At 38.6% G+C, this 64,076-nt stretch overlaps 3 protein-coding genes across 4 annotated transcripts; 1 reads left to right on the top strand and 2 right to left on the bottom strand.

Annotated features, from left to right (window-relative positions):
* Positions 1-4,181: 4,181 nt before the first annotated feature.
* On the top strand, positions 4,182-32,642 carry LOC109427657 (neuropathy target esterase sws; the record flags this gene model as incomplete). 2 transcript variants are annotated; one of them, XM_062845708.1, is given in 12 exon segments in its annotated part: positions 4,182-4,263; positions 6,063-6,619; positions 6,834-7,040; positions 7,104-7,448; positions 7,522-7,751; positions 7,827-8,823; positions 8,893-9,168; positions 9,268-9,454; positions 20,377-20,493; positions 31,129-31,340; positions 31,416-31,627; positions 32,097-32,642. In XM_062845708.1, coding segments are annotated over 12 exon segments (3,732 nt in total), but the record flags the coding sequence as incomplete, so codon positions are not given.
* On the bottom strand, positions 32,643-49,286 carry LOC134285247 (uncharacterized). Its single transcript, XM_062845719.1, has 3 exons — positions 49,165-49,286; positions 48,732-49,109; positions 32,643-33,320 (listed from the first exon to the last, which is right to left on the bottom strand). Exons 1-3 carry the CDS (start codon positions 49,174-49,176, stop codon positions 33,057-33,059), a joined length of 654 nt encoding a protein of 217 aa, XP_062701703.1. The 5' UTR covers positions 49,177-49,286; the 3' UTR covers positions 32,643-33,056.
* Positions 49,287-60,057: 10,771 nt separating this feature from the next.
* Positions 60,058-60,831, bottom strand: LOC109431440 (uncharacterized). Its single transcript, XM_062847500.1, has 2 exons — positions 60,523-60,831; positions 60,058-60,467 (listed from the first exon to the last, which is right to left on the bottom strand). Exons 1-2 carry the CDS (start codon positions 60,532-60,534, stop codon positions 60,078-60,080), a joined length of 402 nt encoding a protein of 133 aa, XP_062703484.1. The 5' UTR covers positions 60,535-60,831; the 3' UTR covers positions 60,058-60,077.
* Positions 60,832-64,076: the final 3,245 nt, after the last annotated feature.

The raw sequence follows: 64,076 nt of genomic DNA, 5'->3' as shown, positions 1-64,076 counted from the left end.
TCATCCACGCTGGATGTAATGCATAACAAGCGCGCACGACATTGGGTGTGCCAAAATGTGCTCTAGCTGCGCAAGTTGTTCTCAGCCTACGTAGAACGACAAACCGAAGAAGCCACAGTCCAAGCTTTCATTCATTTCTGGTTTTGCTACACACATGTAAACTTTCCACTGAAGAAGCTCTTTGCGTTTAGCTGTGTGCCTCTGGTATCCATCGTTTTTTTCTCTAAAGAGTATACCGAGCAGCATGCTAACAATCATTTACACACATTTGAGAACCTGATCGGTAAGCATAGCTGGCAAAGTATTTATTTAAATACTGTGCAATCAATGTTCCTTATTCCATTTTTTAGATATTGTTAAATAATCCTTTAATTTGCAACAACGATACAACATACATTTTTTAACATTCTTAAACTGTAAATTTTCAACATGATTTTAAAGACTTTAGTCGATTGCGCTTAGCGTGCGTGTACGCGTGAGAAGCAGGCGGGAAGTGAAAAATGGAAAGAAACGTTGACATCGCTGCTGCTGGTTCTAGACGAGTGGGGAACGTATGAGCCACAGAGTAACGTGAAATGAATTCGAATGAACACTGCCATTCGGAGGCAAAAAAGGGAGAAAACTGTTGGTTTGGGAACAGCATCCATCGTTCGCATGAATCGGGGAACCGGTGGCATGTAGTTTCGAAGAGTCGAGCAAGAGAGAGCTGCGCAAGGCTGGCTCTCGCATGCTCTTGTTATATTATAACATGGTTTCTGCCGGTGGATGGCTTGGAGTCGTCTTTCGTTCTTCATAAACCGGGAACGATGTTAGCGCCTTGTGTGCAAGTTGTTATGGGGTATGTGCGGTGGGAGTTTTAAATTTAGTTTATTCTTTTGGTATATCTACTTGAAGATTATTTTGCGAGTTTTATTCTCAGCCTATACCCGTTCCAAGAACAGGTCGAACATGTGGACGAGGCGCCTCTGCTTGGATTATATCTTCCAGGAAGCTTTGATTTCAGGCATGTGGTCGATGTGCTTTGCAGTAATGATTGGAATAGCTGAATGTACAATCAATGGCAAAAAATTCTGTAAAAATCAGATCTTCAAGTCATCGTCATCTGATATAGTTATATTGATCATGATGCTGCATAGTAGGGTAGGGCGGGGCAAGATGAGCACCCTAAGGATCACGTTGAGTTTATTGAAAGTGAACACAATTTTTCAAGGTACCTTTAAGTAGTTCTTTTCTGTATCATGTTTTCCACCACCCATAAACATGGCAGGGCTCTAAATTCACAATAAGGATGATTTATTTGACTAAACAAAAAAGATGTTTTATGGTCGGTTCGAACATGCTGCGGGGCAAGACGAGCACCCCTACGGGGCAAGAAGAGCACTCCATTAAAAACCCAATATTTTAACTTTAAATTGGCCAAACAATGATTGATATATTAAATCTTGTTTACAGCTATGTTATCACGTTCCAAAATTATCAGTTTCTTTTTCGATTATTAAAAAAGAATCGGTTTTATAATATTTTATACGAAATGACGCGAAAAACAATAAACGATTATTAAGTAAGTGTTTTTTTTTAGAAATTTACGCAACCAAATAGTTACAGAGGATTCGGCACTATGTTTGGCACTATTGAGTTGATTACAATGATTTCGAAATATTTTCTATATTCCCATCAGGGGTGCTCATCTTGCCCCAATATAGGGAAATAACTAAAATTGAATAAATTTTAATGTTTGTTGTTAGAAAATATTTTCTAATATTACTTAAAATGCTTTGTAGTTAGCTAGTAATATTGGCTGATAACCAGAATTATGGTAAAAATTTGATTCTGACGTAAAAACCTTATTTTATTCTGATGATTTCTTATAAGAAAATGCTAAAAATCCATGCTATTGACTAATTTGACGATATTTTTCAATTCGTTCATTATAAAGTACCTTTTTCCAGGTTTACAAACAGGATGAACTTTATTCTAACGGATTATGATGTTGTTTGGGCAGAATTCATCATAAAAGTAGTAAAACAGAGGGGTGCTCATCTTGCCCCGGGTGGCCATCTTGTCCCGTCCTACCCTATATCGAACATTTGTCATTTATGTGCCGGAAAAATATAATTCCAAGTTGGTGAGAATATTACAAACTGAGGGAGGGTAATAGGCCCAGTCAGACCCCTGAATGGGCAATGTGGGTTAGTGTATAGGAATGCCATTGAAGGTTTATAATATTCTCCGAGGCTTTCGAAATCCAACAGGGCGCGTCCCCGGGTTGCGGATAGGGGGAAAAGGGAGATTTTTCGCATTTGTACTGTAATCAGCCAATGTGATATTATCTCCTATGGTGTTGTAGTGCGAATGAATGATCTCATTCTATGGGAATTCGAACCTTGTAATGTATTGTTTATTAACTCCAATTTTCTAAGCTTGACAAGGTTTTGAAGACAAACATGAGATGAGAGAATTGCCTAATAGGAAAGTCACATCACCAAAGCTTTTACATATGCTAATGCTATCCATGGGGTCATGTCTAGCATTTAATGTGTATGGCAATGACTGGTTCTTACCTAGCAAGGGTACTACAAGACCACGCGGACACTTCGATTAAGGGCTTAATTGGGGATAATATATTTTCCAGAACTGAAGGATCATTTTTTCCGGGTGACTGGTGAGTCGGAGAGGGCGGAAGTTTCCGTTTGTTATAATTGACAAAATAAACAATCGGGTGTTTTTTCTTTCTATGACTTGCTTGGCATTTTGAGGATTATTGTATTTTTTTTGGTTTTGGAAAGTATGTGATTCACTATTGAGCCTTAAAATTATTTTGCATCTGAATAGCATTGATATTGTCAAGTCTGTACCAACACCCTAATCCCTCACCAAAATACCCTTTTCCTATCCCATGGCGTTTATGTGGTCAGCAAAGACTATTCAGCCATTACCCCTCCTTATCATCGGCTTTGGACTGACTTGCGCTCTCATTGCCCCACCAAATGCTGCAAAATGAAAATGAAATAAAGTGACATTATGAAACAGCATTGCACAATTACAGCCATTAAATGCAGAAGATGTGTTTTCTACAGCTGTTAGACTTAATGCATCGCCTTAAGTGAACGGAATTAGGTACGGTCACGGCAGCACCAGTCGTGAGAAGGAAAAGGGTCAAACCAGATTTATTTTACAGCCGCCATACACAATCGTGCTAGTAATCTTTAACTCTCATTTCTTCCATTCATAATTAGTAAATTAATAATTGCGAGAATTCACGTACCTTTCTCGTCCCATAGTTTCACATAACTGATATGTGGATAACCTCTTGGCGAACCGCATCTTCTGTTTTTAGTCCGGCAATAATTAACTACGTCAATTCACTATTATAATAAAATTCATTTTTACACATATACAAGTGGGCTAACGAGCGTTTTAGCAACATTAGATAATTACTAGAAAACTAAAATTGAAATATACAGAAGCTTCAAAGCTAGTAAGACGAGCTAAATTCTATCAGTTTTTGAACTACAAGCTCGGCTTGTAATAACTAGGTTCTCTGGACAAGTAATGATAAGTTGATTCTCAAATAATTATAACATTGCAGAACGTTATTGGTCTAGAAACAACAGCGTGTAATTGATTATTCGTTTTATCAAGGCAGTACACAGTATTAGGGATCGGACACTTGTGTCGTAGCTGAAGGTTCTAGTCGGCTAGACCAATGGAATTAGAAACTCACTTTTTATTACGTCCAGAGTATGTTACATCGTCGTATTGCGTTCGGTAAACGTATCGCTCAGCGGAGGGGATAGCCAAAGGGGCCACAGGACGCGTTAAGATAAATTTCAATGAAAATTTCTTTCCCACGGTAGCTCTGGAACTACATTAATTCATTAGAGACGTTTGGGCTTCATTGTTTGGAAACTTTTGTACACAATTATTTATGTCTAAAAAGCGTCAAAAAGTCTTAAATCATTTCCTTACGTTCCACAGAATCCTATAAACCCATGTTAGATATTACGCCAGATTACTCTGATGTTACACTGGTATTATTGCTCCTACTATACGACAGTGGTTGAATTGCTTTGGTATACGATTTATTGAATTTAATTGCTGAGTTGAACCCGAATCTTTGAACCCTACCGAACGGACATCTGATTTGCATACTGACTGTTTTCACTTTTTTATCGTTTCAGTTTGCCTGGTCTCTGAGTTTGCTGCTGATACTGATAACGACAATCGTAGGGCTATACTGCTGGAGGAGAATCTATTTGAAAAGTGAGTTTGGAACAGTGTTATTCGATGTGTGTTGGTGATCATTTAACATAAAAAATAGTGCAATGCTAAAGTACTGTGGTTGGTGGTTGGTTGACTATGAACTAGGTGGCAGTATTGAACAATCGGCCTCACTATTGCTAATACAGTTTTGAATCGACTGCTAAATCGATTAACGATGTTCTTCCGTACTTCAAAAGCTCTTACTACCACTTCCACATTTCGATATACATATTTAACCGTTGCTTGAGTTGTAATTATTAGATCTGAAATGATCTTTTAAGAATAAATGTAGGGTATGTGTGCCATCAGTAATCTCATCCTATTCGAATCCTATTGTTATCCTATTCGAAAACAAGCGATTACGGGATCGATTGATTCCGTTCTTTTTGCGCTGCCTAATAAAGAAACGAATACCCTAGGTTATTTCAAAATCCCTGGCCAAGTTCGCAGGGGTTGACGGTATTAAAGTGAAGGAGTTTCATTTTGATTATTGTAATGTAGTGTTCTTTAGTGAAACATATCACCTTTTTAACACTTTAATGCGCCTCCAACGGTTCATCACGAACCGGCTGCTGCAGATGGAGTATGGCTGATCATATGCATCAGACATGCTCGATAAACACGGAGGAACCGCCAGGGCTCAGTAGAGTCTATTTCCAAGCAATAGTTTCAAGTCGGTTGGATTTGAGAAGGTTTTGGTGATCGTTACAAATCCTAATAAAAGTATTATAGGATTTGTGACAGGTTTTGGAACCTTTTACAGCCATCTGACTTCAAAATGTTGTTTGGGCTCTATTTCCCATGTTTCTCGGTTGATTTTTATTACATAGTAATTTATTAATGTCATAGTCGCTTTTTCGATTTTTTACAATGTTAGTTGGTCATATTTTCTTTAAATAAAGCAATAAAAATCGACCGAAGAATCAATAGTGGGAAGGAGATTTGCAGCACTTAATTGTGCTGATAGATTCGAAGCTAACGTGCGAACACTTAAACGCATTGTTGACGTCAATGCGTTCGACGTGACATTTTGGACAAAAACTGACTGCTTTATATTAAATGAACAACGTTACTTGTGTATGACTAGGTTGACATTTCTAGGCTACGCTTGAGAAAATGACATGGTTTATCTAGGTAGGACCGATAGGACAATTCAACGAATTTGAATATTTTTAATAGTATTTGTAGCAGGATGAAAGTTGACATGAAATCTTTATTATTTTAAAATTTTATTGCAATCAACTGACCAACTTGGCGTATTTTTGATTATCTCTTAGATGTTCAGAAGTTCAGTTACATGTTTCTGTGGATTTTGGACCAATGACAATTTAAGGACACAAGAGATGAACACAAGTTGAAAACAATTAGCGAAATCAAGAAAACAATATGACACAGGATCGACTATATTTTAACATACAGGGTTCGATTGATTCGATGAAAAAACAACAACTGACTTAACGAGGAGAAAAACATATTTAACCATACCACAAAATCAAACAAGGAGACAAACACAAACCGTGTGACCATAACACTACATAGGCAAATCCTGACTGACTGACCAATTGAAAACTTTCCAATCTTCTACCGTAACTATCTGAGTCAGTTGCAACAGTGTCTTAATGGATATCATTTTCCGCGTACGGCTGGCAAACTGCTTCTGAAAGATTACGTACTCTTTTCTATCTTCGGGTCTAGTGTAGAGGTTTCAACTCTATTCAGAGTGCAGCTAGAAACCTAGCAAAAAAAAAAAAAAGAATACCCTAGGTTATTTCAAAATCCGTATTTTATTATTTTTGCAGAACTCCGTGATAAAGCGGCCCAGTTGTTGTTCCAAAGCCATGATCCTTCGCAGCTACGTTTCCGCAAGCGGGACAAAATGTTGTTCTATGGCCGGCGGATGCTCCGAAAGATGAAATCCATCTCCGGCCAAGCCTACAGCGGTCAGGGAAGAAAACGAAAGGCCGTCATGCGTTTTGCCAAACGGTTGCTCATGCGTCGGGATAATGATCCGATTCAGCTGCAGGTGGTTGAGCCACCGGCTGAGTACTTGGAAGAGGCCGCAGAAGGCAACGACAAGGTTCCGCCGGATGCGCTGTACATGCTGCAAAGCATTCGAATCTTTGGCCATTTCGAGAAGCCCGTCTTTTTGAAGATATGTAGGCATACGGAAATTATTAATTTGATAGCTGGCGAATCGTTGATAAAGGTTGGCGATCCGGACGACAGTGTGTTCATTGTGCAATCGGGACAGGTGAACGTGTTTCTGAATAATCCTGACGGCAGTTCAATTGCGTTGAAAGTGGTTAGGAAGGGAGAATCCGTTACGTCGCTTTTGAGTTTCATCGATGTGTTAGTGGTAAGTATTCGTTGTATGCTATCTTATCTTCCTTTTTTAGATATCTTATGTTTATAGACCTTTTTAAAATAAATGTCATTAAAACTTGTTAGGTACACTTTTATAGGTGAGATTATAAGAAGGGGACATACATTATACAGAGACTATTATAATCCAGACTTTTCCTAAATCAATTTTTGAGATCACCCAGTAATGTATTCCCTTCACCTTTCAGGGTAACACAAGTCAATACAAAACTGTAACGGCTAGAGCCATGGAAAACTCCCAAGTTATACGCCTGCCTATGTTCGCGTTCAAAGAAGTGTTTGACGAAAGTCCCGATCTGTTGGTTCGAGTAATACAGGTCATAATGATCCGGTTGCAGCGTGTCACCATAACAGCACTGCATAACTATTTGGGACTGAGCACTGAATACATTCAAGTAAGAGTTTCTGAAATGGATTACATAATAGATGAAAATTTATCCTGCCTCTTTTGAATTCAGTGTTCGTCGCAGCGAAAGAAAGTGGCCGTACCGATAAAGAACAGTCCCGGCCACCGCCGAGTGCCGTCGGACGTGCAAGCTCCGTCTCATTCGTTGGTTGGTCACACCGTGACCGGCGAAGCCCGTCCAGATATGCTAGCAGATTTGTCCGATCATGTAGGGAGCCGGCGGGCATCGGCGCTTCCGAGTGAGCCCATGGAAGACACCGTAATGAAATCGATTGCCATCGAAGGATTCCTGAAAGAGCTTGGCTTGAAGGATGAAGATCGTCCGGTCGTGGAGGACAACATTGTGATAAAGGAAATCGCCCCGGGAACCACGTTGACGCATCAGGGTAGAAGTGATGTAAGTTTTTCTACATCATCCAGGTACTCGATCGATGGTAATCAACAATATCTTTTTTGTTGATCTTTTGTAGGACGTTCTGTTAATCTTCGTTATAAGTGGTGGCTTGACAATAGCTCAATATCCGCAAATAAACATTGGATGCAACAAGAAGCTGGATAAATCGGAAAACCATACCGTCACGATCCATCCGGGCGATGTGGTTGGTGGTTTGGCAGTGCTCACCGGAGAAAGCAGTTTGTACACTATTAAGGCGAAGCACTATTCTCGAGTGGGGTTACTTAGTAAGGAAATTATTTACAAGTAAGTGTATCTGTTATGGTGGTAGTCTTTTACCAAGCCCACAACAAAATTACATTGTTTCATCTCGTGTTTCAGTATAATGCGTGAAAGGCCGGCTGTCGTGTTGGATATTGCAGACTGCGTGGTGAAGCGTCTATCTCCCCTAGTGCGCCAATGTGATTTTGCCTTGGATTGGAACTTTTTAGAATCTGGTCGTGCTGTATATCGGCAGGACGAAAACAGTGACTGCACTTATATCGTTCTCAACGGGCGTCTTCGTTCGGTTATCACTCACTCGAATGGTAAGAAAGAGATCGTAGGAGAATACGGCAAAGGAGACTTAATCGGCATCGTGGAGATGATCACGGAAACACCCCGCACCACCACCGTGATGGCTGTCCGCGATTCCGAGCTGGCCAAACTGCCGGAAGGTCTTTTCAATGCAATTAAGTTTAAGTATCCGATTGTGGTAACACAGCTGATTAGTTTACTGAGCCATAGAATACTGGGATCAATGCAAGCTCGTCCAATCACCGGAAGCTCCTTAACGGCGGTTCCATTCGACACGACACAACAGATTCAGCATCGATATTCTACGGTCGCTATTGTTCCCATCAGTGAAGACGTTCCTTTGACCGCCTTCACCTACGAGTTGTACCACTCGTTATGTGCCATTGGGTCGACTTTGCGATTGACTTCGGATGTTGTTAGAAAGACTCTCGGTCCGCAAATTATGGATCAATCCAACGAATACCGCTTGACCAGTTGGCTAGGCCAGCAGGAAGATCGCCACAACATTGCACTGTATCAGTGCGATCTAACGTTTGGCCCTTGGACTCAACGATGCTTACGGCAGGCTGACGTAATTGTAATCGTAGGATTAGGAGACAGACCACCCACAATTGGAAAGCTAGAAAAAGAGATCGATAGACTCGCGATACGTACTGCAAAAGAATTAGTTCTGCTGCATCACGAGGGAGCTGCACGACCAACAAACACAACCAGCTGGCTCAATATGCGAGCCTGGGTGTCTCGACATCATCACATTCAGTGTCCGAAAAGACTGTTCACAAGGAGAAGTCAATACCGAATTGTAAGCTCTATCACAAATATAATTCAAAAGGTTGATATTTTTTTTCATCTGTTTCTTGTCAATTTTCAGAACGATTTGTACAGTAAGGTGTTGATGTCGGAGCCAAATATCCACTCGGACTTCTCCCGCCTGGCAAGGTGGCTTACCGGCAATTCGGTTGGATTGGTGTTGGGCGGTGGAGGAGCACGCGGAGCAGCCCACGTGGGTATGTTCAAGGCCATTCAGGAAGCTGGCATTCCTATCGATATGGTTGGCGGTGTGAGCATTGGTGCGTTCATGGGGGCGCTCTGGTGTTCGGAGAAAAACGTGACGACCGTTACGCAGAAGGCTCGAGAGTGGTGCAAGGTAAGCAATGCATATTCCTGTTTCACATCGTAGCTTCTTGCTGTGTGGCTGAAAAATGATCTCTTTCATTTGCCTTTCATTATCCTATTTCTTTCGCAGAAAATGACCCAATGGGGACGACAGCTGATGGACTTGACCTACCCGATCACGTCCATGTTTTCCGGGCGAGACTTCAACCAAACCATTCGGGGAACTTTCGGCGACGTGTGTATCGAGGACCTCTGGATACCGTACTTTACGCTTACCACCGACATTTCGGCCAGCTGTGCACGTACTCACACCCATGGTAATGTGTCCTACATAACGTTTACTCACTTTAAACGCCCTCATTAGCCATTTGGCAAGCCATTTGCTCCATTTCCCCATAAAATACGTTCTGAGGATTTGATTTTTCCGCGACAACATCGGCCGCTGTTGTCTTGCTGAAAGCTTTCTCAAATTTGCTCTCTTTTGCCTTTTGTTATACGATTTTTCTTCCAGTTAATGTCTGCCTATAATCAAATCGAAATTTGTATGATTCCATGCAATCCATATAGTTTTTTTTTTCGATTGTTACTTTTGATTATTGGCAGAATGGTAGCGCTGTTTGGCATTTCCTAGTTATGAATTGTTACTTGGTTGAAACTTTTTCCTTTTATGAACTGTGTATTACTTTCATACCACACTCTTCTGAAACAATACCAAAATTGAACTGATGCGTGAAATCCCTCTGTCCGGTCGAATGGTGATGAAATGAAGGTTCTCTTTGGCGCTATGTTCGATCGTCTATGTCACTAAGCGGATACATGCCACCTTTGTGTGACCCGAAAGACGGACATCTACTCTTGGATGGCGGTTATGTTAATAACCTTCCAGGTAACTATGAACACTTGCTTCATACATATTGGCAGTCCATTTCTTCCGTTTCATATTTTTCTTTAATTCTCAAAGTTTAACACTACACATTCATTTTACATCTTTCTCGTCGTGTGTGTTTATTTGCGATTTCGTTAACTATTAGTTGAATTAAAAAAAAACAGCTTTTTGAATACACTAATATCCTCGAGACACATAGCGCTTTTTGGTACCTTTTTCTTTTGTAGTTGTGTGAAAAAACGACACCTTCTAACAGTATATAACCATCTCTCAATGAAAGCATAGCTAACCACGGATTATGCTGTTATCTGAAATAGCACTGCCTGTCAAAAAAAAAACGATGTGGAATAAGAACTCTATTCAATGAAACCAATTGTCATCATACTATTTGTAAGTAACGCCAATATCAACATCTATCTCGTTACCAAAGAGTCGAAATAATCATTGGTGAATAATCGGTGCTGACATTTTTCACAAACATTCAAGTACGGAACCGTTTATATAGAGTCCATTTTTATTACCTATAAATACTGGTGGTTGATATTAACGGGTCTGGTACGTTTGGCATAAGGCCGTTTGGCATAATGCCATTTGGCATAAGGACGTTTGGCATAAAGGACACTTGGCATAAAGGACATTTGGCATAAAGGACGTTTGGCATAATGGACATTTGGCATAAAGTACGTTTGGCATAAAATGATTTCAGTAAAAAGTGACATACATACTTAACGTAAAAAAAGGATAAGTATACAAAAGAAGGATAATACATTATAATGCCATAACTTTTATGGATATAATATGCAGACAAGGATGATTTGCTAGAAAGAACCATTACCGGAATCTAAATTGCTTGTATCGATGAAGAACAGCCTATATACAAAAGAAGGAACATTCCCCTTCCGAAAAAAAAAACAAATTCATGGAAGCAAAAGGTTATTTTGAAAATATGAGATCCAATATAATGCACCAACAACAAGTTTGCCTTCTTTCCCTTGAAGGCTGTTCTTTAATTTTTCTCCAGAGGGAAAATATATTTCACATATTCTTTATGCCAAACGTCCCTTATGCCAAACGTCTTTTATGCCAAACGTCCTTTATGCCAAATGTCCTTTATGCCAAACGTCCTTATGCCAAATGTCCTTATGCCAAACGGCATTATGCCAAACGTACCAGACCCGATATTAACACCCTATCTCGCGCAATTGAAATCTTCCTATCAAGAATGAAATCGAATGTTAGAATTCGAATGTTGTGAACCTAAAACAATTCTGTGATGTTAGTCTTCCACATCTGAGAGCTTATTGAACTTTTGTTTTAGCACAAAATCCACACTTTTTTTTCTAAATCCTGATCCATAAAGAGACAGAAAACTAGGAACAACAAAACAGAAGTTAAATATTTTACCTAGGGAAAGAAAGTTTTATGATCTGATCTTATGATGGTCTAAAAGGCATGTTTTGACTATATGCGACACACCTTGCATCTAGAACATATGGTAAGGGGGGAAGGGGGGCGGCAAGATGGGTCACGTTTTGGTGGGACTCGAAACCCACGACTCCGTATTCGCTTTAACCAGCTTTAACCAACAAAGCCACAGAACAGGTACAGGATTACTACAAGGTTGTCTGTATGTTTATGGCATACCAGCAAATCTGGTAAATGCTAGTACAGGGCAACATATAACAGTGTACCCTAGCTTGCATCGCATCGGCGCAGTTGGTCGTCGAGCATGCGACCGTGCCGAACTTTCGACGCATACTAAATTAGACAACAGCAAACTGCTTGGTGGCTAGGTATGCGGAGTGCAAAAGTAAGTCTCGGCTTCAAATAAAAACAATTCGCTCTCACTTGTGCAAACGCTGGTGTGTTGTGGATTAGGGCCTGTCAATAAACTACGTAGACTCTGAAGGAAGAGGGGGGTTCAGGGCAAAGTCTACGCTTCATAAAAATTCTCAAATTGTTGTGTGAACAAAAGTCTAGGGAGGGGGAGGGGGTCTGAGATGGTCAAAAATCAGTGTTGGTAATACTCACTTGCAAGAGTGATACTCACTTGCTTCTATCTCAGTCCAGAAGCATGCTATCAAAAAATGATGTTTGAAGGGCTTTTAGATTGTAGTTTAATTTGCCGAAGAGAGTAAAGGTCGCAAACGCATACCAAAGTTGTGAGAGAGCTGTGAGTACAAGGTGAGTAAAATTCGTGTAATTTATACTCACCTCGTACTCACAGCTCTCTCACAACTTTGGTATGCATCTGCGACCTTTACTTTATTCGGCAAACTTTCAGATTAAACTGCAATCTAAAAGCCATTCAATCATCGTTTTTTGATAGCATGCTTCTGGACTGAGATAGAAGTAAGTGAGTATAATTTTTCGCAAGTGAGTGTTCCCAACACTGCCAAAAATAAGTCTACGTAGTTTACTGCCGGTGGAAGCATAATTGGCATTTTTGGCAATATTGAGATTTTGCAGCCCATGACCATGTCTTATGGTGTACTACCATATAGGCAAATGAAAATATGTAGTTTGTTCCGAAAATTGTTGCAAAAATGCAACGCCGATTTGTCACATTCTGAAAAGTGGACGCATAAGTGTCACGTTTCATTGGAAATCCTATGAAATTTTAAAATAGGGTATCGCGCCACTTGGGCGGTGGCTTCTATATTCGTCTGTTTTCCACTATAACTCAGTCAATTGTGAACCAATTGACTTGAAATGTTGTACACGGGTAGATACTATACCTATCTCAGCACATTCCAAAAGTTGTGTCAATTGGTTCAAATTTGACTGAATTATACTGCCGGTGGACACATAAATGTCACATGTGCAAAAACAGACAATCGATAAAAACGCGTCCAAAGTTCGAAAAAGTAAATTGTCTCAACTATGTAGCATTAATGCCGAATCGTGTTTTTTTTTTTTTTTTTTTTTTTTTTATCTGTATTAACGAGATTTTTAGCCCTTGGCTAGTTCATCTCGGGACCCACGCTTTACTTCCCTTCCGAAGGAAGAACTCACATTTTGCGAGTTTGTCGGGAGTGGGATTCGATCCCAGGTCCTCGGCGTGATAGTCAAGTGTTCTAACCATCACACCAGGTCCGCTCCACCCGAATCGTGTTCTAACATCAACCAATTTTGAATTTGAGCACTAATTTTTGTTTGTGTATCCTGCAGTACAAAATCGAACACTGTTTTAGCCAGTTTTATATGTTTCGCAGTTACCTGTTCACGTTTGAAACAATTTGTGAAAGTTTCGTGATGATCGCAGTAGTATTCAATTTATGGCGATTTTTTTAAATTTCACATAGAAATCGCATTTAAAAACTTCAGAGTCCATTTTTTCAATGCCTACTTTTTACATATGGGACTGACTTGCGATTCACGGCAGAGCAAATCTGTTATATGCCAGTAAAGGGCAACCTATAACATTGCCCTTCGATCACTCCTTCAAGAGGTTATGGGCACCACCGCGAAGGATCTATCCTGCAACATTCCGTTGCTGAAGGGAAGCGGAGCAGACTTCCAGAACTGGAGTTACCGCGTACACCTGTTCTTTGCAGCCAAGGGCGTCGCGGATGTGTTGACGAAGGAGGCACCCCGGCAGCGGGAGCAGAAAAGGTGAAATTCGAAGAGACGGACCGGATCTCCGAAGGGTTGTTGGTGAGTTGCCTGTCGGACGTGTGCCTGGAGAAGGCAACAACTACGGACGCATCTTATGGCGTTCGACGGGTTTGTTAGGGAGTTGAAGACGACCGGAGCGACGCTGATCTAGACGAAAAGTGATCTGGTATCCCAGCTTTTCCTGACGCTGCCAGACTCTTACGATCCACGGTGTGTTGAAACATGATTATTATCGCACTTTCATGAACCTAAAATATTTTTTCGTTATAAGTTAGCCTTAGCAGTATATATTAAGATTCTGGAGGTTAAAAAATCTTTCATCGGGGAAAATTAAAATAAATTCGATTTTAGTAGTTTACCACTTTTCTCATATAATTATGGTATTACGCAAACCTGATGAACCTAAACTCCGCTAGAAAAAGTCCCCTTTCTAATAATAAATTTGTAACCATTCAGAGAGAAACGAATGCAAAAGTCTTTACAACGAGTTTAAATTTGTTTGGCGTTCGTTTCATGTGTCCAGCCCACTACAGTCTGCCGAAAGTCATAAATCATAAAAGTCTACATTCCTTCCATATGTCTGGTACATAGTTATTTGTAATGGAGGAAAACAAATACTTCTCATTAGTGAGACTCATACATTTGAGAAAATACCATACACCTGTGGCTCACACCATTTGCAGCACATACCCTTCATGTGCCAATTTGCCTGAAATGGTGGGTATTAATTGCACATATTTTGCATGCCAAACCATGTAACGTTTGCAATTGCGATTGCGAAATCATTAAACAAATATGGTGATTTAATCACGCGTTTATTTTTACATTCATGTTAACTGTAAATTTAGTTGTTTTGAGCTAGTTCAGCAGAAATACTGATAGCTCTTCGAATATAATAAGAGCTTTTATGTATACTTATTGTGCTCTGATTTTGCAGGGCTCGATGTTTTACTAAAAAGTGAAAATATATCCTATGGATACTTTTGTTCGCATGTTGGACACATAGGGCCGTTTTCTTCACCCTGACTAAAGCGTTAAACCAGGTTTAACTATTAGGTTAGCCTGGTTTACCGGTTAATCCGAGGTGAAGATATCAGGCCTTAGATAATAGCTTTTAATTATTCTTTCGGCACACGCCTTAATACACGTACTTTAAGGTAAGCATTTGTAATCATTTTTTTTATTGTGAAATCAATCAATGTTTGATTGAAACAGTTTTAGATATGATGATGATGAACCTGGGTATGCTAGCGGAATACATGTACGTAAGAAGAATATCGGATTAAGTACGAGGCAGTGAAGATGACCTAACAGTTGAGGTTGAAATACGTATCTGTCAAAGAATGCAAAATCGTAGTGCAATGAAAAAGAACAGTCCTTAACTCTATCTTCTTTATTCTTAGTTTAAGATAGGTTCATGTTGAATATGTTCATTGTTGTTTATGCTGAGAACAAATTTAACTAAATTTATAGATAAAATAAAAAAAAATAAATGTAGAACAAGATAAAGAAGATATCAATGTACTGGAAATATCATAAAATATAAAAAAACAACAATAACAGTGATGTGCAAAGTGATGCAAGATTGACGCAATTTGAGGTTCCCATACAACTTTTTAAGAACTTTTATTAGTTATTTTATGCTTCATTTTCGAATCATTGGATAGACTTTGATTGCTATCCAAGCAACACACATGGTTCCAAACAGAGACGGCAGCGTATGTAAGGGTTACACAGAAGTCACCGTGACTCACTACGCAACTCTTACATACGCTGCCGCCACTGTTTTGTAACCATGTGCGTTGCTTGGGTAAATAGTAATAACACATAGAAGATGGTTGGAAGGTATCGAGTGTACGACTTTTTAATTCAATTCTAATGGATAGTTTCCACTTTGTAAGTACAGTGCAGTGGTATTTTAGTTTTATGACTAGTCGTTTTAATCACTATTCCTTTTTATTTCGTTTTTATCAAGGACAAGTGACATTTCTCCCCATACTAAATCTGTTGTCAAACTCACTTTCAAAAAGAAGGAATTTAACTTGGGAAAAAGAAACTTTATTTTATGCAATCATAACATTGAAACCATTATAATGCATGAAGTTTTTATCAAGACCATAGTGTCCTATGAAGTAAAACTACGAACATAGAAAAAAATCACTACACGAGACTACTACAATTGAAATTCATCGTATTACTTGCAAATTGATATGTTTCCAATATATTTTAGGCTTATACTTTAAGATGTCATTCACATTGACATATATCAAGTATGCGTTTCATTCGGTAAGGTAAATTCTTAATGAAAACTTGGGATGTTTTGAACAAGATTTCATTAGCATTTGTATAATTATCCTTGGCCAAATGATTATTTGGTTAAAAGAATATAATGAAATTCAAATTGCTTATCATGACTAGATAATATCACGTTAACCCGCTGTTTCATCTAATTCAACCCGTTTCAATTTGCCCCTGTGAACCTTATTTTAAACCGAATGTTGAATTATCATTTTTGAATCCATTAACATAATATGACAACGCCAATATAGTGTATTTTGTGTCAACTTTTTGTTATTTGAGACTCAACAGCCCACTTAACCCCAAAGGTATCAATTTATAAGTAACAAGGAGATAAGTCTTTGAAAATTTTAAGATTTTGTATGGACGAAAGTCCTCAACAGATCCGAGGCAGAAATTTTACAAATTAGTCACGCACACTCAGTGTAGTCTACTCACACTTTTAGGCAAATATCCATGTGGATGTGGTTTGAGCGGCAAAACATGTGCAATTAATAGCCATCATTTCAGGCAAATTGGCACATGAAGGGTATGTGCTGCAAATGGTATGAGTCACAGGTGTATGGTATTTCCTCAAATGTATGAGTCTCACTAATGAGAAGTATTTGTTTTCCTCCATTACAAATAACTATGTACCAGACATATGGAAGGAATGTAGACTTTTACGATTTATGACTTTCGGCAGACTGCAGTGGGCTGGACACATGAAACGAACGCCAAACAAATTTAAACTCGTTGTAAAGACTTTTGCATTCGTTTCTCTCTGAATGGTTACAAATTTATTATTAGAAAGGGGACTTTTTCTAGCGGAGTTTAGGTTCATCAGGTTTGCGTAATACCATAATTATATGAGAAAAGTGGTAAACTACTAAAATCGAATTTATTTTAATTTTCCCCGATGAAAGATTTTTTAACCTCCAGAATCTTAATATATACTGCTAAGGCTAACTTATAACGGAAAAATATTTTAGGTTCATGAAAGTGCGATAATAATCCTATTTCAACACACCGTGCGATCCTCTGGTGACGGCCCTGAAGAACGTAACGGAAGAAGACTTGAACATGGGCCTCGGTCACTCGTAAACCTAGCTAGATCGCCGTACAATTTTGTTTACAAATTTCACGATTTTGTGGACGCAGGAGCTAATTTTGTGAATGTGCAAAGGTTACACATTTTTGGTGTAGTCTGGAAATTATGCACTTTAGTGCTGATCGATTTTAGGGTGAAAATGACCAGCCGCGTGGAGATCAAGGTTGCAAGGTGGAGTGGCTCATCGACGGGGGAAGGTCGTGTACCCGAACCGTCACAGCGTCGCAATCCAGATACACAGTAATATGAAATTCTTTGCACGCAAAAAACATTTTTCGCTTCCAGTTATGTTGGGTTTGGTAGCATAAGGCGATCTCATACGATTTCATCTCGATGAAAACACAGTTGCGGAGGTGATGCAACTGAATACTCAAGACATCCGTGTATTGGAGTTTCAGCTGATCTTCCAAAAAAATTTGCACTTTCGCGATGTCTGGTCGTGCTGATAGCACCCTCAAATCAATCACCAGAGTGTTTTTACGCGTACTGCATATTTTTACAGCGGGCACGAATGAACCTGAGAGAAACAGAGAAATGCGTCTGTCGTGTACGATGGTAGTGGTGGTGAAAGGATTCCTACAGAAGGCTTAAATCAACTACAAGGAGACATTCGCTCCGGTTGCAAGACTTGCCATCATCAGGACAGTTCTCGCGGGCGATGTGCAGTAATGATTCCACTTCCATCAAATGGACGTCAAGACGGCGTTCTTGCACGAAAACCTGAAAGAAGAACTGTACATGGCCATTCCAGATGGTGTGACAGCATCCCCTAATGCATAAGCCGCGGACTCGACAATACGAACTCAAACAATCCCCGATATGCTGGAACGGGAAGTGCAACAATCGATTGCCGAGCGTGGGATTCCACCGGTCGCTACACGGCTACTGCCTGTACGTGCGGATAGTACCATTAGACGAGGTGTACATCATCCTCTATTTGGACGACCTGTTCATTGCTGGGAGGAAGCTTGAAACGATCGTGAATCTGAAGGAAGTCCTCGGTTCGACGTTCAAGATGACGGGCTGAGGAGAAATCAGCCCTTTCCTGGGAATGAAGCTGGTGTACAACCGGTCGAAAGAATTCTATGAACTTTTCTTAAGAATCGAGCATCGACAAGCTACTGATACGCTTCAAGTTGGCGGATTGCAACCCTTCCAAGACACCCATAGAGAAGAATCTGACCGTTTCGCGCGACGCTGAATCAACCCAGGAACCATACCATGAGCTTCTGGGAACAATTGCTGTATACCAGGCCTGTTTTCCTGTAGGCTTCCTGGGACGCTGCCAACAGAATCCAACAAGCACCCACTGGCACTCTCAAGCGCCATCAAAGGCACAAAAGCGAAGCATTTGAATTTTGTTCGTGACGACTCGGCGGAACCCTTGATTGGAGCGGACTAGGCGTCGGATGCATCATACAGGAAGTCAGTTAGCGGCTATATATGCACCGTATATGAGAATGCTGTATCGTTGTCAAGCAAAACGCAGGTGACAGTGGCTACATCATCAAGTGAAGCGAGGTGTATGTCCTTGAGTTCTGCTGTTTAGGAAGCAACATAAAAAAACATTCAAACATTCAAAAAATCTATAGTTCACCCAATCCTGTTTTTACACGACTTTTCTACGCGATTTCTTCGAAGTCACGCGACTTTTTTTTACGCGATTTTGGTCATTCGCGGATAGCAAATCGTGTAAAAAAAAAAATCCTTTGAGTTTTTTTTTTGCGCGATTTCTCGAAGTTACGCGAACTTTTTTACGCGATTTTTTTTTTTGCGTGGACGCATCCAGCGCGTAAAAACAGTATTGAGTGTACCTCAAAACACGGCACTAACCTATCTTGCCCCCACATACCATAAAATTTTTGAACTTGATTCTAGACGACCACAGTACTAGCTTTCCTATCAAAGATTTTTGCCTCTTGTTAAAAATAGGCTGTTCTTTCGAGGTAGGATCTAGGACCATTTAGGCAGGGAGACCCATGTTAGTCACTTGGTGCTATAACTTAATCAATTTTTAACCAAATGACTAAATAAACCAAAGGACATGGTAAGATACCTACTGTATCTAGCCATGTACAAAAATTGAAGTCAATTAGTTAAAAAATTTACTAGGTTTTAGCAGCAAGTATCCAAAATAGGTCCTCCTGCCCAAATGGTTCCATGCTAAATGCACATAACATAATCAAATCATTCAACTAGGCGGTAGTTGCTGGCTTTGAACTCATTCGCTCTAATGGTCCATTTGGCCTAATGACACGTTCGGCCTAACGTATTTCAGCCTAATGACACAGCACTAACAATGCTGTGGGTCGTATTTTATTGTATCAACGTATGTGCACGTATTATACTTCTGCACAGGTAACATGATCCTCTTTCCGATTGTGGTGATGGTTTGTATGAGATGAATGAAATACGATCAACAGTTTTGAAAGAAGGTAGTTTCAAAAAGTACTTACGATCTGTTGAAATGTTGGTGCCGGATTCTAAAAAAAAGCAAAATGAACCTGAATTTCATTGGAAATTTCGCCACTTGTCCACGGCGGGAGGAAACCAAAAACCAGCAATTTTCTGTGCACGTGGTATAGATAAAATGTTGTGGCGAAAACCATACTATAGACACATACTATAAACAAAGACGAATTCACCATCTAACGGCCGAAAAGTTTGTCTAAATTTGCAACTAAAGAACTCACCGTTTACAGTTATCTACGTATTTTACGCATTATCCTCCATTCTGCATTCTTAGCTTTAGGACTTTTATCTTTAGTTCGTCCTGTGTATACCAGAAACACGCTTGTTCAGTTGCTGTTTAGCTTTTGTACAGATTGTTTCCCTACAAGTGACACAAACTTTGTTAAAACAAAACACCCACACATTAGCATTCATAGTCAACCGATCTGTTGTTTGCAGTAGCTGTTTTCGACATGCATATGCCTAGTTGTTATGATTTCCACGTTTTCCATTTTTTGATTTCTACGTAACAAAACACCGACCGAAATGGAGAAAGAAAAGAGAGTGCTTTTGTCGAAGACGACAGCCATTCGGAACTATTAATATGCTCAGAACTATTTTTTGAGGATCTGGATGTTTAATTGTGTTTGATTTTCCTTTCAGTTGTCAATTGTCGAATTACGTTTACAAACAATTGGCTCTCAAGCAACTAAATTCAAGCGTTCACTGCCACCGGAAGATTGGTCTTTTCAAAAAATAACGTTAGCCCGAATCCAAACGCGCTGGCAGTGGTTTTTCTGTTGTTTCTTTTACGTTAGTTTTTATGTTTACCCATGCGTTCGTAGCTCGTTGAAATGTTATCGCTAAAATGTGTTATTTGAATCGACACCAATTAGGAACACTGTGGCGTTATGTACGTGCTAGTATGTCCGTAGCAGGAATATTCCCACCTATCTGTGATTTAAGAGATGGTCATCTACTGTTAGATGGTTGTTACACTAATAACGTGCCAGGTAAATCTAGCGCTTAGTCTTCAATTTCATATATATGTTTTAAACTGTAATCATTTTATTAATGGATATCCCATTCATTTCTTATCAGTTTGATTAAACTATTGTTGTTTCTATTTTGTTACTAACACTTATGCTGCAATTTGGGTTAGATTGACGGTACTGTGCAATACTATAAGTCTCAAATTTAGACTGATGTCATGACCGATTACATTAAAGAATTTTGTAGACTTTTAAACTATAATTTCAATGTGTTTAAAACAAACGTTGTTGTATTTCGATAATAAACCAAACTGTAGATAAGTGACATACGTAAAGTATGAAATTCTTGGACAATGTTGCGGTCTCTACCAAGTTAGTATGACTGATGTTGTCTCAACTCACAAGAGAGCAGCACCACCTTTTCTGCGATGACGGAGACATCAGTATAACATACAATGCCATCTGAAATACTTCCGACCAGCTAACCAGATGTCCACTTTGACCGACTTCTCTTTCCGCAAGTCGAACTAGTTGCTCGAGGAACACCCTCTAGAGACCCATCTACAACACCCTCTGTATACCTGCAAATCCTGTTGAGGATGATCCTCTCGAGTATCTTCCCCGCCGTATCGTGCAAGCATAATGGTCTATATTCCTCGCCTTCAGCTGTAGGACCAGGCTCTGCTTCTTATAAACCTACAGGAAGTCTTCCTCGTCCAGGCATTTCTGCACAGCATATCTGAAAATCTCGGGTACGTCAGTGTTTCCCATTCCTAGGAATGATTTTCCTTGGTAGGGTGGCATCGCATGCACGCGAGAGCAACGCTTCCAACTGATCACCGCTTTGACCGAGCAACAGGGATGTTTTCTATCACCTGGCAATCGTTTGACTCATTTGTCCATAACTCAATTCAGAAACCTAATACCGTCTACCCCCGTTGGTTTGACCTCATCTAATCTGAACACTTTTTAATTTGACCCCCTCTAATCTGCACATCGTTCAAACTAAAAATGGTTAAAACGTCATTCTGCTCATGGAACGGGGTGAAACGTAACGCAGAATCAAAACAAAACAGCAAAAAGGGTTGTCATCAGTGTGTTTTTCGACGCCCACAGGGTTACTAGAAGTTCAAATTAAAAAATAAACCCCGTTGGTTTGCATGAGGTGTCGTTCAAACCAACGGGGGTAGACGGTATTGAAATGTAACGTTTAGCAAAGTTGTAGATTAGTTTCCTACAATTATCACCAAGGAGACCATATTCTAACTTTTATATATACGGCGCTAGTACCACCTTCTTATACTAAACGATCGAAAAATTCGATCGTTTGGTATGAGTAGCTGGTACTAACACTTTTACGACGTAAATATCAGAGTTAGAATATGGCGTCCTTGGTGATATTGTAGGAAAAACACTAATCTACAACTTTGCCGAATACAACATTCCAATATAGGGCTTCTAAACTGAGTTATGGGCAAATGAGTCAAACGATTGCCAAGTGATCGAAAACATCCTTGCCGAGCAAGTTTTGATCACGGTTGAGCGCCTTCCTAACACCTCGTAGTTGAAGTATGATCACCGACGAACCGACGTGACAGCTAGAACAAACAAATTCAAATTTGTTGTCCGCGACGCCATGATGAAAAATAGCCAAACACTATCGCCACCTCTATAACGGTTCGCGTTAGTTTGCTAGCTTGATCCCAAACCCCCGTGTGTTGATATAGGAAGAGGTTCGCGTCTGCGCTGATTTGACAGAAGGGTTCACTCGCTTTGTTAGTCGACCGTTAAATTGAGGGGGACAGTTTTGAATCACCACTGTCACGTCGCACAGTGGGATCATTCTGAAAAAAGACGATCAAAACCTCTAAGAGCCGTTAGATGACATTTTAGCATATAGGTGTCTTTGGAAGATGTGTTCAGAAATATCGTCTCTATTTTTATGCATATTCACTGTATGGTAAAACTGTAGGGTAAACCCGAGCAAAAAATATTTTTTCAAAATATTTTTTTAGAGAGTAGATGTGTTCAGCAAAGTTGTAGAACAAGTAATTTCAAGTATCTTTGCTGAAGACACCATATAGTTTGGACTTCATTTTTTGGGAGAAAATATGAAAGTTTAAAAAACAAGCTCAAAATCAGTTTTTTGAACTTTTCCATGATTATATCGTAAAATTTCAACGTGATATGTTCTACAAGTTTGTGGATACTACTGAAATACACTGTCTTGCTGAAGACACCAACTCTGTAAAATTGAAAATTGCTCCAGTAAACCAATTTTTTTGAAATTATTTCACTGTTTTCAATATTGAATATTTTTTGAATAGGCACTTTTTGGCAGCCGTGCTATCAAAATTTCAATGCTTTATCATGTCCAGAATAGACCAAAAGTGACTTAACAATCGGGTCTGATAAGGCACTTTGATTTCTGATGCTATTTTAATAGTCATTTTTCAAAGAAAATATTCACAAATTTCATACACATCAATTAATACAAACTGAAAACTCATGAAAACTTTTCGACATTAATATTTGTTAATCCAAATAGTATTCTTGCTGAAATAGTCTACATTTCTAACACTTTACATTGAATATACGACAAAAAAGATCGCTTTTTAAATTTTTAGATGAGTTTTTAATACCAATTAAAAACTGTGTTTTTTATCTAATTTTTTATTGTAATTCCCAATGCATTTGTTTATGTTAACATACATACATTAATCAATCAACTAAAACAATGATAACATTTTTTTTTCATTTGCTATGTTAACATTATAACTTCGGGTCTAAAACTAAAAAGGCGAAAATATAATGAATGCCTCTACAACTTTTGTGTTGAAAAAAAAAACAAAATATTGGGTTTCTCATTAATGTTTAGACTACTGTGATAATTTGAGAATCCACTGAATCATCATTTCCCAGCGAAATTTCACACTAATCAAACTTATTTTGTTTACCTGTTGTGCATCCGACGCCCCTGTCTTGAACTCAACCGAACTTGTGCATGCCAGCCGCTGCGAAGTCGTATGCGAAATTCGACTGTGATAATAATGAATTTCGGCCGAGTCTAAATGGGTGCAAATGTCGCAATAAAACGAGTGAAACATTGTTACATCACATTGAAATAGCCAGTATCTGTTAGAGATATTCTAGGTTGTAAATCTTACGTCATGATGAAAATTCTTCACAGATATTTTATTGAAATTGGTTATGCTGTTTGATACTCTTTAAAAATTATTTTTTCCAGTTTTCAAGAACTGCGTCCGTTAGGTCGATTCCTGTCCATGATTTTCAAGATTCCTTCGTCGTAGACATATTACCTTGGTAGACATATTACCTATATATATATTGGTAGACATATTACCTTGGTAGACATATTACCTTGACAAATCCACATCAAGATCACGGCTCCATTATGGATACTTTTCCGGAGGAGCCTTTAGTTTTAAGTTTATATTATAGCGATTTTTTGAAAAGATAAAAAGGTTTTGTGCCTTTTTGAGAAAGATTTCGTAGATGAGGAAATCACTCAAAGAGGCTTTTCCCTCTTTCAAAATTTGTAGTTCAAAATAAATGACACTAACAGTTGAAATAGTCTTCATTTATTTAACTTGTTTTTTTTTATTCAGAATAACTACTTGGATGAGCTAAAAATAATATCGAAAGGTTGTATGAGACTGTGAATATTTTCTTTGAAAATTACTATTAAAATAGCTTCAGATATCAAAGTGCCTTATCAGACCCGATTGATGAGTCAAACTTGGTCTATTCTGGACATAATGAACCATAGAAATTTTGACAGCACGGCTGCCAAAAAGTGCTTACTCAAAAAATATTCAATAGTGAATTTTTAACTCATCTAAAAATTTAAAAAGCGATATTTTTTGTCGGGTATTCAATGTAAAGTCAACCACAGTGTTAGAAATGTAGACTATTTCAACAAGAATACTATTTTTATTAACATATATTAATGTCGAAATGTTTTTGATCGTTCTCAGTTTGTATTAAATGATTTTTATGAAATTTGTAAATATTTTCTTCGAAAAAATGACTATTAAAATAGCATCAGAAATCAAAGTGCCTTATCGGACCCGATTGTTAAGTCACTTTTGGTCTATTCTGGACATGATAAAGCATTGAAATTTTGATAGCACGGCTGCCAAAAAGTGCCTATTCAAAAAATATTCAATAGTGAAAATTGTGAAAAATTTTCAAAAAAATTAGTTTACCGGAGCATCTTTCAATTTTACAGAGTTGGTGTCTTCGGCAAGATAGTGTATTCCAGTAATACCTACAAACTTGTAGAACATATCACGTTGAAATTTTACGATATAATCATGGAAAAGTTCAAAAAACTGATTTTGAGGTTGTTTTTTAAACTTTCATATTTTCTCTCAAAAAATGAAGTCCAAACTATATTGTGTCTTCAGCAAAGATACTTGAAATTACTTGTTCTACAACTTTGCTGAAGACATCTACCCTCTAAAAAATTATTTTGAAAAAATATTTTTTTGCTCGGGTTCACCCTACAGTTTTACCATACAGTGAATATGCATAAAAATAGAGAAGATTTTTCTGAACATATCTTCCAAAGACACCTATATGCTAAAATGTCATCTAACGGCTCTTAGAGGTTTTGATCGTCTTTTTTCAGAATGATCCCACTGTGCGTCGGTTCGTCGGTGGTATGATGTCTTCCACCTACAAGGACGTGGCCTTGGCTTAATCGCCTCTTCCCTGCCAGCTGCATGCTGTTATTGTAGTCGATACTGTAGCGAACCGTCAGGTGATCGCTATGACTTTTGTAGGCAGCATCTACCCACCAGTTTCAACTACTTGTTAGGCCAGGACTACGAATAGTTACGTCGATGACTGACTCCGTTCCGTTTCGGCTAAAGGTACTTTTACTTTACCTTACCGGTCAGGCTAAGGCCGGGGTGGCCTCTGCTGTACATTAGTATGGGACAATTATCAAATTCTCGCTCCAGTTGACTTTTTTGATTCCTTTTAGGTCCCATATCGACTGTGCAAAATTTCAGCGCAATCGGTGAAACTATAATTTAGCGCAAGCGGTTCAAATTTTTCATAGGATTTACTATGGGAAAAGTTGCACTTTCAAATAAAAATTCCCAGAGGTCACCCCTTGCCTCCTTAATAGGAAGCAATCAGCTGCGTTTTTGCTAGAGTGCCGGTAGAGGCGCTTCTCTGATAAATACGGTAAACATGATAACAGTGTAAACAAGCAGAAAAGTTTACGCTACGGAATCATAGATGGCGCTCGTGTTCCACGTGTTTTCCACATATACAGCGGCGCCGCCTGCACCTATCCACTCGGAAACATCATGCGCAGCACGGGTGGAAAATGCCAGTCGGAAAAAAAGAAGTAAACAGCTTGAAATTTGTATGGTGGCGTAATAAATTCTCTGTTACTGTAATGAATCCGGAAGAAACGCATAGGTATAATGATTTTGTTTCTAATTTGCAACTTTTTGCCCCAGGGTACAAATCGTTGTGATGCGGAACAAGTGCAAGCCAGCGATTTGTCCATACAAGAAAAATGATTTTACTTTTAATGTGGTGGCGCCATCTCTGAGAAAAACAAGCTTTGATTTCTTACTATTCAAATCGATCAACGCTTCTTGTAGAAAAATCATTTATGAAACTTTCCTTCGAAGACCGCAAAACGATTGGATGCTTGTGGAAAAAGTTATTGATTTATTACCGATTAGTGATCCAACGAACGGCTTTTTGTTTTGTTTTATTAGCAGCACTGTATCTGCTGCCTTGGCTGCTGCTGTTTCTGGGGGTGGTGATGCCTCCCGCCACCCCATGCTACAACGGCAGCAGCAGTGCTGCTGATAAAACAAAACAAAAAGCCATTCGTTGAATCACTAATCGGTAATAAATCAATAACTTTTTCCACAAGCATCCAATCGTTTTGCGGTCTTCGAAGGAAAGTTTCATGAATGATTTTTCTACAAGAAGCGTTGATCGATTTGTATTAAGGAGACAAGGGGCGACCTCTGGGAATTTTTATTTGAAAGTGCAACTTTTCCCATAGTAAATCCTATGAAAACTTTGAACCGCTTGCGCTAAATTATAGTTTCACCGATTGCGCTGAAATTTTGTACAGTTCATATGGGACCTAAATGGAATCTAAAAAGTCGACTGGAGCGAGGATTTATTTTTTCCATACAAGCGAGTCCCATACTACTGTACATAGTAGCCGCCTCCATTCCACTCGGTCCATGGCTGTTTGTCTCCAGTTCCGCACTCTGCGTAGGGTCCGCAGATCGTCCTCCACTTGGTCGACCCACCTAGCTCGCTGCGCTCCACGTCTTCTTGTACCGGTCGGCTGACTCTTGAGACCCATTTTAGTCGGGTTGCCATCCGACATCCTGATGACGTGACCCGCCCACCGTAGCCTCCCGATTTTCGCAGTATGGACGATGGTTGGTTCTCTCAGCAGCTGATGCAGCTCGTCGTTCATTCGCCTTCTCCAAGTTCCGTCTTCCATCTGCACTCCGTAGGTACGCAACACCTTCCGTTCGAAAACTCCAAGGGCGCGTTGGTCCTCTGCACATAAGGTCCATGTTTCGTGCCCATAGAGGACGACCGGTCTAATCAGCGTTTTGTAGATGGTTAACTTCGTGTTACGGCGAACTTTATTCGATCGTAGAGTTCTGCGGAGTCCAAAGTAAGAACGATTACCTGCCACAATGCGCCGCTGAATTTCTCTATTGGTGTCGTTGTCGGCGGTCACCAGTGAGCCCAAGTACACGAATTCTTCAACCGCCTCGATTTCATCACCGTCGATATAAATTCGGGGTGGCGGGCGCGGTGATTCCTCCCTGGAGCCCTTTGCCATCATGTACTTTGTCTTCGATACATTAATGACTAATCCGATTCGCCTGGCTTAACTCTTTAGGCGGATGTACGTTTCCGCCATCGTCTCAAATTTACGAGCAATAATATCAATATCATCAGCGAAATCAAGCAGCTGAACGGACTTCGTGAAAATCGTTCCACTCCGCTCTCCTAATTACACCCTCTAAAGCAATGTTGAACAGCAAGCACGAAAGACCATCACCTTGCCGTAACCCTCTGCGAGATTCGAAGGGACTCGAGAGTGTCCCTGATACTCAAACTACGCACATCACTCGATCCATCGTCGCCTTTATCAATCGTATCAGTTTATCCGTGAATCCGTATTCGTGCATAATCTGCCATAGCTGTTCTCGATCGATTGTATCATACGCCGATTTGAAATCGATGAACAAGTGATGTGTGGTCACGTTGTATTCGCGGCATTTCTGCAACACCTGGCGGATGGCGAACATCTGGTCCGTTGTAGCGTGTTCACCCATGACCTGATATTGCCCCACGAACTCTCTTGCAATCGGTGATAGACGGCGGCATAAAATTTGAGACAGTATCTTGTAGGCAGCGCTCAGTAGTGTGATCGCGCGGTAGTTCCCGCAATCCAACTTGTCGCCCTTTTTGTAGATGGGACACACGATAGCTTCCATCCATTCCTCCGGCAATACTTCCTCCTCCCAAATCTTGGTAATGACCCAGTGTAGTGCTGATCTCTTGGAGGTCAGGGGCCGGAAGTCTTTCGTCCTGTGCACATACTCCAAGATCTGTTACCACGCCACCTTCGGTACTTTCAACGTCGCCATTGAGGTGCTCATCGTAATGCTGCCGCCACCTCTCGACCAGCTTACGCTCGCTCGTGAGAATATTCCCGTGATTATCTCGGCACATGTCGGCTTGTGGCACAAAGCCTCTGCGTTCGACTTCGACGCGTGGTGATAACTGTCGAAAGTTTTGAGCGCATACATACAGCGACTAAGTAGTGATCCGAATCTATATTCGCACTGCGATATGTGCGGACATTGGTTATATTCGAGAAGAATTTACCGTCGATTAGAATGTGGTCGATTTGGTTTTCCGATGGTCGGGTGATCTCCAGGTGGCTTTGTGGATATCTTTGCGGGGGAAGAAGGTGCTTTGGACTATCATACCACGGGAGGCTGCATAGTTTACGCATCGCTGGCCGTTATCATTCGATACGGCGTGCAGGCTGTTTCCCCCGATTACCGGTCTGTACATTTCCTCCCTTCCTACCTGCGCGTTCATGTCGCCGACAACGATTTTCACGTCACGCGGCGAGCAACCATCGTATGTTTGCTCTAACTGCGCGTAGAACGCTTCTTTCTCGTCATCAGGTCTCCCTTCGTGGGGGTAGTGGACGTTAATGAAGAAACGGCCCTTAACTCTCAACATGCACATCCTTGCGTTGATCGGCTGCCACCCGATCACACGTTGTCGCATCTTGCCCAACACTATAAATCATGTTCCCAGTTCATTGGTGGTGCCACAGCTTTGGTAGAAGGTAGCCGCTCGATGCCCGCTTTTCCACACTTTCTGTCCAGTCCAACAAAGTTCCTGCAACGCCACGATGTCGAAGTTGCGGGGATGTAGTTCGTCGTAAATTATCCTGTCACATCCCGCGAAACCTAGTGACTTGCAATTCCATGTTCCAAGTTTCCAATCGTAGTCCTTATTTCGTCGCGTGGGTCTTTGCCGATTGTATCGAGTCGTATTTTCTTCTATGTTATTCGCAATGGGGATTTTTACGGATGGCTTATTAGGCCTACGCCAACACTCCTGTCTCGCCGGAGGGCCATCGTGCCAGTTCTGTTTAACGTCCCAACCAACACAGGGACGACCACGCTGATGGGGCTACCACCTTGGATCTAGCTGGGCGTGGTGCAGCGTTTCTTACTCAGCCGCTGGATGCCAAAACAGACGCTGTTTGAGCCGCACCTCCTTGGTAAACAGACGCTCGGATCGTACCTTCTCAATCTAGCTGAAGTCAGAAGGACAACAGTGCCCAGGCTGCACTACCAGCTAAGCACACAACTCTTAGCTTTAGTTAAAATACACAGAAATAAAAACCAAAAAAAAAATTTGTCATCGTTTGACCCGTGCAAGCATGAGGTAGGAACTTGTGAGGACCACAGCTATGTTGGTCGCTCTCCTTATCGAGTGTCACTACTGCCCAGTAGCGGATCCCACTTCTTTTACGCTGGAGCATTGGCAGGAGCGCTATCTCGGCGGTTTTTGTAACCGACAGGATAGCGTCTACCTCCCCTTCCGGAAGCCGAACTGGTTGCTACATAGAAAGATACATAAATGTGCGTCTCCGATGAGGATGATCTTTTCGAGCGTCTTCACCGCCGTGTCGATCAAACATATTGGTCTATATGCCAACGGATCTCCGGGTGGCTTCCACGCCTTTGCCAAAAGAACCAGGCTCAGCCGCTTCCAAACCTCTGGGAAAACTTACTAGTCCCGACATCTCTGCATAGCCTTTGCAATAGATACTTTTAAGGTCAAGTTCGGACCTCTGTCAGGACCTGGGGCCTTATCTATGCTAAGGGATTTTTCTATCCCCGCAAGTTCCTCATCGGTGACTCTCTCCTCATCGCCAGCCCCAGTCTCTGTCCCAGCTATCATACAAAAGAGGTCTTGGACTAGGATCATGACGCGGAAAAGTTCCTCGATGATCTCCTCCAACATCTCTGGAAACTGCTCTGTAGATTGTAAGCGGGGCCTTTGCATGTGATGTTCAAGGTCGCAACCTCCTGCTGTCTTCAATCTGAGACGGGCCTACCCTTTACAGCCCTCTGATGCGCCTGGATGAGGCCCAACTCACGTGCTTTCAGAGTTAACACTCTTCTGGCTTTGCGAGTGCCACTGGGAAGCTTCTCCCCGAGGGCTGCCACACGTCCTTTTACGACTGCTTCGAGCTTGCTTTTTTACTACCGCTGCCATAAACTTTTTAGTGTCTTGCCGCGCCCTAGTGTCGACTTCATGAGCCTCCGCAAATCCTGCTTGAGAACTTTTCAGATGTTTCTGTTAGTATACCTTAAGTCAATGATCACGTACAGCTGTTGTGCAGCCACTTCCGTAACAGGAAGCTCATTCCTGTTCTTGTTCACAGCCCTCACCACCAACCACGTTCCAATTATTGCTTCACCGGCGCGTCTGTCGGGACTGTTATTGGGTCCACTAGTCGCTCTCCTTAACGGAGACCTGCTGGCCAACACACTTCTTTTAAAGGGGTTTACCTCACTACTGTCTACACTATTAGTCACAGGAAGGTCCAGAGCCCTGCAAGACAACTTGAATAAGGGTTCCCTGTTTGATGGACGTTTGATGGACGACCCCCGGAACAGGTGGTCCGTAGTGCTACTAGGGGTAGTCAGGGTAATTTGGCCAATGGGGCGATTTGAGCACCACAGGAAAATCGCCTAAATATAGTAAGTTTTGCAAATTCACCTTACATCTCTAATACTAATCTGATATTGGAGCGATTGAAACATTAGATTTACCCTACATAGCAATCTGTATTATTGTCTAAATACTTTGGTTCGTATTGTTCCTACTTAGAAACAAATTTGCAGATGTAATAAATATTAAAAAACACATAATTTAAAGAAAATTTATTACACAACCAAGTCAATCTAACCCAAAATGGAAAACTTATTTAAAAAACAATCGACTAAAAGAAGATGTAAAATTATGTAAATCGCCATACTTTCCAAACAAATATTACGTACACCGCTATACTTTGCATGGTTCTAGCGGACGTTATGCGAGCTCAAGGTGCTGCCCATATCATTGCCATTGACGTCGGGTCCCAGGACGACACGGATCTGACCGATTACGGAGATGATCTTTCCGGCTGGTGGCTTCTGTACAAACGTTGGAATCCTTTCACATCGCCAGTCAAGGTACCCAATCTACCGGATATCCAATCGCGTTTGGCTTACGTTTCGTGCGTCCGACAATTAGAGGTAAAGAGTCACAGCTTAAATAATCTTTGATCGATTCAGATGGACAATCTAATCCCGCAATATTCCTTTCCACAGGAAGTCAAAAAGAGTGACTATTGCGAGTATATTCGACCACCAATCGACCAGTACAAAACGCTAGCGTTCGGCAGTTTCGATGAGATCAAAAACGTTGGCTTCGAGCATGGGAAATCGTTCTTCGAAAACATGGCCAAGTGCGGGCGGCTGTCGCGGTTCAACCAATGGAGCGTCCGGGATGTCCCGCAGAAAGTGACACATTCGCTAAATGAGTAAGTATTTGTCAATGCAAATGAGTGGGTTTACATCATGTTAAGTGATCAGAGCAATTTTCAAATATGTTTTGCGAAATTGATAACAAACCATGCAGATTTGCATGATTTCTTTTTTTTTTAATTTTTTTTTGTCTTTATTAAAGAGATTTTCAGCCCTAGGCTGGTTCATCTCTGTCTGATTTCTTTTGCATTTGATACCTAACCCTCAATGTGTAAATGCTAATGATAGTTTTCCTGATGGTTGGAAAACAACTCTACCGAAATAGACAAATTTAGTTTTTAATATTCTTGAAGAGTTTTCTATCTAGATCAATCATGGCGTTAAGTGCACCATCAAGTTATTATTATCAAGAAATCGACGAAATTAAACACAGTGCGCTTGTATAAGTTAAATAACTAGCTACCTATTAAGATAGAGTAATACGTAGTTTGAAAAATGTATTCAAATACCCTCATCCTGTTGCAGATATACGTTCATCGATTTAGCACAAATAGTCTGCAAAGTGCCGGAAACCTACCCGGAGCGGGGATATTCGTCGAGCGAGGATGATTACTATGACGGCTACGCCTCCGAACCGTCCACCATGCCGATGATGAAGAAAAGTGCTTCGCTTAGAATCATGCGAGCGGCTGGATCGCTGTCGCTATCGGAGAACGAAATGGACTCGGATGAGCTGGAAATACCGGTCGCCTTCAAGAAGCTGCAGAGCACTCCGACGCCAGAGAAAATCTCCAGTCTACCACTGACGCCGGAAAAGTCAAAGCGTACCCCTTAGGATCGACCACTCTTTTTTCCTTAGTCACTCCTCAATTGAAGAGAAAATGGAACTTATATCACCTTTTTGTGATTTTTTATACACCTATTCCAATCGAATGTTTTTTCTATACCAAAAATTTCTGATGTAGTACTTTAGTTTTAGGATAATGAGTTCAAAATGTTCGTTTATGTTTGTAGTTTCAGCGATTTATTCATTGAGCTTTGTATATAAATAAAAACTATTTTCGAAATGAATTAGTTTACAATTTCATTACCTTATTGTGACAGCCTTATTAATAGATTACAGGAAAAGCTTTGAGAATCAACTTAAACACAGAATAAACTGTTGGACTTTGCGTAGATTATTTCTAGGCTTCATATTTCTTGGTGACACCTGTAGAAAGATTGATTGATTTTAATAACTTTTTAAAACTGATTATTCACAAGTGTCTGGACTCTACAAAAGAAAAAAGAACATAGTTCATTGCTTGTTACATATACTGTAACATATATATTTTGAGGCATCTAATGATTTGACAAAGTATTCGGTGATATTACATACCACTTTCCAGAACGTTTCCAGAAAATTATTTAGCGGAAGAAAACGCTTCAGGAAATGGCATACCATCAGTCATTCATTATCAATTTCATTTGTTACTATCCGTACATTTATATCGAGCACTGACAAGCCGCAGCAATGGTGATGGTTTTGAATCGCCACATGTCTCGCAACGGTTCCGGAAGTAACGTGGAGTGGTGGTCCTGCTCGATGGACTCTCCTTCTGCACGCATAGTCAGGACGCGCACTTTGTAAGGAATCTCTTTGCAGCGAGATCCACGCCAGCACTTACGACTGTTGATGTTCCTATTCTGGCAGACGGCATTGACTACATAGCGTGGAAAATGTGTGTATGTTAGATCCAGCAATTCGTACTGAAAGCATAAAAAATAACGAAATGTTACTAAAGGTGAAGTAATAGTGTCAGCCTTAGCTTCACCTTAAAACCAAAATCTAGATTACAGACCACAATACTTCCCAAGTAACCACGCAGCTCGGGTCATAAAACACGCACAACACGGCACAAATAAGGCAAACGATTCCCCGCATGCACAACCAAAACCGACCTAGGGAAAGGAAGGGCCCCAAACACACCGCACTAGTGCATTCTTCACGACCCGAGCCGCACGGTCATCTGGGTTGCTTCTATCTGCATGACCTTACCCAACCCGTAACGCAGAGTTTAAATCTCTCTCTTGCATTACAAAGTACTCCCTTTTTCCAAAAGTCTGTGCGTGGTATAAATGAGATCATTTGAGCTGAAGGAATCGTCACCAATATAACCGCCAACACTACTGAGTGCTCAGTGGTGTCGGTCATACAGCATCCGCTCGATAACTGACTGCTGTTTAACTGGACTGTTTTTTAACTGGGCCAAAATCCAGTTAAAAAGCAGTTGTCTGTCAAAAATAAACGAAATGTAACCTCACATTTTGCAAATCAGTAAACAAAACAAAATATAACAATAGCCTCTGGCTACGGGAGCTCAGTCCAGTTATCGAGCGGCGCTCGCTAACTGAACTGTCGTCAAAGCCCAGTTATCGAGCGGAAGCTGTATCTGAGTATCGCGGACTGACTCAGTATGCTCTCTCAGCGGGAGCCAAACATTGAAGATGGAGGTTATGTTAAACTTTGTTGAACCAGTGTGATTGATTGAAGGGTATTGTTATCTAGGTGCTGCGGACATAATCAAACCTTTTGTCACGATATCTTCATTTGCCGCTGTCAAGCCGTTGGAAAGCTAGGAGAAGGATAAACATTGCTTTGAGCCTATTTTATCTAATTTTGTAACAACTATCCATTAAAATTTCCATCGCGAATGGAAAATAATAAACTTTGAACACGAGAACAAAATTGGAATAATGGTGGATTGATCATGTTTACCATTTCCGAACAGCGTCGCGACGGCGTGTTTGACAACCGCGCTGAGAGAGGTGGTTGCAAGAAAATTGAACGCTCGTGCGTGTTTACAAGCTGTGTGCCGGGAGTGTGTAGGTGTGTGTTGGCTAACTTGAAAAATAAAATCGTTTCTTTTCGCAGCACCTAGTTATTAATCTACAATTTTGCCGAAGACACCTTTCCGATCAAACAAGCAGTTTCCGTGATATAATTTTTCATTTGCATATGTTCCATTTTTTCATAGGTCCTATTTGAATGTTAGTCGAGACTCGATAAAAAGTTATAATATGAAAAATGGTTATTATGCGTCTCATGAAAAATCAGATTATGGCGATTATCTGCCTCTGGCTTCTGATATAAGCGCGACAGTCACTAATCATAACAGCGTCACCAGATTTAAAAGTATTTAATTCTATTATATGGGATTTGACAGCAAGCACACTCATTCCAGTGAGCCACTCTTACCGTTTATCACAAATACACTCATAAACATCTGTCACTTCGCGAAACCCACGTGCTTTTGTTTGTGGGAACATATTTTGTTTTGTTTTGCCTTGCGACTGTCACTGCGGCAGTATGCCTTGCGGGCGTACGACCGCCGCCAGACTCTAATAAAAGATAAGCGCGACAATATTTGTATTGATCAGAACAGCTGTGCAAAATTGTAAGCAAATCAAAAATGCAAAATTAAAAAATTTTAATAATTTTCGTGCTGCTTCGTGGAAAGCCTTAATTGACGATTTACCCTATTCAATTATAAGCTTCCACTATCCGCTAATAGGTATATCCAAGGAAGTCACGCAGAGGGGATTGTAGTAATAGAGACAAAGAAGGGAATGGTTGAAGCGAAAAATATGCGCCTTCTGATTGGCCGACTCAGTGGAAAGCTAGAATGAACAACAAAAGTGAACATACAAAAAGAGCTGCGCATCGTGGATTCAAGTCAGTTGATAGACGATAGTGGATACGAACGGACGCACCAAAAGGCAACAGCAATGGCATTTGCAGTACACAGCAGTCCACCACAGAGAGGTTTTAAAGAGTTTCCTCTCTGCGGTCGGTGTTGTGGCTGTAAGAATAGCCGCAGCGGTCACGACAGGGATATGCACAATTTGGAAATGGTAAAAGTTCTATGTTGGAAAATAGTCGTTCTAGCTAAACCACGATCGTGTCAACATTTGAAGTCCGTATATCAAGGCTATGTGGTTCCTCAAGAAGCCTAAATTTCTCAAAACTTGTATCGGGCGCTATTCTACTAAACCGGGTTCAAAACCTGAAATGCAAAAAAAATGTACTCAAAATAGCTATATCTCCATTCGTTTTTAGTAATCAAAAACGATCAAATTTGACTATGCATGTGAATAATTGCTCGTCCGTAAGTGATCTGGTACCAATTGCACTGAGATCCATATGAATAAGGGCTGGGACACTCCCCTTATTCTCAAAGTGCAATTTAAGCAGCTCATACATTTTTGATCAATAACGGCGCCGGCCACGTTTTTATAGTCAGTTGGGAAGGGAAAGGAATGTTAGAGTGTGCTGGTTGTTGCTACTAAAGACCGAGAGCACCTCTGCATCCCCACAACCAGCACGGACTGGGGTATTTGTAACACGGAAAGGATGGGAGATCTGGGAGTCACCGTTGGGTCGGTGGTGCGATCCATGGATAAGGGATATTTATGACACATTCTACGTATCATCAATAATCAATTTTCAAAGTTGAAATTTGGCATATTTCACATTTTATAACATTCTACACTATTCTTGTCGTCCAAAAATGTATTCTACATGATATTAATGTGACATTACATATTTATTGAACGAAGGTTAAGATCATTAGCGGAGCCAGCTTTTTCTTTTTTCCTGCTCACTCTCCTAAACATGCAGAAAAATGAGCGAGATGAAAGAGGAGGTAAGCTGCCCCCTCTTCCATCTATTTCTTTCTCGTGTCTGTTTAGGAGAGTGAGTAAGATAAAAGAAAATGCTGGCTCCGCCAATGGTTAAGATTAACAATAAAATCGTGATTTTAAGGCATTTAGACACACTATTCATCAAAGCTGTCGTATTTTAAACACCAACGCACTGATTTTTCAAAAATCTTCCATGATTAACAGATAAATGTATGTAGATTTTTTAGCATACAAAGAATTTTAATTGTAATATGTACTTTAAAACTATGAGGTATGGTTGGTTAATGTTTAGGTTTTATAAGCGTTGTAACGTCACGGAAAATCAACCTTCATGGAATTTATTCAAATTCGGAACAAGTTTCAAATTTGAAATTTTGTATGGTCTTTGCACTCCAGAATATCTTTCAAATGAGATTAAAACAAAGGAAATCGGTTCACTGACGCCTGAAGTTTGCGTTGTAACGTCACGAAAAAAGTTCCGTGGAAAAGACCAAATTTCTCTGGCTTGGACGACTTCTGCAGTGGACAAAGGTAGTTCTATATTCCAAACCAATTTCTTTCTCGTTGTGTATGAGCCCTTTTTCAAGGTATCATTCATAAATTGCGTACCCTTTCATAAACTACGAAGACTCTTGAGACCCGGGGGATTTGATGTTTGGCCAACATCTACGCTCTATACAAATTCCAAAAATGGTTTGAATTGTAATTGTACTGCGATCTTGTAAAAATGCCAATCAAACCGATCATTTATATGATATCAGAGCCAAACAGACGAAACACTGACAAAATTACCATCTCGTATATCTCAAGGTATTGATAACTTCGAGAGTTAGTGTTTTCAGCAAAGTTGTTAGGTTGGTCAAAGACTTAGAATTGATGGATAGTATGGTTTAAAGTTCCACAAAAAAGCGGCGCTAGAGAACTTACAAATATCAAATTTCATGTATCTCAGGACCCCGATTAAAGCCTGTATCCGCAATAACCGGGACACATAAATACAGCTCTAACTCTGTAACAGATACATTAAAATTGCTCAATGTTGGCCTAGTAAAATCTGAAGATGTGTTCATCTCATCTACAAAATTTCATGTGAATCGGTGTAGTACTTTTTGTTGTACCAATGAAAGAGTAGAATGTGCGCCATTGAATTTTGTACAGCCCCTAGTTTTGCTTGTCAGCGCTGCAACTTTTAAATTCGTCAAAGGAAATGGCTGAAATTTTCAACACAAGCATCTCAATCGACATTTGTTGCATGGGCAAAATTTCAAAAAAAAAAACGATGCACTATCAACTATTTTATAATCGAAACATGTATTGGGACTGAACGTGATTTTAGCCCCTCAGACAGCAATCAGTCAGCACCCTCTATTGTATCGAATGTACTATTGAAAGTACTATACCAATAGTCATCAAATTTTGCCCACATAATAAACACATAATCAACTACCTTTTGTGAAAGTTTCATGAAAATTGGTAAAGAAATTCAAAAGTTATGAATAGGCAATAGGGTGGCTCAAGCTTGTATGGAAAAACCACATGTCAAAAAGTTCGATGGGCCCCAATCTCATTCCGTTCTATATGACGCCACGATGTTCTGGTCAAATTTTCAGCTCAATCCGTTAACATTTGGGCGGTGCTAAACTCCTTTGTAGTTTGTATGAGAGTTTATATGAGAAAACATCGTTTTTAGCATTTTTCTCTTGAAGGGTTCTAATTGTTCTTAAACCACGGAATCGATTCTATAGCAATATAGCCTAGGATATGCCAAAAAACTTTGTCGAAGACCGCAACGTGATCAGACACTTGCGAAAAAAGCTATAGCCTAGACAATATGAACCCATTCAATGAGATTTTATTGCTATTGTTATTCCTTTACATGTTAAATGTTAAGCACCACCAGATGGTCTGCATGTCATATCTTTTCTTATAAGCTTCGGATGACTTTGCGGTCTTCTACAAAGTTTTTCAGCACATATAAGACTACAGTTCTATATATTCGGTCATGTGATTTAAGTTAAAATAGTGCCCCTTGCGAGAAAAATGCAAAAAAACGATGTTTTCCCATATAAACTCCCATACAAACTTCAAACAAGTTTAGCACCGCCCAAATGTTAACGGATTTAGCTGAAAATTTTACCAGAGCATCGTGGCGTCATATAGAACGAAATGAGAAGGGGGCCCATCGAACTTTTTGACATGTTGTATTTTGAGCCACGCTAATAGGCAAACATCGCACATGAAAAACACGAAAAATTTTCACTAACACTAACCGCTATCAACACCAGTAGCTTTCGAACCAATTGACAAAAGTTGATTAAATTTTGCAAGAAAGTGTCTCTATAAGTATCATAACTGCTAACGAAATTTCATAATTATCATCACAGAACTTTGAACTGTAGCGTAAAAGAACCATCTACTATGCGAATCAAAATTGGTCATGATTGTACAAAATGCTTAAAACCACATATGTTTGTTTTTCATCCACAGTTAAAAGTAATGCATCGATTTTTTATGAAATTTGGCACAAATAATAAACATACACCAAAAAGTTCTCAGTCAATTATTTGGCCAATTCTACCGATTCATTACAGAGCTACAGTCGTACTTCTGTGTCCCAATTATTACGGATACAGGCTTTACTTGGAAAGATGGTTTCTTCGGCAAAATTTGGTGAGTAAAGGACTTGCAGTGGATTTACCATTTGATGCGAGATTTCGCCACTAGAAGACGCTAGTTTCCATTTTGCAAAAGCTGGCAAATGATTAGAATTTCTCAAAAAAGTATTCTTTAAGCTGGAACTTTTTTCACTTTTGCCATATTGTATTCGAATCAAATGGTAATTAAAGACCAACATATTACTCATAAATGTTCAAAAATTGATTTGATTTGTTTCACTTGGCCCCAAGATACAAAAGTTAATAAAACGACAGTCAAAAAGATGTATTCTGCTTGAAGTACTCCATCTTCGTGTAGAGTTAACCAATCAAGTCCAAATTTGTAGCAATTACAGATAACAAGATGAGGAAGTGAGTGTGATTTTGGAGGCGAAGTGAAGAGGCCGCTTTTTTCATTCGGACCGGCCGCGTAGTCGTCGTCGTCAATTTGAATGTGCACATCGTCATATCCGTGTATAGTTGTAGCGGTTCAGTGTGATTTCGGAGAAGAGGCCAGTTAGTGGAAGATGCTGCAGCACATACGCACTGCTGTGTCCATGGACACTTCGAAGGATGTTTATTGGTGAGCTCGTTCCATTTTATCATAATAATTAATGCTCAAGGACGTATAAAATTCAGCTCTGGTTTTTGTGTTTTTTTCTAACAAATATTGAAAAGTTCGTCACGTCATGTGTCGGCGATAGTTTTCAATGCACATTCAATTGATAATAAATATTTTTCTTTCATTTTTTGCATTTACACAAAAATTTGAATGGTTCGACATTTGTAATATTTTAGTCAAAATGAATAAATGTTTTGGCTCAAGTAAAGGTTGCATGAATCACATCACTTACCAAAGTGAATCCAAATCATGTGACTCTCCCCCTCCCCACTAACAAAAACTCCTTCCCGTGACAGTCGTGGAGAAGATGAGGTGATCTCGGTCTCTAGTAGCAACGTACGTCACACTAACATTCCTTTCCTTCCTCGATGACCGTAAGGACGTGGCCGGCGCCGTTATTGACTAATAAGGTCTGGAATTCTCGAACTCTGCACATTGAGAGCGGTAGCTACTCCCAAGCTCCATTTGTTGGTTCCTTGTGCAATTTAGATTATTCTGGTCAATCACGGAGTAGCAACTACGAATTGTACGGTCATCTACTGCCCATAACCACATAACAGTAACATTCGACAAAAGTAGGCATTGGAGAAAATGGAACCCAAAGTTGCAACTTTGAATAGTATAGGAATGAATCGAAATTTAACAAATTTCTCATAAATTTGTCATCAGTCGTATAGCAATCAAATTTTCTACAGCAGTTCCTGTATGCTGGGGGAATTGTCAAAAAATAAATCGAACCTCAGTATAATTGATGTCACGCTTTCAAGCCAATCTATTTTCCTAGTGTGACTGTTATGCGGTCACATTGCTCAATGAGACAAAATGACTTGATATTTTTTTCATAAATCCTAGAACAAACTTGATTTTTTTATTCAGGTGGTCGAAAGCACTTGTGATTTGATGATGATCCCCGATATTAACTCAATACCAGCAAAATATGCAAATGTTACAAATATGCAGTTATGGGCAGTCTATGCTCATGCTCATTACAGATAACAAGATGAGGAATTATCAGTCAAAATTTGAATATTCTTGGTATTTTTTTAAAGTTACGGCTTTTTGAATGCATTCAAGATAATTAATAAAATTGGTATGCTTTTGTAAGTTTGAAACTAGCGCCACGGTGCGGCAGAAATCAAAACTAAACGGCTATTAAACTGAAAGTACTTGATCTACCAAACAACTTTACCGAAGCAACAATATTTCTAATTATTCAGGATCCTGAGATAAATGAAACTAAAAATGTGTATACCTTCTACCGCCTCCTAGTGGAAGGATTTGAAATCATACGGCCCATCAATTTAAATTTCTTGACCAGCCAAACAACTTTGTCGAGGACACCAACTGTCTAAATAATAAGGATCTTGAAATATAGGGGAGACTGGGGAGACTTGATCCCTGGAGAGACTTGTTCCCCCATGTTTTCTTGGTATCAAAAACAGTTTTCTTGTAACATATTTTTTTTTTCCAAAACTACGTCTGGACCAAAGATTATGTTTTAGCTACAAGTGATTTAAATTCTGCATTCCACTATTTTTTTAACGACTGACAGTTTGTTTTCAGTTCTTCAGAAATCTTTTAAAAGATTCCAAAAAGGACTCTATGGCATTTCCCCGAATTTCATTACCCCGAATTCCATTACCCCGAATGACCCATTTCCCCGAATATTTTTTCTCTATTTTTAATTTTTTATTTGCTGAAATGAAGGAAAGCCATGTCGTTAGCCCCGGTTAGCTTGGTTCATAATATTTCATTCTGCCTTTTAGAGAAGTGAATCACTTAGAGGAGAGTATATTCAAATTCTGGAACACCAAAGAACTACCAAAAGCCACAAGAAGGAACATATCACTATTTAACTATTGGTTTCAGATCATATGGCGGAAGAATAATAATAAATAATAAGAATAATAGATTCTTAGGCTAGTGGTCATGTCACTATTCGATATGACAGTGCACCTTGAAAGAATAGCCTGTGATTAAAAGAAGGAAAAATCTCTGATAAAAGTATCACCAGTTGAAACGCCAACAAATTCCTTGAAAGAATAACTTGAAAGAATAGCCTAAGCTTGAAAGAAGGATACATATCTGATGATCACATTAGCAGTTGGAATGCCAAAAAGTTCCTCAGTAGTATTACTAGAAAGAACAACATATGCGCAAACAAGGAAAATCTTTGTTGAAAATATGGCCATCAACTTCGAGCACCACTAGTTACCCAGACCAGGTCTCCAGATAGGCTTGCGGAGAAATCATTCGGGGTAATGGATCATTCGGAGTAATGGATCATTCGGGGAAATTGACCATTCGGGGCAATGGAATTCGGGGTAATGGAATTCAGGGAAATGTCCCAAGGCCTCCAAAAAGTCTTAATAACTTTGTGAAAAATGAACCAAATCGTGTCAAAATTAAAATAAAGTTCTATCAAATTTATTTATCTAACTAAGAATTTTATAAACATGTTTTAGGTAATTTGGCTTAGTATATACAATATTGATATGGGGGACTTGATCCTTCGAGGATTACACACACATTAGGGGGATTCACTTGAGCATGAGCATGAGCATGAGATGACCGTACAATTCGTAGTTGCTACTCCGTTACTGATCAGAACAGTCAACATTGCACAGGGAACCAAATGGATGGGGCCTGGGTGTAGCTTTCCATCCTCAATGTGCAATTTAGAAGGTTCAAAACTTTATATTGTCAGTACCGGCGCCGGCCACGTCCTTACGGTCATCGGGGAAGGGAAGGAATGTTGGTGTGGCATCCGTTGCTACTAGAGACCGTGTGTACCTCCGCATCCCCACGGTTGTCACAGGAAGGATGTTTGTTAGTGGGAAGGGAAGGGATAGAAAGTTACATAGATCTGGATTCACATTGGTATGTGATATGAGCTATGCAACCCTTGATATGATTTAGTCTTCCGCCAGCCGGCTGTCGGAAGAATACAATAATTGTATTGTATGTTTGTGTATTAAATTTAATTATACCGGGTATGAATAATTTTTAAACCACGCTTATGTCGGATCAACTCGTAATAACACACGTTTTAAGCTTATCGTTCCTCAGTCAGAAAATAAACTGTATGCAATTCCGTTTAGTGTTACTGCCAATGCTGAAAAACCGAAACCCGCGCTGTAGCTTTACGAGAAAACTGGACAACTAAACAACTAAAATCGTTGCTTTTGAGTTTCACCTATGTTCTTGTATTACTTTTTTTTTTCGCGTTCCCGTGTTAATAAGATTGCTTATAATAAAACCGTTGTACATATTTATTACCCGCGAATGTTCGCAACGCGTAATATAAGTTGAAGATGTGATGAAAAAAAAATACATTATCGTAAGTGTTCGAAAAAGAAACCAAAATTATGGAACTCGGCACGAATAAATCGACGCGGTCTACTTGTCACTGTATCGTACGGTAATTTTGACCTTTCTAAAGAAAGAGATAATTCGCCACTTTGATCGCTGATTGCCTGCTTGTAAATCTGAAATAGAAAATAGTATTAAATTGTGATACGTTCTCCACTGTTATATTTTTGTTTTTTATATATAGGTTAAATTTACCTCTATCCCTCTGAAACAAACGATATATTAGCAGTGAAAAATAAATAGGGTAAAAAAATAAATAAATAAATAGTGTAAAAAAGTACACCAAATCTTGATCCTGGAATGTTCCTGCATTTAAATAAACCAGGCCGGAAAATAGCAAGATCAAAACTTTTATATGGTAGATCTTACACCGTAACGCACCATTCCGAGGTGATCTACCCACATTACGGGTTACACATTAGGGGGATTCACTTAACAGCGTAAACTGATTAAACTGAATAAACGTCGCTATCACCAAGGCAATCTTTGATTATTTCATCAAAATCATGAAACATTTCAAATAAGCAGAAAATCATGGCTTACGCGGCTATTTAATCTGTTTAGTGAATACCCCTATTATATGTATGAAAAATAAAATTCTATTTGGAACCCTCGATTTACTTGGAATTTACATCATGAAAAGGGGAATCAAGTCTTCCCATTTTGAAAATATGGCATATTCTTGAAAATTTAATGAAATCGTTCAATTTAAAATACACTATATTCATAGAAAATACAAGAAAACTTGAAAAGAAAATAAATAGGAAGCCTCTGAAGTTATTTTCCCTTAAAATTAACCATGTGCTAAAAAGGGGATCACGTGTCACCCATTTTTGTAAAATGCATCATAAGACATGTCCCAAAAACACAGTTTTGAAAATATCAGCAATACATTTAAGCCTTTCTGTTGTGTATGAACTTGCAATAGATACTTACCTGTCATTCTGTATGAAAATCGGATCTAGTTTTAATTAAAGTTACAGGCAAATCAAGAAAAAGGGATCAAGTCTACCCAGTCTCCCCTATGGAATGGAAATTATGTCAGTGTTACGTCTGTCTTTGATATCACCAGAATCACCGACTCATATATTAGTGGACCCTGATTACTAAGAGAGTTATTTAACTTTTTTAAGTATCTTCAGTTTAAAAGTCGTTTGGTTTAAGGTTGTACTTGCCTAGTGGTAGTTGAAATTTTGGAAAACCATGCACATTATATTTATTTGTAAAAAAAAGTTGGAACTTTTTAAAAAGTGCTCAAAAATTTACAAATTTTGACTACTAGTTTCTCAATTAGTCAAAACTTGTAGGAAACTTTTTGAGAAATCATTTGCAAACTATTACAAACTTTTGATTAGCATCGGCCAGTGGCGAAATCTCACGTCAAATGGTAAATTAGCTGTATGTTATGTATGTATGTATGTATGTATGTATGTATGTATGTATGTATGTATGTATGTATGTATGTATGTATGTATGTATGTTATGTTATATAATATGTTATTCTCAGCAACATCATAATAACTTACTTATTGCTGGCATGAAATTAATATTTATTAGCCACGCACAGCAAATAAATATGGCATCTATTATAAATGCAGTATTTAGCGATGACTAAAAATAATTATCGGGCCTTACATTTCGTTTGTAATTTACCATCTCGATATTTGGGCAATATGACTTAATTTCATGTGCCGTTCAAAATTTATGATGAAATAAGCACTTTTCCTCGTCATAAATTCATTCGCTTTCCATCGGATTGGAAATAAGAAGGAAGTTTTTTGACATCTCTGTGGTTTGTAAGAAATTTTCAAACAAAGTTTCAGACATGCAACATGGTGCCATCTTGACAAAGTACCGTCAGAATGATTTGGGATGTTATTTTCAATTATGATGTATTAATGATGTTCTTTTAGACTGTAGAATTTGTCTTCGTTATCAATTAGGAAGTTATATTATTTCGTTACATACCTATTTAAAATGTTCCAGATGTATAATTATTGGCAGAAATATCAGTAGATGAACAAACGGCTGTATATAAAAATGGTAGTGTGAAACTTTTTAGCAGGCACTGTAATTGGTCTGGCCTGATATACGGAAAAACTCAAAGTTCTAGAAATACGTTCAAATTACAACTATTATACATCTCAATAACATGTTTGTCGAATACCGCTAGAATCGAATAAAATACATTGAAAAAACATCATAGCAACGTATTTTAAACATGTACTTCCCAATAGCATACGACGATGTCATTTTTGGTTTTGGATGACCTGTTTTGAACATAGGTATAACAATAACAAAGTTTGAGTGCGTTTCCTAGAACGAATGCCAATTAATTGTTTTAGTATGCTTCGCGGGATCAAAAATAGTGTAAAAACTGTGCTGGTTAGTGAGATTTAGCCGCCACGTAAGCACCCCCAGTGATTTTTAGGTGACGGGAGGCCTGCCATGCAAATAAATTTGAATGGTGGCGCCCATCTTTCGAGCCATGGTGACTGTGGTATGCTTGGTGGTCTGCGTCAAGTTTTCTAGAGGCTATTAACATATCCATGTGTTACCCCGTCATACTTGTAGCGGGATCAAACCGCAGAGCATAAAATTAAAGTTGCTATCGTATTTGGACTGCCTTGAATTTTTATGTGAAAGAGATGTTTCTTAAATAATGATCAAGTCAGTGAGAAGAGATATCAAACGGATAATGTTGTACATTAACGTGTTTAGTACGTGAAAACAACGTTTTAATAACATGTTTGAGCTCAAAGGTTATAACTATGTGCTACTGATGTTATACATATCATCTTCAATTGAAGGAAAACGATGACACAAATATCTTGTGTAACCAACGCTAAATTTACGTTATTTTAACTTGTAGTGAGGATGATAACATTTTTCAGTAACTTGTTGTTGCCAAACACAGTTAAAACATGATTTCAACATAATATGTGTACAAATACTATTATAGTACTATACTACAACGTCTTTTTTAAAGTTTATTCTCAAAGATGTTTTCTGTGTTACTTGGGAAGTTCCCCTTGAAGCAGTGAAGATAATGCAATAACATATTCACAAATTCGGGCAAATTTGACTGATTATTCTGATTCTAACATGATGTGCATTTTCGTGACGTTACAACGCGAGCTGAACCCTGTTTGAAACTGAACGGGCGTTGTAGCGTCACGAAATGTAAAAGTCGATTATCCAAAAACAAATCCAAAATTTATATGTTTTATTTCATTGAATTGAAGAATCAACCAATAAATTCCAATGGTAGAAAAAAATAGAATATCATAAAAATTCGAGCAGATTTTCTAAGATGTTGGTAGCGCGGTAGAGAGGTTCGGATTCTAGCGCGTTGTAACGTCACGCTACAAATACGCATTTGAAACACGTTTTTCTAATGCAAACTTTATGTTCAATAGGTCAAATATATCATAAATTTTACAAGGAATCCGAATATGAAAAAATATTTTGAGGTTTACAATCGTTTTCATGAGATACAGTGGAAAATCTGATTAAGAATGCGTCAAAACGTTGTAACGTCACGGTAGAATGTGTCTTATAGTGTTCGTAAGGTGATAGATTGTGTGGTGAATACTATATGAAGGTCAAGCGGCACAGTTCGCTTTGGTTGCATAACTTGTAAGCGTTATATACACTGTGCTGTGGAACTTGGAAGGAAGGGAAACGAGTTTTTCAATTGGTTTCTGGTTCTAGCGATGGCTATGAACATTCAATGAAGGAAAATAGTAACATAAACTAGGGACAAAGCAAAAAGTTGTGTTGATTTTTTTGTTTTCCTTATAAAAAAAATGTGGTTATTCTTCACCAAATGAAGAAATTAAAAGGATAAAAACCTTGCTGTACATGGATAATTATGAATGAATAAATAAATAAATATACATGGGTTGTATAAATAGAGAATAGTGAGAGAAAGAGAGAAAGTAGATAGAAAGATGCAACGTAAGAGGAAAGGGACGGGCCAGGGATTGAACCCAGGACCTTCTGCATACGAATCAGAAGTGGTAGCCACTAGACCACCAAGCCCGACAATGAATTAACTACATCGGCTGTTTTCCTACTCTCCGCATCGACCAATGTGGCGCTAGCTTCTATGCACGAAAAATCGCTAAAAGTATTGCATTTTTTATTCGTTGATAGACTTTCGAGCAAATCTTCGAAGAGAAAAACTAATACTCACACGTCAGTTTGCATGGCAGTTAGCAGCTGAACAAACCATGTATTCATTACACCAACCGAGAGCGTGCGTTCAATGTTGTTTTCGTTAGCAGTGACAAAACCCAATCTATGGAAAAAGCAGTGGAAGAATATTTTGGTGGGACAAAATTTTCCGCGTGTGAGTCTATTACGGGGCAAAATCCGCAATAAATCGCAAAAATATTGTATGGCGAATAGCATCTAAAGGCAAATTCTTCAAAGTGGAACACATTATTCGAAAAAATATTTGGTAGTGGTTGTGCACAATGGTGACCACTATTAAGCCTACCAAATATTTTTTCGGGAAAAGCTTTGTATTTCAAGTATTTCAAGTTTAGATGCATTTCGCCATACAAAATTAAATTGAATTACTCCTGCTGATCAACTGTGGCTGCGCGCAAAGCGGGTAGTCCATTATCTCCACTCGTTTTTAGTTATTGACAAAAACTAACCCAAAATATCAGGAACTTGGTTTCAAACGAGTAAGTATTTGAGGGCCCATATAGCCATAGCTGTAAATGCGTGGGTATTAAGTATGACCTTGCTGGAGATAACGGGTTCGATTGTCGGTCGGTCCAGAAAAAATGGCCATTGGCAAAAGAAGCTCTCAGTTAAAAACTGTGGAAGTTTTTTTTTTAATTGTGGAAGTGCTCATAGAATACTAAGCTAAATAACAGGTTTTGCTCCAGTGGGGACGTTACGACACAAGGAAGTTGTCAAACGCGTCAAAAATAATCAAAACTAAAAATAATCAAAACTTGTGCATTAGAAACTCCTTCTTCTTCTTCCTCTTTATGGCTCTACATTAAGGTGGCCCACACTTATATGAAAAAAAAAATCGAAAAATGCAAAGTCTTACTTCCTAAATCAGTTTCTTTGGAGAAGCTCCGTTCAAAATTTGAGCAAAATCAATTAAGCCTAAGGGGGCGCTTAAAACGCTTGAAGTTTGTATGGGAAAACTTGGCCAAATGTATGCAAAAATTTTAAGTTTTCGAATTTTGCCGCTAGGTGGCGCTGTAAGCGTTCAATAATCAAACTCTTTGGTATTATTGTAGGTGACTATATGCCAAACAACTTTTCCAAAGACCGCGTAGTGATCCGACGGCTGTGAAAAAAGTTATACCCTAGGTAAAGTGAGGATAAACGTTATTGTTGTTTTTCCAATACATTTAAAGGAATAATATCAATAATGAAATCTCAATACTTTGCCTCACTTTGCCTAGGGTATAACTTTTTTCACAGCCGTCGGATCACTTCACGGTCTTCGACAAAGTCCTTTGGCATATAGTCACCTACAATAATACAAACGGGTTTATTTATTGAACGCTTACAGCGCCACCTGGCGGTAAAATTCGAAAATTTAAAATTTCTGCATACATTTGGCCAAGTTTTCCCATACAACCTTCAAGCGTTTTGAGCGCCCCCTTAGGCTCAATCGATTTTGCTCAAATTTTGAACGGAGCTTCTGGGAATCCAAAACAACTAATTTAGGAAGTAAGACTTCCATTTTTCGAATTTTAATTTTGATTTTGATTGAAATGTTGGTCGAAATTTGATCGTTATTCTAATTCTATAAACGCACTTGGAAGTCAAATCACTACACTAATCACACACCTTAGTTTGACAGGCACACGACGACGGGTATTGAGAGAATAAATCCGATGCTAAATCACCATGCTTATCGTTTCGTTTCTTCAGACGGTCCTCGTCAAAAGCTTCACTCTCTGAACCACTTCCGTCGTTTGTTTCTTCCGGAGGTTTCTCCAGCTCATCCAAAATGTGATTTTGATTGAATCCACCGGCCCATTCATATCGATGATGACGATCCGCTGGTGGGAAACAGTTGAGCGATTCCGATTCCGTTAATCCTGCCAGGTTTTTCTGATCGAAATCTGATGATAGGAAGACGTTCTCGAACAAAGGCGAGGCGCCGAACTTGATTTTTCCATGCACTTGAATCGTCAGCCAGTATGTGGCACATATTAGTAGGAACTGAAAATCGCGAGTATCCATGATTCGTTGCTTATAACTTCGAAAGATATCTTACCATTAGCTTCATTGTCAATGAACTAGCCAGATTGGTGTATGCCTCATCGATTTTATACCGGATTCATCTTCGCCACTGAATGGTATCCAACGGTTACTAATGGAATTGCTAATATGTCTTAGATTACAATAGATGTCAACTGTCCAGACTCGCGCGTCCTACGTCTTCAACCTGTGGTGCTTTGGTAGTTTATATAGAGCATATCCACTAAGCTTGGTTGGGAACAATATTTAGAGGAAAATTTATTTCCAGAAACTCTAATCATACGTAGAAACCAACTTGTGCGCCATAATTTCCAACGGCATTCGCATTACATTCCGTTGAGTAAACCAGGTTGTTGTGACCTTTGGTCAATTAAGCTTCACACAGAAGTTAAATTTGAAAATCAATATTATTCTTCTACATATTCATCTCATCTTCTTGGTGTTATTTCCCAACTGGGATAAAGCCTTATGCTCATGTTAGTGTTCTATGCGTCCTTTCATATTTATACTGTGAGTTTTTTTCTGGCAATAATCATTTTGAATAAAATCGTGTGTTTTGTTTTAATTTTTTAAACGATTTTTGGAAAAAAAAATCTATAGGAATATAATAAATTCTGAAGGCATTATTGTCTGAAATGCTGGATTTTGGAAGAGTCCTCTCAAATATCGTTATAGGAATTTTTAGAAGATTTTTTAGAGGAATACTTTGGATTTTAAAGAATTCTTTGTAGGAATTCTAAAAATTATTTTATTTCGTGAGTAATCCTTGGAGGTATTTCTGAAGAAATTTTAAAAAAAAATCTTAAGAAATCTTTAAAAGCACGCCAAGATGATTGATGAATTCTTGAGGAAATGCCAAAGTGCTTTGCATTGGTTGGTACTACATTCTAACGTGTTCGGCTTTGATCTAGATATACTTAAACAAATCTAGATCATTTGTATCTTTTGATATAATGATGCTGTGTTAGATACGCATAATGACGGGTTGAAATATTTGAAAAAAAATATTTTTTGCACATTTGCAACTAGCGCTGCCTAGTTCCAAAAACTTGATCCAAATGAATGCTCTCTAAGTAATCAAGATCCTAAAACATATAGGATAGACATTTTGTCAGTGTTACGTTTGTCTTCGATATCACAGAAATCACAGACCAACAGATATAACACTATCGACATTGCAATTTCATATACACTACCCGTCATAAGTACGGACTCACAAAAAGTATTGCAACAATATTGCATTACCCTGACTCACCTCGATATCTCCAAAACCTGAGGACTTACAAAGATGCTGTCTCCAGGAAAGTTATTCAGAAGACCAAAAGCAACAACTTTTCTGAAGGCAGCATTTTGGTAGGTGTTCTGGTTTTAGAGATATCGAGGTGAGTCAGGGTGATGCAATATTGTTGCAATACAGGGGATAGACAAAATGATCGGGACAGGCAAAATTTTCACTATACAAAAAATGTTCAACTAGCTTTTCGAAAAGTGCATCGAATATTCTCAAATTTTTACTGTAAGTTCTTCAACTAGTTGTGTATCAGTGGACAAAATTTGGAAAAGATCGGACAATTCTTCACGAAGTTATAAAGATTTTTGAAAAAGATAAAATTATCCGATAGCCAACTTTGAGCTGTTATACCTCCGGATTCAATGAACCGATTGCAATGAAATTTTAACCATTCATGACTTATATAATGAACTCTGGAAAAAAAAAAGTTGAAATTTTGGAAAACCATGCACATTATATTTATTTGTAAAAAAAAAGTTGGAACTTTTTAAAAAGTGCTCAAAAATTTACAAATTTTGACTGCTAGTTTCTCAATTAGTCAAAACTTGTAGGAAACTTTTTGAGAAATCATTTGCAAACTATTACAAACTTTTGATTAGCATCGGCCAGTGGCGAAATCTCACGTCAAATGGTAAATTAGCTGTAAGTCTTTAATTTATGAAACAACTTTTCCAAAGACACCAACTCTCTAAGTAATTAAGATTTTTTTTATCACTGTTAGGTCTATTTGTCTCTGAGATCACAAAAGTTGTTCTTAGGGTCCTAAGTCTTGTAAAGTTGTTCTTAGGGTCAAAGTCTTAGTTGAACCACCTTTGAGTTCGGACGTGCGTAACAGCGCGCTTGTAAATATTTTTAAAACATAACTTATTATTTAATTTTTTGACCCCGGGTCCGTTCGCGCGCGAACCTGTGTTAGTGTTTTTTTTCCTCTCTACTTTTCGCCTCACGCGAATTGTCTTACCCATCGACGTCGCCGCCGTGTGTGACTTTTTTATTTAACCCACCACGTGTGCCATGAAGTGTGGAATTGTGAATTGTAAGCAAAATGACAATCGCTTTCTGTGGCGTTGCCACGGTACCTGCAAGCGGGCATATCATGCTGCTTGCATTGGTGTCCAACGGAACCATGAAGAGGTACTTAGCACATTTATGCTGCCTCTATGTCATGACTGCCAGGAGCAGTTCCTCACGGAACTTGACTTAAAACATCTTTCTGTCTCCCTCCGGGGCATGGCAGAAAATATAGGACACACGTTGGCTGCTAATCATCAACTGCAGGCCAACTTCAAAAGTCTCAGCTCCACGCATGACAATATACTCGAGCAAATTGAAACTATGTTCAAGGAAATAAAACAAAATATTTCCAGCGTCAGCAGCAGCAACAAAAAGTGTGCCACCGACTTAAAAACTACAAGAGGTGCACTCTTCGACACATCATCCGCAGACAGCAGTATGGCGATAGAAAAGGCCGCTAAACTGGCAGCAACAGCAGCAGTAGAAACAATAATAACAACAACAACAACCGCAACAACAGCAGCAGCATCAATAGCAGAATCAATTGAATGTTCGCTGCCTAAACTAATTAATGAATTAAGGGACGACCTAGTGGATGCGAATTCCACTCTAGCATTCACCGTAAAGGCGCAAATGGAAGAAATGGCGAAGGCACTGTCTGCGCAAAAACCATGCAGCTCAGATCCGATTGCTATGAACAACTTAGAAACTGAACTGCTTAACTGCGAACCAGTTCCCAGCTGGCGTATGCTTGGCAGCAAACGAATATGGAAACGCGATTGGTTAGAGTACGACGCTAAAATGCGCTCTCGCCGCCACCAGGAAAAAAATGAAGAAAAGGCGAGACGAAGGCGTAAGCGACGCAGAACACTTCACAATGAATGCAACAGCAAACGTATTGGATCTGACAAACAGCTTCTAGCCAATGCCAAGGTTCAATTTTCTAAGCCACCCTCCAACACAGACCACCCCATCGCAGCCCTCTCCGTTCCCAAATTCATCGATTTCAAGAAGGGGGAAACCATTAATCCATACCGATCCGAAACGCTTAGGCAGCCTACCGACACCGCGCCAACAAAAATACACCAAAGTGCATCATCATCACTGCACGAACAGCAACAGCAATGGCAACAGGCTCGAGCTGCGACGCCACCACCACAACAACAACAACAACAACAACAACAACAACAGCAACACTTGGACCCAATGCGTCCGCCAATAGTTCGACTTACTGAACAATCTGCAGCCGGTGACCAGCGCTTCTTGAAAGCACGACTCCGGGATCCCAAAATTATGGATCTTGTGCGCACATATCTATCATATTTACATGACCAACCACCTTCAGTATGTATTCGCGGAATCACCAAAACCAGTGCAGCTGTAATGCTAGCGGCCGAAGGCTTACCAGCGGACATTTTTCACCTGCGCGAGGTTTTCCTGAGCGTTCACGAAGAGCTCGGCATCCCACGGGACGACGCCATGGCAGACCTGCAGTCTCATCGAGCGTTCCTTTCTAGTGAACGCATTCAACGTCTTCAAAACGCAAGGGACGCGGCTCATAATTTTTTTCAACCAACAAATTTTCAACGCCGCTGACAGACTTCGATGAAGTAGCTGCAATTGACGACGAAACTATTTCTAAGCAGAATAGTATTGTAAGTATTACTAATCTTCCAAATACTTCTCCGTCTTCACAACAGAATGCGACTGAAATTCTGATCTATTGTCAAAATTTCAATCGTATGAAAAGCCCAGCCAAAATGAAGGAAATTTATAAAAACATTTTAAGCTCTTCCTTTTCGGCTATTCTAGCAACTGAAACTAGCTGGGATGAAAGCGTACGAAGTGAAGAAGTTTTTGGAAGTGCATTTAACGTTTTCAGAGAAGACAGAAATTTTCTGGAGTCCCAAAAGAAGTCTGGTGGAGGAGTATTAATTGCAATTTCGAATAATTTCAATTCAGAAATTATTTCAGCACCAAAATGCAAAGACTTTGAGCATGTTTGGGTGAAATCTTGCATTTCTGGCGAAACTCACGTGTTTGCCTCCGTATACTTTCCCCCAGATCACGCTCATAAAACTACTTACGATAATTTTTTTTCAATCAGCTGAACAAATTTTATCGCAATTTCCTCCCGAGGTTAAAGTTCACATCTATGGTGACTTTAACCAACGCCAAGCAGACTTCATTCAGGACTCTGAAAATGAATGTATTTTACTCCCAGTCGTTGGAGACAATGAAACACTGCAGTTTATTTTTGACAAAACTGCTAATTTAGGCCTCAATCAAATAAATCATGTCAAAAACCAACAAAATTGTTATTTGGATTTCTTGTTCACTAATATTTACGAAGATTTTTGCGTGAGCAAATCATTGAATCCCTTGTGGAAAAATGAAGCTTTTCACACAGCAATCGAATTATCAATATTTATTCATGGACACCAAAATCCCAACGACTTTGAGTACGAAGAAGTCTTTGAATATCAAAAAGCTAACTATGTCAATATAAAGCGTAGACTAGACAATATAAACTGGCAATCAACACTACGGAATGAAGGAAATGTCGAAAATGCTGTAAATCTTTTTTACAACATTATTTTCAAAATTATTCATGACGAAGTCCCTATAAAGAAAAAAAGACGTAATGTCAATTTTAAATATCCCGTCTGGTATAATAAACAAATAAAAAATTTGAAAAATCGCAAACAGAAAGCGCATAAAATTTACAAAAAAAATAATTGCGATGAAAATTTGGAAAAATATTTAGACATTGCTAATCAACTAAATTTTGCCATTGACACCGCATTTGAAGAGTACAATGCCAAAACTGAAAACGAAATAAAGTCTTGCCCAAAGAATTTCTTCAATTACGTAAAAACAAATCTTAAATCTGACAATTTTCTGACAATCTTCTATGAATCTTGATGAACACGTAGGCAACAATCCAGACGAAATATGCAACCTATTTGCATCATTTTTCCAAGAAATTTACACCACCTTTTCAGATCATGACCGTGACCAAGACTTTTTTGAATATATCCCTGAATTTCCTGTGGATATAACTCACAATGAAGTGACGGTACACGAAATCTTGAACGCACTTAAAAATTTAGATGCTTCTAAAGGTGCTGGACCCGACGGTCTTCCTCCAGTATTTTTGAAGAATCTAGCTATGGAGCTCACCACGCCACTATTTTGGCTATTTAAAAAATCTCTCGAAACAGGTATCTTCCCCAAATCATGGAAAAGCTTTTTTTTGGTACCTAGTCTGGCAAAAAATCTGCCATACGTAATTACCGTGGAATTGCCATTATCTCGTGCATTCCTAAATTATTCGAAGCAATAATCAATAAAAATATATTTGCTCAAATTAAGAATAGAATAACGCACATGCAACATGGATTCTATAAAGGGCGCTCAACCGCTACAAATTTATTGGAATTCATTAACTTTTCATTGACTGCAATGGATAATGGCAATCACGTAAAAGCTCTTTACACTGACTTTAGCAAGGCATTCGACCGCATTGATATTCCAATGCTACTCTTCAAATTGCAAAAAATGGGTATAGAACCCCGACTTCTTAAATGGCGTGAATCGTACCTTACAAACCGCCAACAAATAATAAAAGTCAAAGGAAAAACATCACATCCCATTCAAGTCACTTTAGGAGTGCCTCAAGGTTCCCATCTGGGCCCTCATTTATTTATTCTTTACATTAACGACATTTCCTTCATCCTGAAGAAAACAAAAGTGCTTATTTATGCCGACGATATGAAACTATATATGGAAATAAGGAATCAAGAAGACATCAACATATTTCAGAATGAAATTCGCATATTCCACACATGGTGTTCGAAAAACCTACTACATACAATTAAACATCAAAAAGTGTAATTTAATATCATTCAGCAGAAAACGAAACACACCAAACATATCAATTTCCTTAGGTGATCAGTATGTGGAAAAATGTAGTAGAGTTAGGGATTTAGGAGTAATCTTAGATTCTAAACTTAATTTCAATGACCACTACAATACCATTATACATAGGGCAAATAACATGCTTGGCTTCATAAAACGCTTTAGCTTCAATTTTGACGACCCCTGCACAATAAAAACATTATATGTTGCCTATGTTAGGTCAATTCTGGAATATTGTAACATTGTCTGGTCCCCATTTCAAAGTAAGCATATCGATCGAATAGAATCAGTACAAAAGCAATTTCTATTATATGCTTTTCGAAAATTAGGTTGGACTACATTTCCTCTTCGCTTCTTATGAAGCGCGCTGTAGGCTTATCAATATTCAAACACTGAAACAGCGTCGTGAAACTGCAAAGGTTTTATTTGTTAACGACATCGTTTCGCAGCGAATTGATTAAACTGAAATCTTATCAAAATTAAACTTTTGCATACCCTCACGGCAATTGCGAAATCGACACTTGTTTAAAACTACCCATAGTAGCACAAACTATGCCAAAAATGAACCTTTGAATCAAATCATGAACATTTATAATCAACACTGTGAAACTATTGACTTAACTATGTCGCGGCATAATTTAAAGAAATATTTTAACACTATAAGAAATAACATCAGTAGTAGTACTTAAAATATTAAAAAAGCACAAATTATACACACATCTGCCAGCATACACTATTTATATATTTTCTTATATGTATTTTATTAACAATAAGTACTATAATAGCTTTAAGAAATGAAACAAAAACTGTATGTATATGTACTAGTCTACGTTGTTTGACGAAACTGAATAAATAAATAAATAAATAAATAAATAAATAAATAAATAAATAAATAAATACAGGGTGCGGCAGGAAAAAATGCGAAAAGTTCAAGGCACTATTACACGCTAAATATGGGATATATATGACTATATTTTAATGACAGTGTATCAGTCAAAGTCTATATTCCAGCACTGAAAAATAAAAATGAACATATTTGATGTTTAAGATGTGATAATGTAAGCCTAATAAGCGGGTATCAATAAACTGCGCGCCCAATGGTCATTGAACAAAATTACTATAACAGTAACAAAATTAGCTTAAATTCGATGAACAACCAGACCACACTGATCCAGAGCCATGTAGTTTCACATACTAGATGAAATAAGTACATATATATGATGATACTGTAGAGAAAATTAAACATTTTGTTTTATCAGATACGAAATTTAGCGACCTGTGTGCTTTTCTGCGGTTTGAAAATTCTGATAGTCTTCAGCTTCAGGCGCCGCCCTGTAAAGGTTAGTGACCAAAATGGGAAAAATTTTAATTAGATTTTCAGAAAACTAGCCTATTAGAGATCATGGAACGTTGAAACATGGATTGGTTAACGTCAAATGGACGAAAACGAGGTTTGAAGTTGAAAAACACTTTTGCATTTTTTCCTGCCGCATACTGTAAGTGGTATGCAGATCCTCTGGTATGCTTTTGATTCAATAAATTCTCTCAAACAAATTAAAGCATTTTCACTTGAATAGATGATATTGCATAGATTATTGAAGAAATGTTTATCTCGACGGCGTGATGAGTTATATGCTGAAAAATCTAAATATCTGGCGGTGTGAAGTAATGGATCTCAGCGCGCTAGTCTTTGGGACAAAACTAGAAGAATATGGGTGGTACTAAACCGAAGATGGGTGCCGGTGTCATTAACCTTTATGAAGGAATATTCATACTACTGATAGTACTCATACTACTGATACTACTCATGATATCATACATACTCATACTACTGATCTAATAACTTGGCCCTCCGAGCCATTTATCACAAAACAGATTTTCAATAGCATAAAGTTCCCCTTGAAGCAGTGAAGATAATGCAATAACATATTCACAAATTCGGGCAAATTTGACTGATTATTCTGATTCTAACATGATGTGCATTTTCGTGACGTTACAACGCGAGCTGAACCCTGTTTGAAACTGAACGGGCGTTGTAGCGTCACGAAATGTAAAAGTCAAATATCCAAAAACAAATCCAAAATTTATATGTTTTATTTCATTGAATTGAAGAACCAACCAATAAATTCAAATGGTAGAAAAAAAAATAGAATATCATAAAAATCCGAGCAGATTTTCTAAGATGTTGGTAGCGCGGTAGAGAGGTTCGGATTCTAGCGCGTTGTAACGTCACGCTACAAATACGCATTTGAAACACGTTTTTCTAATGCAAACTTTATGTTCAATAGGTCAAATATATCAGAAATTTTACAAAGAATCCGAATATGAAAAAATATTTCGAGGTTTACAATCGTTTTCATGAGATACAGTGGAAAATCTGATTAAGAATACGTCAAAACGTTGTAACGTCACGGTAGAATGTGTCTTATAGTGTTCGTAAGGTGATAGATTGTGTGGTGAATACTATATGAAGGTCAAGCGGCACAGTTCGCTTTGGTTGCATAACTTGTAAGCGTTATATACACTGTGCTGTGGAACTTGGAAGGAAGGGAAACGAGTTTTTCAATTCGTTTCTGGTTCTAGCGATGGCTATGAACATTCAATGAAGGAAAATAGTAACACAAACTAGGGACAAAGCATTAGTTATTATTTTGCTAAAAAGTTGTGTTGATTTTTTTGTTTTCCTTGTAAAAAAATGTGGTTATTTTTCACCAAATGAAGAAATTAAAAGGATAAAAACCTTGCTGTACATGGATAATTATGAATGAATAAATAAATAAATATACATGGGTTGTATAAATAGAGAATAGTGAGAGAAAGAGAGAAAGTAGATAGAAAGATGCAACGTAAGAGGAAAGGGACGGGCCAGGGATTGAACCCAGGACCTTCTGCATACGAATCAGAAGTGGTAGCCACTAGACCACCAAGCCCGACAATGAATTAACTACATCGGCTGTTTTCCTACTCTCCGCATCGACCAATGTGGCGCTAGCTTCTATGCACGAAAAATCGCTAAAAGTATTGCATTTTTTATTCGTTGATAGACTTTCGAGCAAATCTTCGAAGAGAAAAACTAATACTCACACGTCAGTTTGCATGGCAGTTAGCAGCTGAACAAACCATGTATTCATTACACCAACCGAGAGCGTGCGTTCAATGTTGTTTTCGTTAGCAGTGACAAAACCCAATCTATGGAAAAAGCAGTGGAAGAATATTTTGGTGGGACAAAATTTTCCGCGTGTGAGTCTATTACGGGGCAAAATCCGCAATAAATCGCAAAAATATTGTATGGCGAATAGCATCTAAAGGCAAATTCTTCAAAGTGGAACACATTATTCGAAAAAATATTTGGTAGTGGTTGTGCACAATGGTGACCACTATTAAGCCTACCAAATATTTTTTCGGGAAAAGCTTTGTATTTCAAGTATTTCAAGTTTAGATGCATTTCGCCATACAAAATTAAATTGAATTACTCCTGCTGATCAACTGTGGCTGCGCGCAAAGCGGGTAGTCCATTATCTCCACTCGTTTTTAGTTATTGACAAAAACTAACCCAAAATATCAGGAACTTGGTTTCAAACGAGTAAGTATTTGAGGGCCCATATAGCCATAGCTGTAAATGCGTGGGTATTAAGTATGACCTTGCTGGAGATAACGGGTTCGATTGTCGGTCGGTCCAGAAAAAATGGCCATTGGCAAAAGAAGCTCTCAGTTAAAAACTGTGGAAGTTTTTTTTTTAATTGTGGAAGTGCTCATAGAATACTAAGCTAAATAACAGGTTTTGCTCCAGTGGGGACGTTACGACACAAGGAAGTTGTCAAACGCGTCAAAAATAATCAAAACTAAAAATAATCAAAACTTGTGCATTAGAAACTCCTTCTTCTTCTTCCTCTTTATGGCTCTACATTAAGGTGGCCCACACTTATATGAAAAAAAAAATCGAAAAATGCAAAGTCTTACTTCCTAAATCAGTTTCTTTGGAGAAGCTCCGTTCAAAATTTGAGCAAAATCAATTAAGCCTAAGGGGGCGCTTAAAACGCTTGAAGTTTGTATGGGAAAACTTGGCCAAATGTATGCAAAAATTTTAAGTTTTCGAATTTTGCCGCTAGGTGGCGCTGTAAGCGTTCAATAATCAAACTCTTTGGTATTATTGTAGGTGACTATATGCCAAACAACTTTTCCAAAGACCGCGTAGTGATCCGACGGCTGTGAAAAAAGTTATACCCTAGGTAAAGTGAGGATAAACGTTATTGTTGTTTTTCCAATACATTTAAAGGAATAATATCAATAATGAAATCTCAATACTTTGCCTCACTTTGCCTAGGGTATAACTTTTTTCACAGCCGTCGGATCACTTCACGGTCTTCGACAAAGTCCTTTGGCATATAGTCACCTACAATAATACAAACGGGTTTATTTATTGAACGCTTACAGCGCCACCTGGCGGTAAAATTCGAAAATTTAAAATTTCTGCATACATTTGGCCAAGTTTTCCCATACAACCTTCAAGCGTTTTGAGCGCCCCCTTAGGCTCAATCGATTTTGCTCAAATTTTGAACGGAGCTTCTGAGAATCCAAAACAACTAATTTAGGAAGTAAGACTTCCATTTTTCGAATTTTAATTTTGATTTTGATTGAAATGTTGGTCGAAATTTGATCGTTATTCTAATTCTATAAACGCACTTGGAAGTCAAATCACTACACTAATCACACACCTTAGTTTGACAGGCACACGACGACGGGTATTGAGAGAATAAATCCGATGCTAAATCACCATGCTTATCGTTTCGTTTCTTCAGACGGTCCTCGTCAAAAGCTTCACTCTCTGAACCACTTCCGTCGTTTGTTTCTTCCGGAGGTTTCTCCAGCTCATCCAAAATGTGATTTTGATTGAATCCACCGGCCCATTCATATCGGTGATGACGATCCGCTGGTGGGAAACAGTTGAGCGATTCCGATTCCGTTAATCCTGCCAGGTTTTTCTGATCGAAATCTGATGATAGGAAGACGTTCTCGAACAAAGGCGAGGCGCCGAACTTGATTTTTCCATGCACTTGAATCGTCAGCCAGTATGTGGCACATATTAGTAGGAACTGAAAATCGCGAGTATCCATGATTCGTTGCTTATAACTTCGAAAGATATCTTACCATTAGCTTCATTGTCAATGAACTAGCCAGATTGGTGTATGCCTCATCGATTTTATACCGGATTCATCTTCGCCACTGAATGGTATCCAACGGTTACTAATGGAATTGCTAATATGTCTTAGATTACAATAGATGTCAGCTGTCCAGACTCGCGCGTCCTACGTCTTCAACCTGTGGTGCTTTGGTAGTTTATATAGAGCATATCCACTAAGCTTGGTTGGGAACAATATTTAGAGGAAAATTTATTTCCAGAAACTCTAATCATACGTAGAAACCAACTTGTGCGCCATAATTTCCAACGGCATTCGCATTACATTCCGTTGAGTAAACCAGGTTGTTGTGACCTTGGGTCAATTAAGCTTCACACAGAAGTTAAATTTGAAAATCAATATTATTCTTCTACATATTCATCTCATCTTCTTGGTGTTATTTCCCAACTGGGATAAAGCCTTATGCTCATGTTAGTGTTCTATGCGTCCTTTCATATTTATACTGTGAGTTTTTTTCTGGCAATAATCATTTTGAATAAAATCGTGTGTTTTTTTTTAATTTTTTAAACGATTTTTGGAAAAAAAAATCTATAGGAATATAATAAATTCTGAAGGCATTATTGTCTGAAATGCTGGATTTTGGAAGAGTCCTCTCAAATATCGTTATAGGAATTTTTAGAAGATTTTTTAGAGGAATACTTTGGATTTTAAAGAATTCTTTGTAGGAATTCTAAAAATTATTTTATTTCGTGAGTAATCCTTGGAGGTATTTCTGAAGAAATTTAAAAAAAAAATCTTAAGAAATCTTTAAAAGCACGCCAAGATGATTGATGAATTCTTGAGGAAATGCCAAAGTGCTTTGCATTGGTTGGTACTACATTCTAACGTGTTCGGCTTTGATCTAGATATACTTAAACAAATCTAGATCATTTGTATCTTTTGATATAATGATGCTGTGTTAGATACGCATAATGACGGGTTGAAATATTTGAAAAAAATATTTTTTGCACATTTGCAACTAGCGCTGCCTAGTTCCAAAAACTTGATCCAAATGAATGCTCTCTAAGTAATCAAGATCCTAAAACATATGGGATAGACATTTTGTCAGTGTTACGTTTGTCTTCGATATCACAGAAATCACAGACCAACAGATATAACACTATCGACATTGCAATTTCATATACACTACCCGTCATAAGTACGGACTCACAAAAAGTATTGCAACAATATTGCATTACCCTGACTCACCTCGATATCTCCAAAACCTGAGGACTTACAAAGATGCTGTCTTCAGGAAAGTTATTCAGAAGACCAAAAGCAACAACTTTTCTGAAGGCAGCATTTTGGTAGGTGTTCTGGTTTTAGAGATATCGAGGTGAGTCAGGGTGATGCAATATTGTTGCAATACAGGGGATAGACAAAATGATCGGGACAGGCAAAATTTTCACTATACAAAAAATGTTCAACTAGCTTTTCGAAAAGTGCATCGAATATTCTCAAATTTTTACTGTAAGTTCTTCAACTAGTTGTGTATCAGTGGACAAAATTTGGAAAAGATCGGACAATTCTTCACGAAGTTATAAAGATTTTTGAAAAAGATAAAATTATCCGATAGCCAACTTTGAGCTGTTATACCTCCGGATTCAATGAACCGATTGCAATGAAATTTTAACCATTCATGACTTATATAATGAACTCTGGAAAACATTTGACTTAACTTGAAATTTTTAACAAGCGAAAAAGTTATAGTGATTTAATTTTTTTCACGATTTTTTTCATCCCATTACTTTTTCAATTTATTGGCGGCTATGTTGTTACTTTCCTTCAAAACGCATTTATATATAAGTCAATTAGAGGGAAACTAAAGGAACTATAATTTGCATCTTGAATTTTGAAACGATGTTGATGTTTTGGATAATTTGGTGTTTTATTAGAAAAATAATCTAATCGTTATAATTTTCTTCCGTGTTAAGAATATTAAGTTAAGTCAATGGTTTTTCGTAGCTCATTATATAAGTACTTAATGGTCAAAATTTCATTACATTCGGTTAATTGAATCCGGGGATATAACAGCTCAAAGTTGGCAATCGGATAATTTTACCATTTTCAAAAATCTTTATAACTTCGTGAAGAATTGTCCGATCTTTTGCAAATTTTGTCCACTGATACACAACTAGTTGAAGAACTTACAGTAAAAACTTGAGAATATTTGATGCACTTTTCGAATAGTTACAGCTAATAAAACATTTTTTGAAAAGTGAAAATTTTGCCTGTCCCCTGTACCTACTTTTTGTGAGTCCGTACTTATGACGGGTAGTCATAGGCGCCAACTTGTGACGTAGTTGGGGGGGCGAAGCTCTCCAAAATTGGACAAAATTCATCTTTTTTCACCTCAATGCACTAGTTTTCACGTAAATATGCCTAAACTAGATGAAGTGCGTCGAAATTTTCCGAATTTGATTGGTTTTGAGAGGCCTCGCCCCCCCCAACTACGTCACAAGTTGGCGCGTATGCGGGTAGTGTATGTCATGATCCTGATTACTTGGAATGTAATAAAATTTGTCTTCTTACTATCATCTAGTAGCAAAAAACCTTGAACGGAAAAATTCATGAACTGTAAACTCGTGCCTTTCCAAAAATAACTTTTCCAAAACCATGTTTGCAAGTGGTTCCATATTCCTGGAGCAGTCTATATCTCTAGGAGATTCCGAAGAGAATCTCCACGAGTTTCCAGGCAAAAACTTCACGAGATTCCAGGGAGGAATCTCCACGAGATTCCAGAGAGAGTCTCCACGATATTCCTGCGGAATCTCCACGAGATTCTGAAGGGAATCTTCACGAGGTTGCAGGTGTAATCTCCACGAACTTCCTTGTAGAGGCAGAGGGTATCTCCACCAGATTCCAGGAAAAATCTCCTCTTTTTATAAAATGCAGCAAATGTTCTCAATTTTTGACTGCTAGTTTCTTTACTAGTTAGATGTAATTGGTACAATTTTGGGCTTGTTCGGATAACTCAACTCGAAGTTAGAGCACTTCTAGTTATTTTCTCTTATTTGACTCCCTTTTTTCAAACTGCTTTGTCTCAGGATTAAGTGAACCAAATTAAATGAAATTTATACATAAATGTCTAGTATACTGCCGTTCTACGCCCCATTATCCCATGTTGTATGGATATTCTTATAAACATGGGACAATTATGCGTAGAACGGCAGTATATTGGCCTATGAAAAACACTTGACTCAACTATAACATGTTTGAATGGAAAAAATTACCGCAATTTGAAAATTTTTCAAAAAATTTCAATCATTTAAATGCTTTTAAAATTATGTGACTAGAACCGCCTAGTTGTGAAATATCACATCAAACGACCTATCAACTGTAAGTAGGCTGACCATCCGTCCCGTATTTAACGGGACAACCAAATTTTCAATCACTCGTCATTGGAGCATAGTTAACGTTTTTGACTCAATTATTCGTTCTTTCTAGCTGAAATTGCATTATTAATAACATGCAGTTCTGTTTTGGACATTGATTTTCTTTTTATTGAGTTTCCGAAAAGTGTCC

The sequence above is a fragment of the Aedes albopictus genome, chromosome 1 (assembly GCF_035046485.1).
Source record: "Aedes albopictus strain Foshan chromosome 1, AalbF5, whole genome shotgun sequence".
NCBI classification, from domain to species: domain Eukaryota; kingdom Metazoa; phylum Arthropoda; class Insecta; order Diptera; family Culicidae; genus Aedes; species Aedes albopictus.
The sequence above is the reverse complement of the archived record's forward strand: the minus strand, read 5'-3'. Positions and strand labels throughout refer to the sequence as shown.

What these genes read in the sequence shown, in the direction of transcription:
- LOC134285247 (XM_062845719.1), bottom strand. An exon ending in CGTGTGCCTGTCAAACTAAG is followed by an intron (nt 33,321 to 48,731) that starts GTGTGTGATTAG and finishes TTATGCTTTCAG; the next exon opens with TACGAATTGCTGGATCTAAC.